The 72,089-nt window shown below is 28.4% G+C and overlaps 2 protein-coding genes and 1 pseudogene across 2 annotated transcripts; 1 reads left to right on the top strand and 2 right to left on the bottom strand.

Moving 5' to 3' along the window:
* Nucleotides 1-16,398: 16,398 nt before the first annotated feature.
* LOC100198766 (syntaxin-6) lies at nt 16,399-44,334 on the bottom strand. Its single transcript, XM_065791794.1, has 6 exons — nt 44,168-44,334; nt 32,796-33,114; nt 29,266-29,370; nt 20,241-20,347; nt 17,129-17,223; nt 16,399-17,025 (listed from the first exon to the last, which is right to left on the bottom strand). The coding sequence occupies exons 1-6, from the start codon at nt 44,194-44,196 to the stop codon at nt 16,949-16,951; spliced, it is 732 nt and encodes a 243-aa protein (XP_065647866.1). The 5' UTR covers nt 44,197-44,334; the 3' UTR covers nt 16,399-16,948.
* Nucleotides 24,493-25,266, bottom strand: LOC136077130 (uncharacterized). Its single transcript, XM_065791795.1, has 2 exons — nt 24,835-25,266; nt 24,493-24,693 (listed from the first exon to the last, which is right to left on the bottom strand). Exons 1-2 carry the CDS (start codon nt 25,126-25,128, stop codon nt 24,619-24,621), a joined length of 369 nt encoding a protein of 122 aa, XP_065647867.1. The 5' UTR covers nt 25,129-25,266; the 3' UTR covers nt 24,493-24,618.
* Nucleotides 44,335-61,728: 17,394 nt separating the features above from the next.
* Nucleotides 61,729-62,441, top strand: LOC136076257 (cilia- and flagella-associated protein 251-like; annotated as a pseudogene).
* Nucleotides 62,442-72,089: the final 9,648 nt, after the last annotated feature.

Below are 72,089 nucleotides of genomic sequence, written 5' to 3'. Positions count from 1 at the left end.
AATACAATAGTATTGTTGCAACTACTGATCTAGATAAAGCTCATCTATTCAATAGTTATTTTGCTAATACTTTTTCAAACAAAAAAATAATAGCAATAACACCATTTAACCTAACATATAAAAATGTAAACCCACTGACAAACAATATTGAGCTAAGTCCAGAAATTATCAAAACATACCTCAAAAGTCTAAACTTATCTAAATCGCCAGGTCCTGATGAATTACACCCAATAATATTTAAGAAAACTTGCTTTCAAATATCTAAACATTTATCTACTATTTTTAACAATGTCCTTGAGAGTGGATCAATACCCCAAATATGGAAAGACGCAACAATTACACCCATATTCAAAAAAGGAGACAGATCAAAAGCACTTAATTATAGACCTATCAGTATAACTTGTACTTCAATGAAAATCTTTGAAAAAATTATAAAAAATCATATTATGACACGCCTAATTAACAATAACTTATTAAGTCCACACCAATATGGATTTTGTCCAGATCATTCCTGCTTTACTAACCTTTTAACTGTAATTAATTATTGGACATCATCACTTGATAATAATATTCCCATCAACAACATTTATCTCGATTTTGAAAAAGTTTTTGACAAAGTTCCACATAAACTTCTTATTTCTAAACTAATAGCTTATGACATAAATGGATCAATACTATATTGGATTGAAAAGTTTTTGAAAAACCGTAGACAAAGAGTTATTGCTAATGGTAATCCAGAAAAAAATATAAAAGTAAACATTAAACCCACAAATTGTGAACGAGATTAAGGTGTTCACATAGATTCGAACTTATTGTTTTCTAAACACACAACTATTCACGTCAACTAAGCCACACAAGTTATAAGAATAATAAAAAGAACATTTTTCGCCATATCCAGATTTATTATCCTTTAAAAAACTATTTTCAGCTCTAGTCCGCCCTCACTTACAATACTGTGGATCAATCTGTAACCCTGGATTTCTCATAGACAAACGGCAAATAGAAAATGTGTTAAGAAGAGCTTCGAAACGAATTAATGGATTATATGATCTATCGTATGAACAAAGATTGTTGGCGTTAAATGTGACAACTATAAAATACAGGCTACTTCGTGCAGACCTAATCAACGTCTATAAATGGTACAAAAATAACAATAGTGATAGAAGTCTTTTTGAAATAGATATTAGAGTGATGTCATCTGCACGGCCGTTATATTGATTATTGTAATTACGGACTATTAAGTAGTTAATCTGAGTTGTAATAGCACGCGTGTCAATATGGCCGCTTCTTAATAAAAATATATAGATTATATATTTAGTTAGTATTTATTCCTCCATTATGACTAACCCCAACTAAACAGGTTATGGATTCAGCACGCTTCCTCTGCGTGGAGGGAAGTGCTGTGGAGGGAAGCGATGGATGAAGAAATAAAATCATTAAATGAAATCATTACGTACACCCTCACTACTTTGCCAAATGGTAAGAACCTAATAGGAGTTAGATGGATTTACATGAAAATCTAATCGTACACCAAATGGATACAAAAAGTGCACATTTACATGCTTTAATAGAATATAAAATTTATGTCTCTCAACCACCTGGCTATAAACAAGCCAATAGTGAATTAATTTGGAAGTTGAATATGGTTTTAAACAAAATGGGAGAAACTGGAACAAATTATTAAAAGATTGTCTTATTGAAATGAGTTTTACTCAATCTGAATCCAACCCATGTGTTTTTATATACAATAAAAATCATTCAAAAATTATTAGTGATTATTTGGGTTGATGATATTATTATAGTCACCAGTTCCACTAAAGCCATGAACTATTTTAAAGAAAAACTTAACCAAAAATTTAAAATGAAAGATTTAGGAAAAATAACAAATTTTCTTGGAATAACTTTTGTTCAAAGTTTTGACAAAATAATAATGAACCAAAAGGCAAAACCTCACTAATATATTACATCAATATGGAATGGGAGATTGTAAACTTAGAATAACACCATGTGAAACAAAACTAAAACCATATATGATGAAGAACCGCAAAACGAAATAAATTCAGACAAACTTTATTGTGAAATGGTAGGAAGTTTAGTTTATGTAATGAAATGTACTCGCCCTGACCTTAGTTTTGTTGTCACAACATTATCACAAAAATTGTCAAAACCAAATAACAGAGATTGGACAATGCTTAAACATGTTTTTCAATATATGAAAGGTACTCTGGACTATTCCTTAATTTTTAGAAAAACGCAACAAAGTATTGATTTGAATGCATTTTGTGATGCTGATTGGGGAGCATCCTGCAATGATTGAAGAAGTATTACTGGTTATTCTTTTAGTCTTTACCAGAGTGGACCAATCATAGCAAGGAAATCTAAGAAACAAGCCTCAGTTGCTTTGTCAACATGCGAAGCTGAGTATTTGTCAATATCTGCCACATGTCAAAAGGTACCATACCTTACCCAATTTCTGAAGGATATGTAAAAATCACTAAACCAGTGAATTTCGAAAGCGATTATCAAGGTTGAATTGCTTTATCGAAGAATCCAGTAAAGCATTTACGTTCAAAACACATCGATATATGATACCATTTTAGAGAAGAGGGTATCATGAAGAGAGTATCTTCATAATAGAAAGATAACCTTGGAATATGTACCATTAATTGAAAACTTAGCAGATATTTTTACACAACCATTTAAAAAGGACTCAATGAAAATATTCTGAGACATATTTGGAACTTGACTTTTTCGTAAATTTAGATTTTGACATCATGTGGGGGGAGTTAGAGTGATGTCATCTTCACGGCCGTTATATTGATTATTGTAATTACGGACCAAAGTAGTTAATCTGAGTTGTAATAACTTGTCAATATGGCCGCTTCTTAATATAAATATATAGATTATATATTTAGTTAGTATTTATTCCTCCATTATGACTAACCCCAACTAAACAATAGATAGCCACTTTATTACTAGTGGTCATGTGTATGAAATAAAAAAACAATCTTCACGATTAAATTTACGAATGAACTTTTTTTTCTCTAAAAATAATAAATAAATGAAACTCTCTTCCTAACGACATTGTATCAGCGTTATCTCTAAAAATGCTTATGCTGCTTCTTGATCATCATCTAAAAAATGAATGGCTTCTCTATGACTAATCCACATTTTATTTTCTATTAGTTATACAAACTCTGTAATTGTCAATTATTATACAACTAGTTTGACTGTTTATGCCTACACTATTGTAAAACCCTAATGTTAAAAAAAAAAATTAAAATTTTTTAAACGGTTTTTTTTGTTTGATTATGGCTCTCACTATATGAGCCGAAATATTACTTAAAAAGAAAAAAAAAATAGTATGACGCCGTATATGATGTTTTAATGCTTATTTTATATATATATATATATATATATATATATATATATATATATATATATATATATATATATATATATATATATATATATATATATATATATATATATATATATATATATAAAGACCCATTTTTGTCTAAAATAGCACATTTAGGAAAAGTATTATAACCAGCTATCGGCAATGTTACAGGCATCAGTTTTATGCCATAGTGTTTCTAAAAACTTAATATATATTTGCTTTTTTATTTATTTGTTATTTAAAAAGAGATTTGGTATTTTAAGGAGAAGGTTTCCTTTTGTATTTTATTATAAAATAATATAAATGCCATAGCCAATCAGTTGCTAAATTTAATTCAAAATTCACGTCTAAACAAAGTTGTGTAGAACTATTGTTGAAAAGAAATAGATTTATTTTATCTGTAAGCAAAATCGGGTCTAACTTTACTAATGTATTATTTAAGTGATTTATGTAAACTAAGAATAAGGGAGGACCAAGTACCGAACCTTGTTTTACTCCACACTGGACTTTAAATATTCTGTATTACTTATTTAAAACATAATGTTTTCTATCATTAAGGTAACTTTTAATCAAAACCTCTTATAAACTGACCCTTAATGCTTCAACTTTTCTATCAAAATAAAAGGATCAACGTTGTCAAACATTTTTGATAAATCGATAAATGTATTTCAAGTAATTTTCTTTTCATTAAAACCATTATTTATTTGATTCATTATACTTCTTTCTAAAGTTTTTGCAATCGTCAAAAGAATAGATATAGAGCAATATTTGCTTTTCTTAGTTTTAGGAGCCAAATTATTTATATTTGTCAATACAAATAGTTTGTCTCCTTAATTTGAAAAAACTTTTGTAATTTTTAATTATTCTGTGAAAAATAGAAATTCTAAAAATTAAAAAAAAGTTTGTAACGGTTCAAAATAATCTTTAATCACGTTTTCATTTTTATTTATTATGCTTCAATTACTATTTTTGATAAAATTCAAGGACGTTTCATACTCTTAAAACAATGATTTGAAAGACATCTGAAAAAATGCATCTCTAAATAAAGATTTGATGTTAATAATCTAATTAGACACGGTTGAACCTATGTCAGTGAAAAATATTCTTTAACTGTAGCTCTTGGTTCATATAAATTAATGTTATCAATTTTAATTGGTTGAGGCGAAAAACAATTTTTGTCATTTGTTGGATTATTTTCCACATTTGTGAAAACGTCTCTTCACTATGTACTTTCGGATGAGTTTCTGGATCATGTCCACATTTTTTATGCAACCATCATCTTTACATAAGCTAAAATTTGGTTATAATATGACTTAGTAGAATCGAGGAAATGATATTTGTATGTTCTCTCATAGGTAAACTTTTATTGCAAACATAAAGTTGCAAACATAAAATACTCATTAACTAACACCGGATTTCTAGCCTATATTTAATATTTAATAAATACTATTGTCACATTTTATTCTTGCACTCTGTTGCATTTAAAGATGGTATTTTATTTTTATCTGGAATGTTATTATCTAGGAGGTAACAAAATTAAGACTAAGAACCAACAATGTTTTAATATTAACCTAATTACTTTTTTTTTAGATTTTTTTGTTTAGCAAACATTAATATAAATGTAGAGCTGTAATATCAAGATAAGATGCTTTAATAGAAATGTTGTTATGCAAGTACAATGGTGCATAAAAAACACACAAACTCTACGATTTTTTGAACTTTGTTGAACAAATTGTTGTTCAGCTTTTGCAACCTGTGTCACAGCCTGTGAAAGTCATCTAAATCATCTTTGATTCAAAACTTATACCAATGTACTCCACTACAAACAATAAGCTATCCCGTTGGATGTAGTGACGGCGCTCAAAATCTAATAATCATGCTAGATACAAATACAAGTATTTATTTGGAAGTTCAACAATGCATTTCCTCAGCACTCATAAATGCATTGACTATTTGCTTGGAGCTAAAATCTCACTTCATAGCACTTCATGTCACATTGGTATGTGTCCTAGCTATTTTAGCTAAGAGTGAAAGTATGTGACATAAGGTGACTAATGTGTACATTTGATCAATGAGAACACCTTCTGTAGGTCTTACGTATAGCTCTGATGCATGAACCAATAGGCGTTTTTTTTATTTACTAATTTTCATTATCCGTTTTATTGGGATAATGGCTTATATCATTATTGAATAATTGAAACAAGCAGTTGCGTTATTAGACACAATTTCTGCGAGCAGTTGCATCTAATAATACAATTGCTGTATCAATATTAAATACCTTTTTAACACGACAATAGGCTCGAACATCTAAAAGTTGAAAAATGCGCATTGAATGAGTCGGTAAATTAACAAGTTTGACGTTGTTTTAAATACAAAGTAGAGCAATCTGTTATCTAACTTTATAAAGCCATTTTTACAACAATTTACAGAAAGATTTTTGGATTTAAAAATTATAAAAGAATGAAGCGCAACTCCAGCAGCGTTTGCACAGTTGTTTATTTCGTAGTTTATTTTATTTTTATTTTCAGAGTACTCGTTGATGTTTGCTTTAAAAAATTGAGTTTTGTATGTGCTGAAATATTTACTTATCATATTTTTAGTTAAAGAAACTAATCTCAGAGTTATAATGTAAACAACTTGTTGCCTAACGCCCAACATCCTGCAGTTTTCTTGCTTAATCTTGTTTCCAATGTTTGATAAAAGCATGGTACCATACTTATTCTGGTTAACCTTTTATAAATAAGTTTTTTTTTTTTACTATTTAGCAGCAAGTTTAACTTGTTGTTTGCGAGTTCCATTGAAACCCCAATCGGCTGATAAGCATTTCAAATAATTTAATTCAGTGGAAGTATTTAAAAGGATGGCTGTGCCAGTAGCAATAAAGCTTGCAGGATTTTTTATCCTAAAGGTAAAAAGTTTTTTTATAATGATTATTTCCCCTAAACCTTAAAAATGCTTTTGGGTATTTTTTTTCTTTTTTCTTTTTTCTTTTTTTGTTTTTTATTTCGTCATTAAAAAAAAGAATACAATGCCGTTTTATATAAATAAAATTTACATGACCGGGGCTAAAAGAAGACATAATTTGCCTTATCACTACGCCCCGACGTGCTTTCATCAGCAAGCGTGTACAATCATTAAAATGTAAACATAAAATTATTTTGTACGATATAAAAAATAAATACAAATTTTACAAGTATGTTAAGATCAGTAACTAATCTATAAACAAACAAAAAAAAATTGTAAAAAAAAATAAAAAATAAAATAATAATAATAATATTTACACCTAAAAATTAAAAATAATTTAATTGAAGAATTTAAGGAAGATTTAAATTAAAGACCAGTTAATAAGATAAGTGTTAAAAAAGCAAAAAAAAAAAAAAAAAAAGAATAGGCGACGAAGTAAAGAATCTTAAAAAGAATTTAATTCATTAACATCGCTAAGAAGTTTTTGTTTTTATTTTTGTTAGTATTGTGGTTTACCCTCCTACGGCTAGTTATTATATTGAGGTCACATACCCGGGCTCATGAAGACAAGTTCAGCTCACTAAAGAGCATCATCACCCGCTTCGCTAACCAAGAATAAGTGCACTTATTAAACTCACTAGTGAGTTTAAGAAGTACGAAGTAAGTTAGAGTGAAATTCAGAAGAAGTTGAGTTAAAAAGATAGCATAGAGAAAGCGTACAGATATTGCATTGGATGTTAGAATGTACAATTTATACTATCAATTAGATTAACTAATTAATGTATTTGTGTAAACGTAATAATCATTGCTGATGACGTTTGTTTATACTTGTTAGAGTTGCTTTTGGTATTGTAGTTGATCCTCCTCCGGCTAATTGCCATATAGAAGCCACATACCAAGGCCTGTAAAGACGAGTTTAGCTAACTAAAGAGCAACATAACCTACTTCACAGACCAAGAGCAAATGATTTTAAGAAGAACGAAGGATCATAGAGTGAGAGTTGGAAGAAGTCGAGTTAGAAAGAGAGTATAGAGAAAGCGGACAAATACTATACCAGGTAATAGAATGTGCAATTTACGTTCATTATCAAGTTACCTTCATAGGAACTTTGCTACGTATAAAGTTTTTCATAGTTTACTAACATAACTTGTCATATATTAAATATTATTTATATACTAAAGTTGCTTTTGGAATGCCGCAAATGATGCTTTACATAATGATAAGTTTTTAGATTTTATTTTTGCGATTGCAGAATTAAATTACTTGTCAGTGTAAATTCCTGTTTGTTCTGCTTTCCATTATTTGAATCTTTTAAAAATTTCTTTTAAACAGTTGACAAAAATTTTTTTGCATATTCTAGCTTGTTTTTGCATATTCTGGCTTATTAATGCTAAATATTGCCATAATTATTTATAAATGTTACAACTTCATTAAAAAAAAATTAGAAAACTATTATTGATATTAAAACCTCAAAGAATGTAAGAGCAGAAGCATATTTATTCATTTAAAATTTATATTTAATTGCAATTAAATATTTTTCTCAAAAACTCTATGCAGTTTTTGTGAAAAAAGAAACTGTTAGTAATAATTTGGCCGCCCACTGTATTTATAAGACTTTTTATTAATTTAAATAAAATTAGTTCATTCATTAATTCAAAACAGTTTTTAAGGTTTTAGGCTGAAATTATTTTTTTTTGAAACAAGAAAATCAGATGATTAATAAAATTCAAAATAATTAACTTGTAGTTACTGTTTTTAACTGACGCTTAAAACTTTTAATAGAAAATTAAATAGTTTTTACGGACAAATGTTTTTATTTTTTTATTTTTTATTGTTTTTTGTACTTTTTTTGTTCTCTTATTTTCGTTGTTGTCAAACTCTTTTTCTTTTCTTCTTTTTTATTTTATTTTTTTAATCTATTATTTATGTTTCAAGGTTTCAAATTTTATATAATTTTTTTATTTTTTTTATTTTTGTGTTTGAAAGTTTTGACCACGTAAAGTTTCCTTTCCTGGGTATTTATGTTCCCAGACTCCAATGATCTTTTTTTTCTTGCAAAACATTCTCATTGGACATAAGCATAAACATAACTAAAGTTTTCGCCATGCCTGAATGTGTGATATCTGAAACATCAAAAAAATGTGTCACATCTAAATGTGTCATATCTGAAACATAAAAAATTTTTAAACTACTCCGATACATGTTTTTTTTTACTTTCTGTTTTCTTTTTAATTTACTAAATAAGCCAAATGAATAATTTTTCATTAATATATCTAAAACGATGGTCTATTTATCAATATGTGTTTCTTGCGTGAAAGAAAACCGAAAAAAAAAACAAGCTTTAAAATGAAAATAAGTTTTTATATCAAAGCTCGAACAAAGATAAAAAGAGGCCTCATAATAATTTTTACTAAAAATTTTTATTGGTCAAATGAGTATTAAAATTATGTATTCAAAAGTTTATTTTTAAATTAAGTATACAAAATAGATTAATTATAATTATACAGAAAAGAGATTTAATGACTCAAAGCTGTTCATCTTTTGTATTTTTTTAATTTTTGTATTTCTAGAAATTAAGGTTGTTTTGCTAAGATACAAAGATGATATAACTATGGACCTTCGGTTCAACAATTTATGCAAGAAATAACTTTCAAAAATAAACCATGGTTCCCAAGCTCTTCGTGTTGGTCAACTTTTAACGATGGAAGTTCTATAAATAACAATCTATAAATAACAATCTTGCTTGCTTAGTATTCAGATAGTTGCTCGCATAATATTTATATTTTCTCCATAGTCCATAATAATTTTTTTGATCAATTTGGAATCATAGATATTTGAATATTTTCGAAATCTTTAGTTTTTTTTAAGTTTGTGCTCACGAAAATCATCTACGCGATGTTTCTGTAACTTTTTGGAGTAAACGTTGTGTGTGGGTATAGGTTAGCTTAGAATTGATAATGGATTGGGACTTTGAACTTGTAAAAGGATTTAAGATCTTAAAAATTGTCAACAGTTATTCAAAAATAATTTTCTGACAAGTTTATTTAATCGTGTTTCGACTGCTTCGATCTTGCTCTTTTTTTCATATTAAGCTAGTTGAATCGTACTCTTAACCCATTTTAAACACTTTCTTACACAGACTATATTGTTTAACTCTTCTATATACATACTTCATTATTTAAATCTTTTTTAGACAGACTCCATCTTTTATTTCTTCTTTTAACAGACTCCTATGTTTAAATCTACTTGGAACCCACTACAATTGTTTAGTTAAAAAAAACATAAAATGATTTTAACTAATTTTAAGAAATTTAAATTTTGAACCTTTTCTTTCCAGCATTTTTCTGATCTTTATAATTAGTTTTATATTCAGAGGCGCAAAGCGGTGAGAATGCGGGGTTTATATTCAGAGGCGCAAAGCGGTGAGAATGCGGGGTTTATATTCAGAGGCGCAAAGCGGTGAGAATGCGGGGTTTATATTCAGAGGCGCAAAGCGGTGAGAATGCGGGGTTGAGTAAACCGAGCAAACTTTTACTATTCTTTCTATTATTTGTGACAAGAATTTTTAAAAGTCACCTTGAGTCGTTTTAAAAGTCAAAAAATTAACAGAATTTTTTATTATTTAATATTATACGAGCAAGTATCTGAATACTAAGCGAGCAAGTATATGAGCATTAAGCGAGCAAGTATATAAGCATTAAGTGAGCAAGTATATGAGCATTAAGGGAGCAAGTATATGAGCATTAAGCGAGCAAGTATATGAGCATTAAGCGAGCAAGTATATGAGCATTAAGCGAGCAAGTATATGAGCATTAAGCGAGCAAGTATATGAGCATTAAGCGAGCAAGTATATGAGCATTAAGTGAGCAAGTATATGAGCATTAAGCGAGCAAGTATATGAGCATTAAGCGAGCAAGTATATGAGCATTAAGCGAGCAAGTATATGAGCATTAAGCGAGCAAGTATATGAGCATTAAGAAAGCAAGTATCTTAGCATTTGCTCAGGTAGTTGCTTATTATTTATCTTAAATTTTTCTTAAATAAATAATATTAACAGGAATAATCCTATTGATGAGTAAACTATATATGCGTTACTTTTTTACTTGTTCTAACTTAATAAATTTGTATTTTGATCGACTTGGAATAAAAGATAAAGGCCAACATCATGTATTTAATGAGCAGTTCTACTATCAGAAAAATTAAAAAAATGATATTAAAATAGTATACATCATACTATATATCAATAGCAAGTTCTAACTCTGAGTTTTCAGGAAATGTGTAGTTTTTCATAATCTGCAGTTACCATAAAAAATACATGAGCTTAAACAGAAGGTAAACAAATGCGTTTATCCTAAAAGTTTAAGTTTATTTATCCTTTAATTGATTAAAAAAAAAAGTTAAGCGAAAAATAAAAAAATAAAAACCGAGGTAGACAAAGTATCTATAATTATGTAACAAAGTTTTTGATACAATTTACACCTTGCACATTAACAGCTTTTCGCAAAGAGCGTTCAAGTGACGTACAATTCGATTAGTAAAAAACTGTTCCTTCACAATGCAATCGTTCACTCCAGGTACTGACTGTGACCCCAAAAGTTGTAAACTTATAAAGCTGAAGGTTGCGTCTGTGGCACGCAAAAATGGACTTTTTCAATGTTTTTGGCTATCTTGAGCTGTTGAATAAAAGCGCCTCGCTTTCTACTGTTTTCAAAAGTCGTTAAACCCAACAGTTTCAATATTTTAGCGTATGGTAAGTGCTTTATTGATGCAATCTTTTTAGTTGCACGCTGCTTCACTTTTTCCAGTGATTCAATTTTGTGCTTTAAAAACGCCGACCGGCTGACGGCTTGACATCCAAACTCGAAATGCAGGCGTATGCAAGCTGTATATTATAGACGCCGCAAAACAAAACTCAAAATATGGAATGCTTTTTTAGCCAACCAATGATCTGATTTGTTGTTAAAGCTATTGTTTACACTTTATTTTTTAAATTTAAATTGTCTGATACCATGACTCCAAGATCACTTTCAATTTTGATAACTGCAATTTGTTTTCAAGCTCTGTCATTGCTTTCACTATGAATACTTTTTGTTGACATGAGCATACGCCAAGTTCTGGACACTTTTACGGTTTTGTCTAAGTCATTTTTCAAGGTTTACCAGTTTTCTTTAGATTTGATGATGCTCATGTTTTTAGTATCTTTTGCGTATGATTTAAAATGATGCGATATGTTGTCTGGAAGATCGTTGACATTTAAAAAGAAAAATAATACTGGTCCTAAAACCAATCTTTGCGGAACTCTACTTAAGACAGGTACCCAATTTGATATGTGTTCATTCACAACTACCTTTATTGGCAGTCTGAACGCAATGGTTATATTCACTTCAATAATGCATCATAAACTTGCTGCATACACTTAAAGCATATTGCTTACACTTTGAGTTTATGAAACAAGCGTTGATGAGAAATTAATCAACACTTTCTTCATAAAAAAAGGAAATTAAGTCACCAGCATAATTTAGGTGAGTAGCATGTGTCAAGGCATCACATGCCTCAAGTAGATCGGCTGTTCAGCCTCGTTAGTGTATGAAGACATTCTGCATTTTTGAAAGCTGTTTCTTGACAACTCAATGACACATAACTTGATCATGAATAAAGACTTAATAAATTTTGTAAACGGTTGAGGTTAGAGATACCGGTCTGTAGTTCTTAGCGCCAACTTTGCTATGTTTTTTTTTTTTTTAATTGGCGTTATGTTATAACTAGATCTTTAAGCCTGTTTAAGCAAGATCTATTAAAGCCTATATTGAGCCGAGATAGCTCAGTCGGTTAAAACGCTGCTAAAAAGTTCGGAATAATTATTGGCTGTAGCAGCAGGATTGCAGGTTCAAATCCCGTCTCCGTCTAGTCAGCATACAAGTAGCACTTCGGTAATAAGTGAACTCGTCTCGATTAGCTCTGCTATTACGATGTTTCCTTCTCGACTAGTAAATAAATAATCTAGTCGAGTGAATGAAAATTATCGTTTAAGCCTTGTTACACTCTGGCATTTTATGACACCTGATAAGATATTGAACACATTGCTTGATTTGCACGTATGCATGGAGAAGATTTTGGTTAGTTTTTGATGGTCTCGCTATTGTCTTCTTGCAAGTCAATCTAAGTCAATGCTAACTTCACTACTTTGACAAAATTTTTGGATGCAGCCACATGTGTCTCGTAATACAGGCATTTTGCGAGAGACACAAGGCTGCATTAAAAATGTAGCTAAAATAATGAAGTTGGATATGATGAATCTGGGTATAAAGAGATCGTTTTTTAGCCACACACGAGCCAATATGAATTGGCTCGTGTGTTGCCAAAAAAAAACTGTCAAAAAGAAGTTTTGCAAAACAATTTTCTCTCATCAGTACGTTTTTGGTGTGACTATTGATGCTATGCCTTCAGCATGGAGTAAGTCATGAATCTAAAATACCCAGAGCGTATTTATTTCTTTGAAGTTGAACCCTGAAGCCATATTTAATTGTAATCGACAAAAATCTAGTGTAGTAGACAATTTCGTTTAAGAAAATTTACTCAATTGGGAGGTTTGGTAACATAAAATTTATAATAGATAATATATATAATAAATAATAATTTAATTCCATTTCTTTTATATTTTTAATAAAAATAATAGTAATGATAATAATAATAATATCTTATATACTGTATATTTGTTCTATTAATATTCGTGTTAAATAAATTTAAATAATCATAAAAACATCATAATCATAAAAACATAATGAGAAATTTCAAAATAACCATAAAAACATAATGAAAAATAATCATAAAAACATCATAAGAAATTTTTAAAATTTTTATGTAAATCTTGAAATTATATTTAATACCAATAACACAAATCGAACCTTTTGTGTGCTATACAAAGGACAATTTTTTTGAACTTTATTAAAAGTCAGTTTCCACTTATCTTTTTTTTTTACTGGAACCGGAAAGAAAAAGATAATAATAATTGCGTGAGCATGCGTAGTTTTGCTTTGGATAAATTAACATTCATACTACGCATGCTTGTATTTTTATTTTTTCCTTTCCTTTCCCATTTCCGTACCAAAAAAGATGAGTGAACTTTTCTTTTTAGGCCTGTTGTCATATTTGACCTGTGATTTTTTCACATAAACACAGCATTAAAATTATGATGCATTTCTTTTCTCAAAACAATAAGAATCTGTGTCTTACATACTTTAATAACAGTTTATATTCATTTACAAACTTCAAAAATAACCTTTAAAACTTGAATAAACATATTAATAACCACACTTAAACCGTACAAACATATTAATTACTACACCTAAACCGTACAAAAATATTAACAACAATTATCAATTAAAACCTCACTTGACACAATTAAAATCTCACAATTAAAACTCACATAAAAACACAATAAAAAACTCACATAAAAGAATACTCCAGCATTTTATCTAGTTTAATCACGCTCCTCCTTGAACCTTAAGAGTTGCACAAACAGGAATCAAGATATTTTTAGGCATACATCGCTCTCAAGGACTTCGTTGTAAAGGCGCGACTGTTTCTTGAAGAGTATTTTACCATAAAGACCAAATTGAATGTATTTTTAAAGCACTTCTTTTGCTTCGAATACACCTTCACTTTGGTCTTCATTGTTTTTCATAAGTTTTGCCCTTATTCTTTTTTTACGTCAGGAATATGAAATAATGACTGAGTTTCATATCATGGTCTGGTGTGTTTTTTGACGAGGAGCCCCATCCACTTCTACAAGCTGTTGTGAAACAGCTTTGGTTACTAACGCTGGCTTACACTTGGGATGGCTTTTTGCACTAGGTGGTTTCAACCAAACTTTATCGCAAGTTTTAAATTCTTTTGTTGTTGCTATTTTCTACCAGAAGATTTTAGCTCATGGATAGGGCTGCAATGCTCTATTTATGCTTGGGTCAAGTTCTCTTTATTTTAAAGCATGATCAAAGTGCCCAAAATTCTTAAACATAAAAAAAACATCACCACCACCTAACTCTTTCAATATATCTTAAAAAAATAAATATTCGTGGTTTTTGAAGTAACATTCCCATCAGTTGGATCTTACCTTCTGCAAAACTCACTTTCTTGCTCTTTTTAAGATATTGGCTTTTTTTGTGAGATGTTTATTAGAGTGCATTGAAATATTGGGCAAAAAAAAAACGTCAAAATTGGTATATAAAATAGTAATAAAACCTATTAGTTTAAAATCATCGAGTTTGCAAAAAAAAAGTAAAAAAAAGTAATGCTTTTTTAGTGCCTTAAAGGTAAAAGGCGAAAATGTTTGTTTTTTAATCAGAATGTTTGAATTTTTAATAATTTTTTTTAGCTATTAGCAATGCTAAAAGTAAATTGTGAAAAAAAATTTCTAAGGCCTTTTAGCCCCTTTTTACCCTCTTGGGATACTTGATAATAATTTTCTTAGGGAATCAGTGGCCCTCTCGGCCTTGGAGGGTGAGTAGCATAAAAAATAATAACAATAAACAAGTACTCCCAAAACTAAAAAAAAAACTATATTTAATCAAATTTTTTCATATTTACATCTAAATGTTACAACGTTTTACAATATTACCAGTAGTGCATTAGTCAAGTCAAAGCAATGCTTGTAATGTTGAAATGCTGATATTATCATTAAATTATGCAACCAAAAATAACGCCTTACTATTAAACGCTGGCATTACACATCAAATCTCTAATCTCGATCGGATAAATCCGTCTCTCGATTTATAGCCGCACACTGCTACCGTTGCTTCAGAAACAACTATAAGCGACTTTCAACAGCTTGAATGTGACATTGAATCCTGCGATAATCGACAACAGTTGATTTACCGACAATTGCCATCTCTTTAATAACTGCGTCAAAAAGGTCAAGCGTCAAAGGTTTTGTGATTTTAGTGTTTTGCCAATAACAATTTTAATAGTATACCAAGGAGCACACTCTTTTTTATTTTCGTTATCAAGGTGCCCCAAGCGGACTTATCGGTCTTATCACAGAGCACCAGTCTACATTAAAGACAATACACTTTCTTAACATGTTACAAAATATAACTTCAATCTTTCGAATTCATTTTTATAATGGCGGACGAGATAGCACTATATACTAACACCCCACAACAGCCGTTTTTTTTAATATTTCGTATGTTTATTTAAAAAAAAAAAATTGTTTACTGAAAAAAAACAATCATATAAAACTCGCTAATGCTGATGTTATCGATTGTATAAAACTCGCTGACGCTGTTGTTATCGATTGTATAAAACTCTTTAATGCTGATGTTATCGATTGTATAAAACTCGCTGATGCTGTTGTTATCGATTGTATAAAAGTATGTACAAGTAGTACAAAACATGTACAAAAGTAATACATGGTTTTTCATTACTCTAATATTGGGCGAGAAATTGCTTAGTCTATTTTAGACATTTAATAATTTTTAAGTATTTTGGAATATTCGTCCATTTAAGAGAAAAGTCGAGTGTTTTAAGGAAATTCATACGATTGTTACCGTTTTCAATAATTGCAATTTTCGCCGCATTCTTCCAATTAAAAAAATCATATTAAATAAAAAAAACTATTATGAAAAAGTTATTTATCTAAAAAACAGAAATTACATATATATTAAGAATTCTACATCATGCTTAAACTCTCTGCACAACAGAAAGGTGCATTTTAAAATAAAATCAAGCATATTCAAATGTCTAAATTGCTATAAATTAACTGTGTGTGTGTGTGTGTGTGCGTGTGTGTGTGTGTGTCTATATATATATATATATATATATATATATATATATATATATATATATATATATATATATATATATATATATATATATATATATATATATATATATATATATATAACTGAGCTACATACTTTGTGTATGTACTTACACAAACTTAATAGGCTTGAAGCGTCAACTCGGAATATTATAAGTACTTTTGCCTCTTTTAAGACAATATACAGACAGTATACAGATGCAAAAATAACTCCTTTAGGAAAATAAACTGTATTAACATAAAAAAAGGTAATAAAATAATGATAACAAATCGATTTGTTATTACTAAAAATTGTCTTAATTATTTTACTACTACTATTTTATTTTTAAAAATAACAAATATATGCAACAAGAATATTTTGTTATATAGCGACAATAGCTATATTATATTATCTTACAAATGTGCAAAGTACACAAAGTTGTTATACGTTAATTTAAAAAAATTTAAAAAACAAAATAGACTAACACGTGATAAAATATTTAAAAAAATAATCTTTTTAAACCGTTGATAACGTATTATTCATAAATATAATTTATATACAAAAAACATTTACAATTGTGTTTAAAAAAATGGTATTGCGAAAAATGAAAATCACTCTTCATAAATGTTGGCATCCTTAACACTGAAGAGCTAATTTTATTTTCTACTTTTCATTTCTATTGTCTTCTTATCTTATTAGATAACGCGTTCGTCAAATAAAGGTGATTCTGTTGAATTTATCTAATGAACCACGACGTTTAAGTTCGGTTAAAATACTTTTGTTATCAAATTGCAACAAAAAGTATGACAACAACGAGGCACATCAAAATTAAAGCAATCAAAACGTAAGTCTGCTTTTTGTCTGAAAAAAAACCCAGCAATAATAAGATTAAACCAGTTATGAAAAACATAAAATTCAAGTTGAAACTATTCAAATTTAATTCAAAATAAAATATTTTACATACCATCTGCTAACTTTAGCATTTTTTCAACTCGTACAAGGACTGTTTGTAGTCTTGAGTCAGTTTGATCTACTTCATGGTTCAATTCATCAATAATACTAAAAAAATATTTTGTAAATGAGACTAGTAGTATTTTTTTAATAATAGTATTTTTTTGCTGTTACAAATTTATTTAAGAGTAGGCCAAGGACGAGGCTAATATTCAAGTATTTAAAGAATAATGGAAACAGTATGTTTTATTATGGGACAATATGTTTATTATCATACTTTATTATAGCATTATAACATAAAAATAAGTGAGACTGAGATTGAAAAAATGTTTTATTGGAGTTTATCAAAAATGTTGCAGAAAATAAAGACATTGTACATTGATAGTGCAACATTGTAAATATTTTTGTAAAAATATTTTGTATGCACTTTGGAATAAATATTTAGTTGAAAAAAAGTCACTAAAAATAGATGTCTTCAAATTCACTAAAAAAGTAATTAAATTTTTTTTCTCCATATTCACAAAAAAGTCACACACAAAAAAGGTAATAAAGCTAATTTTTAAAATATTTTTAATAAAATTTTTAAACTTAAATTATTTTTAAAACATCAAAAAAAAAAAAAAAACCTTTTTAAATTTATTAAATAAAATGGATTTCATAAAATATTAGTTTTTAAATAGTGGTTTATTTTCATTCTTAAAAACATAATTTAGTCTGAATAAAAGTGAATCAATAATTCATGAGAAAACATGATTTAAAAAAAGAAAATAAATTTAAAAAAAATACGTGTCAAATAATCTGGTAACGTCTTCCCAGTTTTGATAATTTCCTGCACATACATATCTTATTAGTTCATCATGGTTCCTTTTTTTCGCAGTATTGCAAGAAATAAATTAGTTCATTTTTTATGCAGTATTGCATGAAAAAAGTAAATACAAAGATAAATCAAAAAAGTATCCTTGAAAAAAAAAAGGTTACAAGAGATGTAAAAAAGGTTAAAGATCTTTATTTAGCTTTGTATAAGTTGAACTTAACTATTATAAGTCTAAAACTTTTAATGTTTAAATTAGAAAACTCATGCAAAGAACTTTTTCTTTCAAGGATACTTTCTTAATTTATCTGTGCTTTTACATTTTTTATGTAATTATGATCATAAAGAGACTTCTCCAGTGGGCGATAAGTTTACGTAACAAATATGTGTGCCACGGTAACGTTTCAAATCTCAAATAATAAATAATTTTCAGACTACAATAATAACGTAAATAATTGTCAGACTGCAAAAAAAAAAATGAAAACATAAAAAAAAGCATTTTTGGATCAAGATTTATAGTGAGAGGAAGTTAAAAAAAGAATATTTTTTCAATAATTTGAGATTTTTAAAGTTTTAAATCCCTTTATTTGGCTCTCATTTTAAATCCTTCTGATACAAAAACGCTTTAGATTAATTTATGATTGTGAGGCCTTTTTCAAATATTTTTGAAAGTCTCCTTTGACTTTGAAGAACCTTCAAAAATTGTGGCTTCTGATATATCAAAAACTGTAACAAAAATGTGTGAAATTATTTGTTCACAAGAAAGACTTGCAATAACAATAAGATTTCACTGAGAACGATATAACTATGAGAGTTCATAAAAGCATCAAATATAACTGATATAAAAACTGATATAAGCAGAAAGATATTTCACATCGATTTGAATCCAGATGGCATTTTTCACATTGATGCCATTACATAGAAAGCATGTTTAAATGTTGGTTCTGGCTTGATCTGAATCAAGCTATTTTAACTATAAAAGTACACATGGTGTAGTGTTAATGGCTAATTGTCATATATTTGGTTAAAAAAAACCCGGTTAAACGCTGCTTATTGGTAGATATTGGTGATAGTGGCATGCAAAATAATGGTTTTGTTTACAACAATAGTCAATTAGGATTTGCCATAGATAATTACATATTAAAAATTCCGAAAGTTTCAAAAAAAGTTTATAATTGTAATAAAGTTTTATTTTTGTTGCAGATGACGCATTTGGTTTGAAAAGTCACATAATGAAGCATTTAAAAATCTTTTATCTGACAAACTTGTGCTTAACTATAGACTTAGTAGGGCTGGAAGAGTTGTTAAAATGCATTTGGTTAAGCTTCAATGCATTTGGTAATGCTTTGTCTTGCCTTTTTTTATTTTTAATCATTGCAAAACAGTTACTAAGCTATTGCAACAGGAAGACATTTTACTGACTGTATTGTTTTTTCCTCCCCAAGGAGTCTACAATCAGAACTTTCAGCAACAGATTTTCACTTTTCATTAACATATTTACCATTTATCTTTACATTCTTACACTTGAATCATCAGCAGAGGTGGAAGGAAGAGAAATTGTAGACAAGGGTAAATTTTAATTGCCTGTTAATTCAGCAGTCAAGCTAAAATTACTTTCAGTTTGTTTGTTAGAACTATTTTCATAAAGAATTTTCTCAAAATATTTACATTTTGGTAAAGACTCCTAGCTCCAAATCTTGTAAAATCTTCTTTGTCTTTGATCTAATCATCTTTTTAGGTTATCATTCAAAGTCTTCAAAACTTTTGCAGAACAGTTACTAAATACAGAAAGTATGAGTTTACTAATTATATAAATGTTAATCATATACAGAATTAAGTTATATAACTAATATAAATATATGAAACTTGTGAACGTCCTCAATAAAACTTTGTTTGCTTAATTCAACTCCAACTTGATCTTCATTTTTGCTATTTTCATCTTCTTCTATCAATTCAATATCAAAAGTGTTCATTTTTATTAATTTTTCTGTTTTTATTTTAAACAAATGCGATTGGTTTATTTTGAAGCAATAAATAGTCAAAAAGCAAAAAGCTCAAAAAACTTTGAACTCTTTGCACAGCAAGATTTTTCTTCAGTGATTATCCCAGTAATGCTGATTCATCTGTGCACTTGGGCAACAAATATTGCCTGCAGTGACATTTTCTACCTAGTAGAGAACTACTTCAAGGAACCGAGGCATATTAGTAAGACATGTGCATATGTTAAGACAAAATTATCAAAACTATGAAGAGGTATATTGTTAAATCACATTTACAAACTAAATACATTGTGCAATCTATTGAAAAAAATTACATGGCTTGCTCGTCTAGTTCACTTCCTATATGCTTCCCCATACTTTTTAATACTCCAACACTTTGACCTACATGTTCAAGTTGTGTTTTTTGATTTGTCAACAGCAACTAAAATAAAGAACTAAAATTTTTGAAACTGAAAACAATTTGTAATATAAATACAGACACAAATAAATGCTTAGTAACCATAGTAACTACGATTATCTTTAACCATGCAGTTAAAAAACAAAATTAAACTATATTGTGGACCATGCATTTTATCTTTACTTATTATGCTACATTGCACTAAGACAAAATATAATCAGTTCATGTTATAATAATTATTAGGTGATTAAATTAACTAAAACAACTAGTCAATCATTGAAAACAATAAAAATATATGATAATTAAATATTATTAAATTATATAAATAAATATTATTAACCTATATAAATAAGTATTTTTAACTTGAATAATTAATTTAATAATAACATATATGAATAAATATTATTAAATAAAATTAACTTTTTATTGCTCTGCAAGATAAAGCCATGTTTATTGCTACAAATAAACTTCTTTACAATAAATAAGGAGCATAGTTTAACATCTTCAGGAGATTCTCATTAACAGACATATTTTTTAAGATTTTGGTTTGGCTTTGCTGCTTTTGAAAACTAAATTTTCAAAAAAAATTTTACTTTTTAGAAATCAATATTAATTTTTTTTTTTTTCAAGTCCAATGTTCATTCAATACAAGCATTGGTTGTATCTTTTCAATATATTTGCTGGTTGTTATTATTTACTTATGTTACTATGTAGTTTTTAGTTGTATTAAAAACATATTTTCTAAAACATTTAAAACATTTTTAATACTACTATTTCTATTACCATTTAAGAGCTATTTTCTGAAAACAGGTAAAAGTACTGTAGTATTGAAAATGTTTTAAATGTTTTACAAAATATGATTTTAATACAACTAAAAACTACCATACATACCGACCATACATACATACCATACATACCGACTATAGCTCTGGAACTATAAATATTTAGAAAAAAAATTTACAGGCTGCTTCTTTTCAGCATTACTATATATATATATATATATATATATATATATATATATATATATATATATATATATATATATATATATATATAGTAATGATGATAGGGAAAAGAAGCTTCTTTTCCCTATCAGCATTACTATATATATATATTATAAAACAAAATAATTATTTTCTTATCCAAGCAGAGGATTTGAACCTTTGATGACTATTACCTTACTATTCAGAAAACATGGCACTTATTCATCGAGCTAAAAATGCTTATGCTTAGGTATTAAAACTAACTCTATAAAAAAATTTATAATTACAGCTATCAATTTGCAATAGCTCTCCTCCCCTCTCCATAATATAATAATCTGCCAAAACTGCAATGTAAAACAGCCTAATTATAAGTTTTTTACACTTTATTACAGAAATAAAATTAGTGTTTTTTAATCTTTTATAATTTAGAAAATAATATTAATCAAAACATTGTAAGCAGTTCTTTAACAAAAAAAGAGGAAGTAGAAATGAAAGAACTAAATTTACTAAATTTAACTAAATTTAAGAAAAAATTCAACTAAATTACTAAATTTAAGAAAAAAAATTTTCTTAACAAAAATTTATATGGCTGCTAATCTACTTGACCCCAAATATCAAGGAAGATATTTAAATGGGGAACAAAAGGTTAAATTATTTCTAACTTTTGTTTATTTTTTTTTAATTCACCTAATACCAAAATAGATATTTTGATGGCTGATTTAGCAAATTACCAATGTAAAAGAGTTTTTTCAAAAAATTTTATATGGACAGCTATTGACCTAACAGTTGGTCCAAACTGGTGGAAGGAATTATGTTCATCTACTGAGTTATCAAAAGTAGCAGCAAAAATTCTTCAATTCAACATTCAATATTCATATATTCAACATTAGCTTCTTTAGAACCAACATATTCATTTATTACCTTCATGCTATTTGAAATGACTTCAATGATTTTTTTTTGCTCTTTAATTTTGCTTATGGCAAAATAGTCTTATGGCAAAATGATCGTTTAACTTTTTCCATTTTGCTAATTTGGTTCAGAGGTTTAAATAAATGGGTGACTAAGGTTTTATTTCTGTCCCCTGTATTGAGAGCCTAATCATAATTGATCACCAACAAGTAGATCATCTTTTGGTTGATCTATTTTCAGATTCTACTGCAGAAAAACTACTTTTTTATAAAAACTACTTATATTGTAAAAAAAATTCCCACTCCCCTTTTATTAATAGTGTCTTTTCTTATATTAATATTTATTATTAATAATATATTACCATCAATTAGTTAACTAATAAAAAAATATTCAAAAAAAAACAGACTCCAATAGGAATTGCACCTTGAGCGCAGGCACTAATTCAAAAATGAACAATTTATTTCAAAAAAAAAAAAGTCTGAATTTAACATCTAATTTAAGAAAAAAAAATTTTCTTTACTGAGTTAGATGCACAGATTCCATACTGCCACCCTTCCACATGTTTTTTGAAATTTAAGACTATAGTTAAATTTCAACCCTCTCGCCAGGACCATCATTATTTGTTTAAAACAAAAGAAGACCTGAAAAGTTCACATGGTGCTAGTTATGTTAACTCTTTTCTTGTAGCATCAAACAAGATCTAATGATCTAACAATTATGAGTTAATAAAATAACAAACAATTTTTAAAAAAAAATTACATTTTTTATAATATATTAAAAAAACACAACTGAATTGAAGGAATAATACTACATATTGCAAAATGACATCAATTATAAAATCAATTTAAAAAAACCTCTCCTAATCAAATTGTACTTTTGAAATTGCTCAGAATTTAGATGGGCTTTTTGTTTAGTGGAAACAGTTTCCTGTTTTAGCTATGAAATGAAACATTTTATGAGTACTAGAGTATTATTTAATAATATGTTTATTGATTGTAGTTTGTATAAGTTTTTGAGGTGTCTATTTTTGTAGCTCACATATAAAACTATTTTTATATGAACAAAACCATTTTTGACTGATTTAATGACAGGAAACCATGTTGATCATCCTGTCAATCAAATTTTTTTACCTAAGGAGTTATAGCTCCTCTCTACCTTTCTTTACAGTCAAAATAGCTCCTCCCACAAATATTGGCCCTTTCTGTTTTAGAGTCTATGGGCAAATTTTGCATCGTGTTAGAAATTTTAAGTCAGAAGGTTTTCTACACAACCACATTATCCACGCAACCCCAAATGAGTTAATAAAATATTTTTTTACTGTCTTACACTATATTTAAATTCACAAGTTTTTAATTTCATGTAATAATCATTTAGTATTCAAAATTTTCCACCCCAAAACGAGGTAAATTTGACGTGGTCATAACTTTTGAACACTAAATATATAAAACTAAATATAGGCATAAACATTTTAACACCCACTGTCCCACTTGTCCACCCAAATGTGGAAGGAAAAAAAAGCCTTCTTGACTAGTAAAAAAATAATCTAGTTGAGTAAATGAAAATTATCGTTATTATTATTATTATCATTAAGAGTGACTTTCTGTAAGAACCAGCCAAAAACACTAAATTTTTAGAGTGACCTCTTTCAAAATCGCTAATTTTTTTAATATGTTGTTGCTTTTCATACTGGAAGCTTAATTCCAAAATTTAAAAAAAAAATAATAATTGGTTCTCTAGATATTAGATGTCAAAGTTTGACTAAACTTTCAGAAATATTGTCCAAATGGTGCCAAAGGCATTTATGAACTTGAAAAAAAGGCAAAGTAAATACTTTACAATGAGTATTCTACTTTATTATTGTTTATTGGCTAGTTCAGACCAAAAATGAATAAAATTGGTAAAGGAAATTTTTTTCTTTGTCTGAATATCATGCTTTAAAATATGCAAAAAATGATTTATTTTTACCAATTTTGATCTTTTTTTTTATTCAAAGCCACGATTACCCCATAATTTTTTTTTTGTTATTATAAATCTTTATCTAGTTAAGTACCTACAAGTATAAAAACACCTATGGGAAAGTAAAGGCTTAGCTGCAAAATCAAACTCAAAAACAAAATTCTAATCTTTTTCGCATTGATTGCGACATGATAATGGTTAAAGCCCTGGGTTTACAAAAATTGCATAAAGACAAACATAAACATAACAAAGTAAATGTAAACATATTTCTTATCATTTATAATTTATTAATTATCAGATAGAAGAATAATAGAGTTGTTCATTAGTTTATTAGCTTCTTCAAAATCATTTGTTGCTAAGAAGTAATCACCGTGGCGAATAATTAGAGTTGGAGGACTTATTTTACATAAGATGTCATCATCTGAATATACCATGCTATCTTTCTGATTAGGCCATTGATAACATTTTTTTCGAAAAAGAAACACTTTTCATGCAGTAAATTAAAGCACCAACTTCAGTTATCTGAAAATATTTAAACACAAAATTCATGGATAAATGAAACTTATCATTTCTAAAATAAATTTTATATTGTTGTTGATGTAATGTTAGCTTTTTACTTAGTTTTATAAGTTTTTGGTTTAAAAATATATACAAAATTTTTACCTCTGCAACAGCTCCTGGATACCATTGGTTTTTGTGAACAACTGCCACCCAATCATCTTTCAACCATATAACAGAAAGTTTGGTTGCAAGTTTATGTAATTTTTCTTGATATTTCTTGGCTTCTTCATTTTCAAGTTCATTGTTATTATCTTCTTCATTAGTCAGAGCAGTCAACTTTCCAATTCTTAATAGCTTACTCCATCTAGAGAACAAAGATCTTATTAGTTGGCTTGAAACAAACTCATCAGCTGTAAGATATTTTCTTATCACTATGTTTACGACTTCTGGTGACATCTTATTTCCTGTATTTTCTCCATTTATGAAATATTCATAAAGAAGTTTTTTTAGCCTAATGGAAAAACAAAAAGTCTTTCTTGATGGCAATGCCTAACCTAATTGATGGAACTTTTGAGAATATATATTGTTTATTGAAACAGACGGGATCTTAACTGATGCGGTTATAGAATTAGAACGAACTTGCAAAGTTGCTTTCAACTTTTCAGTATAAACTTTGTTAACTTTATCTAAAGAAGAAGATTGTTCAGATCTTTTGTACTGTTTTGTCAGCATATGCTCTTCTAACTCAATAATAGTTTTAAAAGATTCAATACCAGTCTCCTGGCAAAAATGTAGTGTATTTAAACCACAATTTTTTTTTCTTCTTTTTTCCAATCAGGGTTTATCACTGAAAGTTTCCTTCAGTGCTTGTGAATGGAACAAGCAATTCAATTGATGGTTCAACTGAAAGGTTGTTGTAAGGCGCTATAACTTTATCTCCAATTTCATAGTACCGCCACAAAGTCATGTAGTTTTTTTGGAACTCATAGGAGTAGTAGTTGCTTATATTTGGATTTTTAGGACCAGTTAGAGTAACATTCTCAATTTTTGCTACACTAACCATACCATTTTTGATGCCATAACCATATTTCACTGCTTTTGCAACTTCTTCTGCTGCTACTATGTCAGAATACATAGATTCAACTGAATAGTTAGCATGATAACATGATATCCAATTTTGCAAAAATATTCACTATTTCTGGCTTATCTAGGCGAAACTGATTCAGAACTGATTCAGCATAGAGATTACAGAGGAAACGCCTTGATCGTAGCAATATAAAATTGTTAGGCAAACATGCTTTTTGAGAATGTCATTATTTTTGGTAAAAAAAACATCTATATGCATACTTATGCCTTTCTTCCCAAAGTAGTGCTTCTGACCCTCTCTAAACTTCATGGGTAATATCTTTTGTGAATAGTCTTTTAACCAAAATGCTTTTTTGTCATCTAATTGTTTATATGCATCATTCTTTGCCTTTTTCTGTTGTGCATCTCTTAAGGGATGTTTCATATACTCTGTGATGCTGCTTATTGATACTTTAATGTCATATAATACATCATCACCAACATCATTTTCATTTCCTATTTGGTTGACTTCATCTAAAAATTCAAACAGCTCATTGCATTCATAGCATACAGAATCATTTAAAATGCTTGTAGATTACATTTTAATGTTTTCAGGATCAAAAAACAAAAGGGTAAATCAAGTTTTTTTTTCTGTTTCAGCATTTTCATCACCTTCAAGCACTTTTAAAAACTCTTCCGATTGACCAGACGCAATAGATTCTGCAAATTTTTTTCTGAAGGTTTCTTCCATATATTTATATTTCTTTCGCATTTGTTTTGTGGATTCATTAATAAGCTCAAGTTTTCTTTTAAACTGGAATTTAATTGGTCCCTAGACACGCTGTGATATTTTTATTGATTTCATTTGAAGTATTAATCCCCCTAATAATGCTTTCTTCCCTGTTTGTACTTTGTGATTAGGGTGCATACATTTTTTCCTCGTTTCCATCCTATATTCCTAATGTGTGGCAATGATATGCACATATTTTCTCTGTATTGTTAAAATTTCTCTTTAAACGATTTTTAATTAGAGATTTTTCATTCCAATCACATGCTAGCTCATAGCTCATTAAGACCTTGAAATAATTTCATTATTTTACAACCTTCTTTATTTTGATTTAAAAACTAATTAATAAAAACTAATTAATGGGATTCACAAGTTACAGTTACAAATCTATTTAATCACGAATTTGTACAATAATAGTACAATATTAGTTTACTTTTAGGTTGATAAGATGTGGTTGTATATTTTTAGTGAGTTGGCTTGTTTCAAACATTTTATCTACATTTGAAGTAGGTCGCATGTAAGCTCCAAAATTATTTTATTTGTTCAAAGCAACAACATGTGTCATAAGAAATTTTTTTTGAAGACATTTAATCAAAATGTCTTTGAAAAAGTAAAAAATCCTAATTAACTATAAATATTCAAAAGAGATTTATTATAATATAAAATAATCATACTCAAAATCATACTCAGAAAACATATTTGGAGTAAAAATTATACTCAAATAATATGAAAGAGTAACAAGGAAACATACAGAATTCAAGAACTTATAAATAAATATAAAAGCATCAAGAAAATATCTACACACTAAAAACTAAAGGTAGAAATTTTTAGTTAAGGTAGGATATGTGATATACCCTTAGTAAGGTATAATTTTCTACCTTATAAGGTAGAAAATTATACCTTAAAGTTAAAAAATTGTATGACAAATAATTGTTTTTAATATAATTTTCTACCTTAAAAGGTAGAAAATTATACCTTACTAAGGGTATATCACATATCCTACCCTAAGGTAGAAATTTTTACCTTTTTTTTTAGTGTGTATACTATTTACGTTATTTTTTCTGAACTATTGCAATACTCCATAAGTATTTTTTATAAATAAGATAGATTAAAGGTCAATAAAGTTTTTTCAAAATGAATTTTACAGTGGACCCAGGGCTTTAACTATTATCTTGTCACAATTAATGCATAAAAAGATTAGAATTTAATTTTTGAGTATAATCAAGTGGAATACTCATTGTAAAGTATTTACTTTGCCTTTTTTTTTCAAGTTCAAAAATGCCTTTGACACCATTTAGTCAATATTCCTAAAAGTCAGTCAAACTTTGACATCTAATATTTAGAGAACCAATTAATTTATTTATTTTTAATTTTGGAATTAAGCTTCTAGTATGAAAAGCAACAACATATTAAAAATTAGCGATTTTGAAGAGGGTCACTATTAAGCTCTGTCTGATTCTTACAGAAAGTTGCTTTTAAACTAGATTGAAATTCATCAAATTAATTTATTTAAAAATATTTTTGTCATCTTAAAATGGTGACCACGGAAATTTTAAAACCTTCACTATTAGAGAAAGTTAGCAACTTTACAAGGTCATAACTTTTGAACATTAAAATATTTTTTCACTAAGAATTTTATAAATGGTAGAGTTTTTTTTTCAAAATGCTAATACTGTCCCTGCTTCTTGCAAATATTTGGATCTTGGGACCCTAATTTTAAGTTAAATGTTAAATAATACATTAATTATGGTAAATACTGTTTGCATTACAGACAACATACCTCAGCTTAGTTGCTTACTTGTTGTATACCAGAAGAAAATTTATTAATATATAGTATGAACTTTTTTATTAACTGCAGCCACTAAAAAAATATTTCACAAAATGTTTAGTATTGCTTGGATTATTCTAAAATGTCAAACAATAAAATCTCACAAAGATAATAGAGACTTAGTCTGTTTAATTTGTTTTTCAAAAGGATCAGGAAAGACAGAAGTTAAAGAAGGAATTGTGACATTGAATAGAATACTTGAGTTCTTCTTAAAACCATTTGATTTAAGCAATGAACCTTTTTCTAATGGCATCTGTACTAAACAAAAAAACATTATTTTGAGTAACCATATGATTTCTCAAAAGTCAACATTAGTTTTCATAGTTTATTAAGCAACAATAGCTTGTCAGTTAGGCCAAAACTTAAAAAATGTGTTTGTTCCAGTTTTGATATTATTTCTCAGTTTCTTTTTTATAATAATAATATTAAATAGTATAAAAAATCAACTATACGATAAGTAACTTTTGCAATCTAAATAGGAACTATTTATTGCTTAACTTTTATATGAGTATTATTTATAACAATTATATGTTTATAACTTAAAACTCTATAAGCTTATAACTTTTATATAATGAGTATCACTTATTAACATTTATATAATGAGTGATTTATAGATATATTCAATATCTGGTTTATTATCTCAACATTTAACTGTAAAAATATTTTTTTTAAAAGCTGATTAAAGTTTTTGAACTATAATAAACCAGTCAAATAAAGTTCAGATTTAATTTGTTGTGCGGTTATATCAAACATGTCACAGTGTAGGAGTTAAAATGCCACTAAAAGTTTGCAAACAAAATATACTGATACATTTTTTTGAAGCAATAGTCATGAGATGTAATCATATTTTTTTTCTTTTTGAAATAGAAGAAAACAAACAAAACTATTAGTAAGAATAAAGAAATATTTAAACCTGTTGCTGCTGAAACTGGTCATCAATAAATCTTTGATTTGATTGTTCAATTTCATTGTCCAAACGAGCATATTTATTATTGTAATTGTTTTTTGTGAGCAATGCCTAAATAAAAACCAAAAACATCCTAATGTTAATTGAGTTCTTTAAGTTAACTTAGCTGATAAAATTTCTTGATGTATGTTGAAAACTATTTTTTTTTTTAATTTTTTTTTTTTTTTAATCAAATAAAATTTAGAATGCATAAAATTTTTAAAGGAAAACTAATTAAATAACCTAATAGACAAAACTCTAAAAAAACATACACACATTAGAGTTGTTTATAATAAACCATAAAACACTGCTAGTAATTTGTTAGTAAAATAGATTAACATTCATAGTTTCAGCAGGAAATAAAATGGCTGCATTATTTGCAACTAAATCACAATTCAACAATCAACAGTCAAAAAATCTAAAACATTTTAATGCTAAATATTTTGATTTTTTATTGCTTTGAATTTTGTAAAAGCGTATTTATAACAGTTAAGTAAAATGAATTTTATAAATGCATTTTATCATTGAATACTCTAACTAACAAATCAAGAAGCAATAGTAAGTGATTTAGATTGTCTGGGTTATAACTTAAATACAAATAGGTAATATTAATAGTTTGTAATAGCCAGTGCTTATAGCCAATTTACTTGAGAATAACAGCACTACTGCAGGTCTGGAACTTAGTATGGAACCTTATCTTAGCAGGCAAAAAAAGATATCCTTTACTATCATCAGGGTTGGTCAGGAAGTGGGTGCGATTGCACTCTATTACTGACCATGCATTTATTATTTAGTTGCGACAACTTGGTTTTTTGGATGTTTTGAGAACATTAAAATTTATGCATGTTTCCATGTATGTCCAAAAAATTTGGTTTCAACAAGTTAAAAGTATTAACTATGTAACATTAATTTTTTGTAATCAAATGTTTTTATACTAGCAAAATGCTTATAAACAAAACAATTATATTAATTGTTTATTAAATAAAATATGTATTTTTTAAATAATATAAAATTGAGTAAGTTTTATCAAAATTTATATCAAGTTTAGTAAATTATATACATATATATTAATTCTTTACTTAAAAAGTATGTATCTTTAGCGATATATTTAAATCTAATAAAACAATTAGTGCGATTGATTTTATAAAAACAATACTTTAATAATAACTGCATTTTTAATAAAATTTTATTAATAATCATTGGAGTTAATAATACTAATAATCAAATAAACATATAGGAAATTACAGGCGACTGAATACAAACATACATATATTCATAATAAATTACAAGTGGATGAAGGCCGCGTAAGAGGTTTTAACAAAACACAAATATACATTTATATAAAGTGACTTATGAGTGAACCAGCACTGCCCTAGAGATCCATAAAGACCACAAACATAAAAATATATAAATTGACATGATCAGCGGTATTGTGAAGCAGTTCCGCTTCCTCTACATAAATAAGTTTTATTTTTTTAGCTTAACCATAAAAGTTTGCTCTCAGCGTAGTTAAGGTAATTTACAAATTATTTGAATTCTTTTATTTGGAATTAGCATAGCTTTATCAACGTATTATATTTAAACAAGAGCTTTAGATGGTATAATATTTTTTGCTATGTTTTTTTTTAATATTTAAAGAAACTTTTCTTTTTTTATATATAATTTTCAAAACCTTTTTACTACCCCTAATAGTGAATCTAAAAAACACCATTTTGGAGACTTTTGCTCATTGGTGTTAACATGAATTTAGTTAAAACCTTTTGAAAAAGTGCCTTAATTTACTATATATCCTAGTTCTAATTTGTTCTGACATATATTAACTATATATAGTTGTCAAAGAACAATATTTCTATCAATTTTCACAACAAATACTTGAATTCTCACTAATTAAGAAAAATTGCCAATAAACAATCAGAACAGATCATATAATTAAATTATCATGTTCATTTTACCTAAAAAATGTATTTATTTAAAATCTTATTCAAATTTGGACAAGTGATTGTGATTGTAAGATTTTTTTTTTAAAAAAAAGAACCTTTGGTCTGGATTTTTTCACTATAAACATTTATATTATATGATACCGCAAAATTTATCACTTTAATTGTTTTCATTTTTCATAATTCACAGACCTGATCATTTAATGGAAATATGTTGTAGCCAACAAAATATCATACAGATGCTATAATATTTTAAAATTGCCTTAACTACACCGAGCTTTCAAATAATTTGATATAATAAAAACTTGCTTTTAGTTTGAAAAATATACAATAAAATTATAATTCACTTATGTAATATGCCCTTAATATAACTTAATATAACTTATAATATATATTATAGTAGGAAAAACCAAGAAGCTTAAGTAAAATGTAAAGTTATTAAATGAATACTTTATCTGCAGTTTGGATACTGATCATTAAAGATTCAGAGGTCTGACACATTGCAAAACTTTTTTAAACATTTTAAAGACATTGCCAATAGAAAAGATCATTATAATACTTCTATAGTAACTTAACAATTTAATAGCTTCTTTTGTTCATTTGAAGAATTGTTTCAAATACTAAAAACTTTGCAAACTATGCAAAGCACAGTTTGCAAACTATACAGAGCACAGATTTTTTTTTTGTTAAGAATACTTTTCTTATTTTAGTTTTGTTTTTTGTGTAATTAACACCTGTCAATCAAATAAAGCTTTTTTGTGCATTTTTGAAAAATCTCTCCTAATGAGTTTTGCAAATAAATGTTGATGATCATAAAAGTGAGTGAGAGCATAGAAAAGTTGCTGAAAATATATAATAAATATATAATAAAAGCAAAATTGTCAAATAGTATATAATATTAAAAGATATTCACATGCCAAACCATAACTCAGGGAAATTGGAGCTCCTAATATTTATGAACTAAATCTCCACAAAAACTTAGTATTTATGTTTCAATTGCAAAATGACATGCAACCAAAATACTTTGAAAATCAATTTCTCATCATTCATCACAAATATCAAAGTACACTTTTTACAACTTTACACTTACACAGAAGATTTTAGTCAAACTTTACAAGGAAGATTTTACTCAAAAATCACAATCATAACATAAAAATCATTATAAATCACAATCATAACACTGAGATACAAAACACAAAACAGTTGAAACTGTATTTGTTTCAAAAAGAGCAAGTAGGTCTGGCAAATTTTGCAAAAGATAAGATTCTGTGAATTAAAATTTTAAAGCAAAAAAATATATGTAAAAGATTTCAAATAATTTTAAAATATTACAAATTTGAAAACTTTCATGTTAAATTTTTTTAGTAGTATAACTATATAATTGATTTTAAATATTAAAAATACTTTTTTTAATATTTAAATTTTAACTGAAAATAAAAATTTGTAATAACTTGTGCAATAATCTATATCGATTACTGCAGACTAGAAAATGCACTCATTGAAATAGGTGGATGCTTTAATAACTTTAAAAGTTGTACATTATTAGGATAAAATACTTACATTCCTAGATTCTTTTTCAGATTTTCCTTTACTTTGTAGAGAAATAGTATCTTTCATTGTATTGATACTGTTTTTTGTTATACTTATAAAATGTTGTCTCTGCTCAATATCTGTTGCGGAAAGGTTAAATTTAGATGGATTTGATTCAACAACTGAAATAGTTTCCGTCAAATCTTCAAGATCCCATTCTATACTACGAATATTGTTATTTATTTCTGTAGCTGTCCATGTTAACTCTTCTTTACTTAATGTATTATCTTGTAATTCTTTCCATCGAACATATAATTGATTCACTGTCGCCAATGCCTTTTCGACTTCTCTATAAAAAATAAAAAAAACATTTTTTAACAATTTCCAAAAAATATTTTCTAATGTTAAGGGCTAGAAAAAATTAATAAAATCTTTGATTTAAATTGTATAATAATAACATATTGAAGTACATTTATTACAATGAAAAAAGACTTTTTTACTGATGTTAGTTTTATTTTACAGATCAGTCAGGATTAAAAATAACATTTTAAACATTGAATTGCAAAAGATATCGTAGACAAAGTACGCAAAGATAGTTGTGCGTGTGTTTTTATATATATATATATATATATATATATATATATATATATATATATATATATATATATATATATATATATGTGTGTATATATGTATATATATATGTGTATATATGTGTGTGTATATATATATATATATATATATATATATATATATATATATATATATATATATATATATATATATATATATATATGTATATATATATATATATGTGTGTGTGTGTGTGTATATATATATATATATATATATATATATATATATATATATATATATATATATATATATATATATATATATATATATATATATATATATATATATATATATATATATATATATATATATATATATATATACTGGTCAAATCATTTCAACAAATTTAAAGAAAACTTTATGAGTCACCATCTCTGATATTCCTGATTTTTACATATTGTTATGTGCATTATGTCGATAGGTTAAATTTAAAATTTCAGATTTCCAAGTACAACGGTTCAGAAATTATAGCTTTAGAAACATAACACAGTGGTCCCACCTCGATTTACAAATGGTCAAAACAGACTACTTTAGAACTTTTTTCTCACTTTCAACAAGTGTCTCATTTTTGCTAGAACTATTTTCTGGATAGTTCTCTCTTTTAAAAAGTGGTTTTTACTAACTTGTGTTAATTTAGAAAAAAATTATGACCTCCTCAACTCCACATCTCAACTTCCAGACCACATAAAGACCACTGCTTACTTATAATAAAATAGAATTTAAAGAAAGAATGGTTTCATTTTGAAATTAATTTAGATATTTAGATATTAGATATCTAAATATCTAAATTAATTTAGAGACCTTCATTTGAACTGCAATGAAGGTGTCTAAAAAGTTATTGCCCCCTTTGGGGCAATATTTTTTAGCAGACCTTCATTATGGTTAACAGCATATTAGACCACAAATGGTCTTTTATGCTGTTAATCTTAGATCAAAAAAAGTGTTAGAAAAATTTACAAGCATCTCAAATAGGACTTTTTAGGCGAGTGGGCATATTGCTTTTAGATATTTTTGAGTTCTAAACTGCAACAAGCTGCCTATATTTTGCTCATTTATAGCAGACAGTAGCAACTAACCAGAAAACTTATCTGTAAAGTCTTGTGGATGAATAGAACAATGCTACAGTTAGTTTCATTTTGGTATATTTTAGCAATTTTAGGATTTTTTCCAAAGTTGAGGAGTATATATATATATATATATATATATATATATATATATATATATATATATATATATATATATATATATATATATATATACATACATATATATATATCTTCTTCTTTTTTTTCTTTTGGCATTTCCTGTTTAGGAGTCGCCACAGTGGATCAAACTCCACCATCTAGCTCTGTCGTGAGTGTCCTCCACTGACACACCAGCCACTCTCATATCCTCCACCACTGTATCTATAAACCTCCTCTTAGCTCTACCTCTCCTCCTCTTACCTGGAAGTTCCATCCCCAAAACCTTCCTGCCAATATAGTTCTCCTGTCTCCTCTGTACATGTCCAAACCATCTCAATCTCGATTCTCTAACTTTATCTCCAAAACATGCTACATGTGCTGATCCTCTAATAAACTCATTTCTGATCCTATCCTTCTTTGTCACTCCAAATGAGAATCTTAACATCTTCATCTCAGAAACCTCCATCTCCCTCACTTGTCTCTTTGTCAGTGCCACTGTCTCCAGTCCATACAACATAGCAGGTCTCACTACTGTCCTATAGATCTTACCCTTCATTCTAGCCAACACCCTTCTATCACAGATCACACCCGACACTTTGTGCCGTCCACACCACCCTGCTTGCACTCTCTTCTTTACCTCTCTTTCACTTCCTCCATTACTCTGTACCCTCAACCCTAAGTAGGTAAACTCGTCGACCTTCAACAAATCAACTCCTTGTAACTGGACCTGTCCACCGCCTGCCCTCTCATTCACACACGTACTCTGTTTTACTTCTGCTCACTTTCATTTCCCTGCGTTCCAAAGCATACCTCCGTCTTTCCAAGTTTACCTCCACTTGCTTCCTACTCTCACTACAGATCATAATGTCATCAGCAAACATCATAGTCCAATGGGACTCTTGTCTAACTTTGTCCGTCAGTCTGTCCATGACAATTGCAAACAGGATGGGACTCAGGGCTTATCTCTGATGTAGTCCTACCTCCACTTCAAACCACTACCTCACTGCTGTCACACTGTTCTCATACATATCCTGCACCACCCTCACACACCTTTCCGCTACTCCTGACGTCCTCATACAACACCACAGCTCCTGTCTCGGAACTCTATCATAAGCTTTCTCTAAGTCCAAAAACACAAAATGTAACTCCTTCTGTCCTACCCTATACTTCTCCATTAATACTCTCAGAGCAAACATAGCATCTGTGGTGCACTTAGCTGGCATGAAACCATATTGCTGCTCACAGATCTCTACTTTTCCTCTAAGCCGAGCTTCCACTACTCTTTCCCAGATTTTCAGGCTGTGACTGATCAACTTTATTCCCCTGTAATTACTACAACTCTGAATGTCGCCCTTATTCTTGAAAATTGGCACCATTATGCTATGTCTCCACTCCTCAGGCATCTTCTGACCTTCCAAGATTTCAGAACACTGAAAAAAATTTTTTTAATTGACTGGCCAATAAAGGCTGTTGACAGTCAATTCTATGTTAGCTGGTCATATTGACTGCCTAACACTCATTTTTTTATTTATGCGCAAATATATATATATATATACATATATTTTTTTAAATGTCACGTTAAAAATTACTAATTCTTACTAATCATTATTAAATTACTAATCATTTTCTTGATAACTCAATTGAAAAAATGCACAAATGATAATTATAGGTAAATTAAATTGCTAAACAGGTTAATAACATTCATTTATTACAATAACTTCACAAATGATGGAAAAGTTTTTAGAGATTTTTAAAAAGATTTAGAGAGATCCCAAACCTCCGAGACGTTGTTTTCATATTAAAGAGAATGATAAAAAAAATGTTCGGACTAAATGTTTTTGATTAAAACAAAAGAATTAATGCATACCAAGAAAAAGCTAACTTTTTTATTTTAGTCAAAGCTGGCCTTCTCCGTTTTTTTGTAGGCCAAAAACTCAGCATATTATAAGCTGCAATCTACAGATTTGATCATTTATTCAAGTGCATTTTATTCCAAAGAGTTTTTTAGTACATGACATCATCAATTTTACTGTTTGTTTACATAATCAATCTTTTACACAAACAAAATAATCAATGATGTCATGTACTTAAAACTCTCAGGAATAAAACGCACTTGAATAAATTATTTAAATTTACAGTTTTGTAACTCTCAGAATTAGGATCGGCATTCGGCAAGGCCGACCTCTAACAGTTCAAGATCAGCTATAAATTTTCAACCTCATTTTTCCTAATTCTGAGGTCTGTTGATGTCATATAAAATATGCATCAACAAGTGAACTAGCTTATCATAAACATTAAAAATATTTATAATATTTTTTAAAACAATTTCAGCCTAAAATAATGTGGATGTTATAAATATTTAGTAATAACTAAAATACAGTTAAATTACAGTTACCTAGTTGTTTGTTAAAACTTATTTTTTTTAAATCAGACTTATTATACTAGCAAGAGTTCATTTTAGGGGTCTTTCACCATTGACACCCATTATTTTATGTGCTGTATATATATATATATATATATATATATATATATATATATATATATATATATATATATATATATATATATATATATATATAAATACATATATATAAAGGGGTAAACAGATTTTATCTGCTGACCAGTCTCGCACCCTTTCTTCATCTATTAGGCTGGCATAGATGTATTTATAATACAATTTATTAAATACATTATTTATAATACATTTGGAGCCCTTTATTACAGCTTAGGGTTGATGATTAGTAATGAGGCAATTGCTTGGACTATCAAATAGTGTACTGAGTATTATCTGTGCTTTAAGTCAAAATCTTTAATAAATTTAAAAATAACCAAAACTATAAAACACAAAAAAGTACCAGAAACTATAAAACACAAAAAACCATCATCATCATGAAGTTCTCTAAATCTATCATTAACTAATATTCATGGTTTTTAAAGCAATTTTTCTTCTGTTAAGTCTTATCCTTAGCAAAGTCCACCAGGTCTACTTCCTCTTTGCGAGACTAATTTAAGTTCAGCTATCTCATCCTGAGATCATAGCGTTGATGGTTATCATCCTTTAATTTGTAAAGACTCCAATAGCAACATGCTAGGCCTAGACATTTACATTCATAAGTATTTAACCATTTGCAGGAAAACTAGGTTTGAATCCACAGACTATTCTTTTATGTGCTTTCATTTGCAGGGCTTCACTCTATCACCTTTCCCTCCATTCTATATCACTCTTCTTCATCTCAAGACTGCACTCTTTTCGATGCTATTTCTGATCAAATTGACCATACTCTCTCTCTTTATCCTTCAGCCAATATAGTTTTCGCTGGTGACTTTAATGCTCAGGCGTTAAGACCTACAACTTTTGCCTTACTCAATCTCTAACACAAATAGTCAACTTTCCAACCTGCTTTCCAAAAAATCAAATTGTTTACCTTCTCTACTTGTCTTATGTCTTGTTTCTGATCCTAGTCAGTGCTCAGTTACTTCACATACACCCTTAGGTGCTTCTGATCACGGCTTGATCTCTCTAAAACTATTATCTTATTCTTCTTCATCAGCAGAATCCCCCTATCATCGTACCTCTTGCAACAACCTTAAAGCTGACTGGGACTCTTCTGTGATTTTCTTAGTGATGGCCCTTGGGTAAAAATCTTTTGCCTTCCAGCTAACAAATGTGCTTCTTACATAACTTCTTGGATACAGGCTGGCATAAAATCTTTTATTCCCAATCAACAATTCCAAGTCAACCCTCACTCTGTCCATGGTTTTTCTAACATTGTGCTGCTGCAATTGCCCATCGTACCTCCATAAAACAGGCACCTGTTTAAAACTGCTAGAAACTATTGTAAAAAGGTTTTGTCTTAGGCCAAAGGCCCTTATTCTCAGGTCATGAAATCTCGTATTTCATCTCAAAAATTAGGATCTCATGACTTCTGGAGAATCTTTAACAGTACCTATAATAAATGCAACTCTGTTATTCCACCCCTCATGTATGGTTCATACCACTCAAGTATCTGTCTCTAAAGTGATTTCCAGCTTAGACTCTTCTACAGCTTGTGGTCCGGATAACATACCTGCTATAGACTTGCAAAAGTGTTCTCCAGAACTGTTGTCTCTCTTGACATTTCTAAAACCTTTGAAAAGCTTGGTATGCTGCTCTTCTTCATAAGCTTTCTTCTTATGTTGTATCAGGTAACATCTTAAAGATTATTGAACCCTTCCTTACCAATCTTAGTATAAAAATTGTCCTTAATGGACAGCACTCTTCTTCATATCCTGTAACTGCAGGGGTTCCTCAAGGTTTTATTCTTGGTCCCATACTTTTTTTAATTCTTCCTTTGATCTTTTTTATAAACCATATATCAAATCTATTGCAAAATCAGCATCTGCAAAGCTTGCATCTCTTTATCATGCTCGCCACTTTCTTACTCAGGATTCTATTCTTTATAAATCTCAAATCAGTCCTTGTATGGAATACTGCTACCATATCTGGGTGGATCTTCAAATGATGCCCTTTATCTTTTAGAGAAGGTGCAAAAATGTATTGTAAACATAGTTGGACCTGCTCTTTTAGCCGACATCCAACCATTATCATACCATTGTAATGTTGCTATAAATACTATAATGGACACTGCTCTAAAGAGCTAGCGTCTCTTGTGCTATCTACTAAAATTTATTCTTGTGTTACTTGTCATTCAATTATGTCTTATCCTTTTACTGTGATTGTTCCTAAGTGTTTAAAAAATTCTTATTCGTTTAGTTTACTTGAACTTTATTTATAAGTGTTACTTTATTTATAAGTGGCTTAATCATATAAAAACATAAGTAAAGATCAAAGTTATTTAATTCAAACAGCTTTCAAAAAAGTTTGTTTTTCTTCTCAACAAAATCTTTCCTCATCTTTTTCTTTCTTTTTCTTCTCATCAAAATCTTTCTACTTTTTGAGTGAATTAAATTTGATGGTTCTTATATAAAGTTTATTAAAGAGACCATCGCTGTTTAAAGTTATCGCTTATAAATAAATAAATAAAATTTTTATAAATTTTACTTATAAAAAAATCTTATATAATTAAATATTTTAAACAAAAATTTATACCATATTCAATGATACTTTCACTAAAATCATAAGCGAATTTATTTAAAAGCGTTTTGCTAATATAAAAACGTTAGTAAAGATTAATGTATCAAAGTTATTCTTTTTCAGCGTAATTAAAAACCAATTTTTTCAGCGCATTTGATAAAAACCGTGGTTAAATCGTCAAAACAAAATATTATTTGCGTGGTCATATAAAGACTTGAAATTGCACCCCTTCCTGGCCAAGCCTGCAAAATCATTTTTTTTTTAACAATAAAATCACAGTTTAAAGTGTACTGGAAATAGCAAGCATTGTGATAAAGTAATTGCCACTTAAAAATCATATTTTTCAATAAAATAATATTTAAAACTAATGTATCCAACAGATCAAATTTCATAGAAGAACGTAATTTTGTACAGAAGTTACTGGCAATTGAAAAAACTCTCTCAATTTGTGTTGGTGTAGGTTGAATTGATGCCAGAGCATTTAATAAGCTTTGGACAGTTAATGATTTTGTTTTTAGTGACACTTAACATTTTTAGTTTGTTTAAAAAGGATGACACAAAATCGCTAAATAAACTTTCAGCTAACATCATTGTCAATGTAGCGCAATAAAAATCTAAGGCTGCTACATTAATAAATTCTCTATTTTCCCATTCTGAAATTCTTGTTTTTAAAGAGTTAGTTCCCAAACTTGTACAGTTTTGTCTCATTTGAGTTAACAAAAATGTCAGTATTCCTTCTGCAATGAGTAAAGTTGACATGGTTTTGCTAAGTTCTTTTACTGCAAATTCTGCTGGTTTTATTATTTAAATTTAATTTAGCAAGATAGAAAAGTCCTCTTCATTGTATAAATCTTACCGATCTAATTCTCCTATATCCTGCGTTTTTTTGCAAACTTTATATGATTTACAAACCCATCCATCATAGGTATAAGAGAGTTCCATCTTGTTTTATAGTCTAGTAAAAGTGAAAATTCCAATAGGCTGCAATAGGCTGTTTTTTACTTAAGATTTTCTAAAAAATCTGATAATCTTTCTTGAGTTTTGAAATACTTCATTTGAAATACTTTATGTTTGCACTCTCTAAATTCGTATTCAATTTCATTATTGCAGACAACATCTATATTTAAATTATGATCTCCAGGATATTTATATACATCAAGCCTTCCAAGGAAGCGCATGTGGTCGCACACCTTGTTTGTCCACATTTAAAGTAATTTTTTTAGACAACTTAATCACGTTTTAATATAGCAAGCATTTTAAGAATTTGCAGTAAAATTAATCTACAAGTGACAACAGTGATTAAAACAGCAATACTTGAAGCAAGGAAGCAAATACTATATGAAATAGAAAATCTAAATAAAATAAATGGAAAAAAAAAGATAATAAGAAAAAGAAAAATTTTGTCAAAAAAAAAATAATATACCTAAATATTTAACTGTGTTTGTTTCCTATTTTTTAGGGCATTTGTTATTTTCCACACTGAAAATGATAAAAGATTATACTAAATATACTATACCAACAAATAATATACTATATCTGTCCCTGCATGCTCTAAAAACTTTTATTGGTCTAGTTTTTTTTCTCCGCACTTTGTCCCTTAGGGATTCTCTCTTATCTTCATGTTTTCCTGGCTCACACAACCTTCAACTCTTTAAGTCTTTTGTCAACCGTTTCCTTGCTTTATAACTCTATTCTTTTTTTCTAGTAATTCCCAACTTAATAGTGATTGCTTGCAGCGTTGTTGGGAGTGAATCAGAATAAAAAAAACAAATTGAGGAAAAAAGCAAATAAGAATATAACAAAAATAAAGAAATTTTTTGATACACAATTTATTTGCAACTTTTGTCAGTCAGTATATTAAGGAAACACTTTATTATTTGCTCTAGAAATATGGACATTTTTTAAATTCATTTTTTAAACGTTTTTGTTAAACTTTACAGTTTTTATCAGTACTGACTAATAGGCCTTAGGCCCCAAAAAACTGTTATAAGGGCCCCAAAATTCTTAAAAATTTTTCAATTAGATACTACTGAAAAAAAAATTTAAGAAAAAAACTCTTTACATTTGCAAAAGGGCCCCTAAATCTGCAAATGGTCCCCCTAAATTCACTGGGCCCCCAGTTGGGGGGTGTGAGGGAGCATAGCCACAGCTCTGGTTTTTATCAATGCACAGAAAAGCAAGAAAACTAAATTATTTATTTTTTAATATTTTCATAAAAAGTCATTTATACTAATGGTCGTAAAACATTTAGTTGTTTTCACTACCCTGATTGAAATAGTCTGCACTTAAACATTTGTGCATTTAAACCCCGTAGTTGATTACCTGATGATCTATTGTTATTGACAATGCTCTAAAAGGTTGTGGGCTAGCAAATTGTTAATTTACTGAACTTTTTCAATGAACTTTTTAGAAGCCTATTTAAAACTTTTTTTACAGTTTTTAAATACATTTTTTCAAACAGAGTAATTGTTATTTTCATTATCTCTAGTAATTTGTATTTATGTTAGGAATTAGGAAACAATTTTATACAAGCATCAAATGTGGTAACTATATTTATAAAAGCAACCATGCTATTTTTTATTTAATCTCTTCTGTCATTACAAAATTTATTATTCAAATAAAATATTTTACAAATAAATAGCAAACTATTTTCTTATTTTCCTATTATATAAGTATTAAGAAAAAACGTCAAATATAGCAAAAACATTTTTAAAAGCAAAAAGTTGTAGAAATACGAATAAACCAAAGAAAAAAATTACCAAAATTTCTCATAGTTCTAGGGTACATAGCAAATTAGTTCCTTCATTATATGGGCTGATATAAATCGTGAATAAAATGCATATCAAAACATTCAATTGTTGTTAAATTGTTATAAAATATGTTTTTTTTCTTCAACTTGTATCAAATTTAATAGCTAAAAATAACTAAAAAAAATAAACAAAAGTTGTATAAAATTTTTATAAAAAAACTTTCTTTTAAATTTCTTTTTTTTAAAAATTAAATTTTTATAGTTTATCTATTAATTAGAATTTGATATTTAGTTACAATTTTGTTTCCTTTTCTTAGTATTGTTTTTTTTTCTCAGTAGATAAGTTTGGCTTTTTGCCGCGAAAAACTGAAACACTTTAAAAGAAGTTACATACAAAGTTCATTCATTAGTTGAACTAAATATATTTATGAATATATATATATATATATATATATATATATATATATATATATATATATATATATATATATATATATATATATATATATATATATATATATATATGGAGATTTCCAATTCTGTGCGTGATTTTTTATTTTTCTTTGTGTTAGCAATTAAAAGCTTGGATTTAAAGCAATATGCATACTATTATAATATTTTTTAAAAACATTCATAGCAAAAATATTTTTATTATATTTTAGGCTATCTGAATAAATTAAATATATATACTTTGATCATTTTTTTTTTTTGCGTAATAATATCTCTACTGTTTGAAAATAAATAACAATTTTCAAAACGCTATACTTAAGCTAGAAATAATTGATAACTACCATTTCTCATTGAAAGTATACTAAATATGAGTCCTAGAAGTATAATATTTCACTTAAAATACTCACAAGCAATTTATTTTCTTAAAAATATTTACATGAAATTAACAAATTCGCAAATTCCGTGCATGACTTCCATGCGTGATCATTCATGAACTGCGTTTAAACGATTGCTGTGACTCTATGATACATAGTGCAATTCTATAACTTTCTTGAAAGATTTACTAATGGTTTAAACATCATTTAAAAATATATATATAACGCTGAAACTTATATTTTTTGAGGAATTAAAGTTTATTTATCTAGTAACTAAAATTTCAGTTTTTCTGTTCTGTGCATGATTTCATTTCAAACTTTATTTATTCTTTGTTGATATTACCAATGTATACCACTTTTTTTTAACAAAATATTTATATAGGTTAAAATTAAATGAGAGCAAATTGAAGATCACCAGTTTTATTATTATGAAAATAATAGACAAAACATATACAAGTTTCCGTGCATGATTTTTTGCCCCATATATATGCCCATATATATGTTCATACATATACTTCATATACATATATATATATATATGTACATATATATATATATATATATATATATATATATATATATATATATATATATATATATATATATATATATATATATATATATATATATATATATATATATATATATATATATATATATATATATATATATATATATATATATATATATATATATATATATATATATATATATATATATATATATATATATATATATATTTAAGTTAAGTTTATTTTAGGCATTTGAAAAGATTTGTTAGACTATTTTAGTACTCGCATTTTTACATAAATATTTTTTTTTGTCGTTACAGTTTCTCAAATATTTAAATTACATAGTACTCCATTCCTTATATAAAATGATACAGAAAAAATAAAAAATAACTTTAACTTTAGTTATTTTTCAATAAAACTTACTCTTTTACGACAAAAAATGGGTCTTCCATCTTTGATATTTATTCAAATAAAAACCTAAAATTATTTTACTATTTTATTTAACAGTAAATATACTTTTTAAATCATTCAAGTGAACTCATAGAATGTCGAGATATTTAAAAAAACATTTTCGATATTTCAAAATTTGTCTGACACAAAAATATTTAAATTAACCGGATATAGCATAAACAATACCATGGTTTATTATTTAATAATAAACCGTAGACAGGAAAAAAAATTTAATGTAAATTCGTTCCCAGTATCCAAAGTTTGTATTTCAAGAGCTTTCCTATTAATATCATGGATGTGTTATCCAAAACACAAGAAAGCTAGAGCGATTTTATGACCAAAATTAAATTTTTTGTATTCATAAAAACTATAAATCTTTTGTAGAACTTGTTGTGTCAATTTTAATTTATCTCTGGTTGAGATAAATAAATTTGAAAGATAACATTTGAAAAAATATATGAAGAAACTTAGAGTGTAATAATTGTCAAAATGAAAAATTACGTTTTTTTTTTCATCATTTATTTATAATCACATCGCGTTTTACAGACGACATAATAATCAGCAGCAGAAGGTTCAATTATCCTAACTCAAATGTTTCTCATCAGTAAAAATATTCCGAATTTCTGACAGTAACCATACTGTTTGCTGCAATCATACAGTTGTTAAAAGTTATTGTTTACATTTGTTTTAAAAGACGCATAATACGTACTTTAGGTTTAGAAATTTAAAAAATAAAAATAAAAAATTAGTTTAAAATACAATAAAGCTGTAAAAGAGATCAACTTAATATTTGGAACTTCATAAAACTTTGCACACGTTGTTATAAAATAAATATTTTTTTAGTTATTAAAATGCTTTGAGAAGATGTAACAATCTTATCACAGAGCACCGCAGATAAGCATTTTTACAAGAAAATACATACCTCCTTCCATACGAATGTCGTTTATTGAGCTAGAGTCGGCATCGAACCTCGAACCTCTTGGTTTTGAGCCATAACTACAACCACTGCGCTATGGGATAAAATAATGAAGACTGATCGCAAAAATCAAATACACAATTTCTAAATTGTGTTTTTGATTTTTTATTAACTAGGGATTATAGAAATTTGTAGCTAAACGAACTTTGAAAATATCTCTGTGGTATCTCTACGGTATTGATATTGTAGGTTATCGAAATTGATATTAATTTTTAAAAAAAATGAAAATTTCTGATATTTCTTGCAAAAAATTTGCGCAAACAAGTAGAAGCTTTTCCCACAACACATATTTAATAGTTACAAATATGATTCTTAGCAATTGATTGCAACTGAACAGATCTATGTTTCTCCACGTATAAAACATTTTAAGAAATATTTAGAGATACGGAATTTGGGGTTATTACCAGGCTTGTGGAGCCGAGCCGGAGCCAGAGCCGTGGAGCCACTGTTTTTTGATGGAGCCGGAGCCGGAAAAATCTAGCGGCTCACGACTCTCTTGTATTTTTAATGGAATATGTTTTTTTTTAATAGTAGACAAATATTATTCACTCATTGTTGAACGAACTTGTTGAATAAATCGTTTTAAATTATTATAATACCGATTGCTAACATTGCTTTATTGACACTTATATTATTATTTTCTGTTTTTAGAATAGGTTTTTATAAGCTTTATTTAGCCTCCCAGTTGGTTCAATTTTAAATCATAATGCATGTAACATGTAATATTGGTAACATAGTCAAGAGAATTTTTTTTTGTTTATAACTTTGAGAAATAATAATTATATTCATTTTTGGCGGCAGTTGGGCAATATTAAAAATGGAATGGGGGAATTTTGTCCACCCCAAACCCCCTCCGCAATTTTAGGAGCAGCCGAAGTGCAGTAGATCTCTTACTTCAGAAGTTAAAAATAAAGTTAATCATTGTTTCTTTTAATATAAGACGTTTCAGGTAACGAGAAACTTTATCTTAATGTCGGGTGTCATTTTACGATTATTATTGTTATTATTATTACTGTTAAAAAAAATTCCTACGAGCAAGTTTTTTAATTGTTATTTATAATTGGTATACTCTTTCTTATGTACGCACGTTTTATAAGTAATTTAAAAAAACAACCAATTTAAAAAAATTGAAAGTCGTAAAAAAAAAAAAAACGGGTGCGAAGCCTTTACACTGCTATTATTAAAGTACTTGTAAACATAAACTTATATATTGCAATTTAAGGGAAGAATTAATAAATTAAAAGTTTTAATCAGAATATGTTCCGCGATATTTTGTTTAAATAATCCTCATTTCTGGTGAGTTAAGGTAACTTATTTTAAAACCTAATAAAGCAACATTAATTAAAAACTTTTTATTTAGAAGGTTCAATTAGTTTAATTACAGATTTATCTTGTTGTTGGTCTGAATAAATCCTAATTAGGATTATATTTTTCAAGTTTAATTTTTCCATTTTAACATTTTGTTTAAAAAGTTGTTGATGTACATTTAACATGACTGACGTGACTAAAAACATCGCGGCTGTAAACGAAGATATGTTCGAGGATGAATTGAAATGCTTTTCCTTCATTGAAAAGGAAAAAGCATATATTTGCCAGATTCTTGTTGAGGAGAATCCAACTAAAAAAATTTGTGGCGCGCAAGTTAAAATGCTAATGGATGGAAAACGAGTAAAAAAACCAACCTCAAATATGAAACGTCACATTAAGAAGAGTTACGGAATACTTCATCATAAAATTGTTCAGGAGCAAGAAAAGAAAAAAGCCGCACAAAAAAGGAATATAAATGTATCCGAAGTTACTTTGTCAAGAAATGGAGAGTCTCTATCTTTTGGTGGACAAAAAAAACAAAAGATACTTGACAATTTTTTTAACAAAGTTACTATAACAATATCGAAAGAAGATTTCAAAAAAGCTTTAAATATGTTAGTACTTCAAAATGGAGCTTCGTTTAACATTTTTAGCGGAGATGGAATAGAAATTTTGACCCGAGATTTGGCAAAAAAATTTGGCATAAAGATCAGTCGTGAAAATATGCGTCAGGAAATTCAGACTTTAGCTGAAAAAAGCGTTCTGATTTGAGAAGCGATTTGAATGGAAAACTAATTTTCCTAAAAGTTGATGAAGCATCAAGACATCGGCGAAGCTTTCTTGGAGTCAATACTCAATTTTTCTCTAGCGGCAAAATATTAATCAAAACATTAGCAGTCATCGACATACATGCCAGACACAAAGTTGAAGATATTCAAAATGCACTTGAAAACGTACTTGATAAGTTTGGCATCCGAAAAGAACAAATCCTTGGAATTTGTACTGACAGTGGGTCTAACATGATTAAAATGGTGCATGATTTTGGCAAGACGATTGAGATTAAAGATTAAAGAAACACTACCTAGTGAAGATCATGATGAAGGCGGATATGATATTACAGAAGAACAGATTATTGAAGATGCAAGTAGTGAAACTGAGGGTTCTGAATTCTGTGAACAGCAGCATGATGGTTACTTTGACGAAATCTCTATCAATGTCTTCTAAACGAAGAACAACAGGTATTTTTTCTCATCATTTATTTTGTGAGAACGTTTTTTAAACTTTGATTAAAAGATTTTACTTTTGATTACTTTGATTAGAAATTGAAAATATATTTATTATTTTAGAGTTTTTTAAAGCAAATTTATTTTGTTATCTTTTAAAAAATTTTAGGTAGTTGCTGAGGACGCTCTCTGGTTGATTCAAAAAAAGATTGATAAGCAAAAGTTTGGTTTTCATAGATTGGAGGAAGATTGTTAAACTTTTTCTACCAAGATTTCGGATGAGAAAACAAAAAACTTGTCTCCAAAAAATAAAATTTTTAAGAGAATGGAGCAGGCAAGAAAAAAAAAGAGTCAGCAATCTGATCAAGGATCTATTCAGAACAAGGGGATTGAGGAGCGAGAATTTAAAGGCGCACTTCGAAGTCTACCTAAACTAGCGCACGACCTTTTGAAACAAAAAGAAGCCTTGACGTGCAAAAAACCTCTGGAAGGAATAGAGTTTTTCCCTTCGATTATACAATCATCGTGCAAAATTGTCACAGCGTTTCCAATGACGCAAGTTAGTGTTGAGCGGGTGTTTTCAGCACTCAAATTTCTGACACCAGACCAAAGAAGCCATATGACATCGGATCTTTGGTATTTCTTAAGGCAAATAATGAATACATTTGACTTGTTTGAAATTTAATTTTGGGTTTGAAATACAAAAATAATAAAGCAAAAAATTAATATTGATAGAATATTTTATTTTCCTTTTTGCCCCCAAATCATTTTTTACAATATAAATATGTGGTAGTAATGGATTCACATTATAAAAATGAGGGTTGGATAAAAACTAATAGGTGTAGTTTTTATCCAACTTGGGAAACAAGCCTAAATATTTTTAATTTTCATTCAAAATTTAAATTTAACTTATTAGGTCCGGGAGCCGGAGCCGAGCCGGGAAATAAACATTTCTTTGGAGCCGGTGCCGAGCCGTGAAATAAACTTGCGGCTCCATAAACCCTGGTTGTTACCATATTTTTGGCTTTACAAGACCCGCATTTTTGTAGTATCAAAAAGTATCAATTATTTTGGTACCAAATGAAAGGTGAATACTCCGGGTTTCAAAAAAGTTAAGGTTATATACCCCTCAAAATCCCCGTTTGAGAGTTATAGAATTTCAAACAGAATGATGGAACTTCACAAAAACATCTAATACATACATGTGATCATCTTTATAATTTGCATTAAGTATTATTTCCGAAAGCTTACATACACAAAATATTTATTTAAGTATAACTCGTTTTTAAGTAAAATTAAGTTATTATGCGTTTAGGGTAGAATTCTTGGTAACGTTTGCGTATGTAGTCACGATCATAGTAAAGGTCAATTAGTATAAGTAAGCAGTAAATTATCTTGTGACATTTATTATCACTTAAATTCATCTAAACCGATTTTATTAAAGGATCATATAATTAATTTTTATTGCGCATTTCATAAAAGTCATTAATGATGACCGAAAATAGTGAAAATACAGCAGTAATCAGTTTGTTAAAATTTGAGTTTGAAAAATTGCTATTTAAAGAAAATTTTTGAAATCAGTCTTTTAAAATGCATTACAAAGATTGAATCATTTTACAATAAAAAAATAACTGAAAGTAGAATTACTGCATTAAAAGAAGATTTGAATAATCTTAAAAATAATTTCTCACGACATTGGAGATTTAGGAATTATGATTCTACAAATCTAATGCGCAATCATCCCACTTACTTTGAACAACTTGTGATCTCTCCTGAGTATTTTGTTCAACATCACCATTAAGAAAAAGAGGACGACTATCAAAATCATTAGAAAAATTGTGCGAAAGGAGGAAAAATCAGGCGGCAACTCAAATAGACGAAGATTCTGAAGACTGCATTTATGTATTACTAAAAGCTGTTCAAACAGCATCACATAGAAAAGGATGTAAATTCCTGAAACAATTGATTAAGATAGTCATCGATAATATTGATAATGCTAAAGAGTTTTTTAATAAAATCAGTACACAGAAACCAATTAAGATGACGCCAGATGAGGCATTAAATCTTCTTATTGATAATTCATTACCAAAAAATACATACCAAAATTTACGAGTTGAAATGAAAAGTTGAAATGCCAACATCCTTCCAACATATTTTGAAGTCTCTCAAGCAAAGAAGAAATGTCGTCCAGATGAAATCCAATCATCTGATGTGAAAGCTTCAATAAAATCACTATTTTGTCAAACAATTTCGAGGATTGTACTAGTAGAAGAAGATCAAATTGTGAATTATATGAAGAAGGTAAATAAAAGTGTTATTGATGCTGAAACGATCTTCGCATACGGTGCTGATGGAACAACTGGTCAAATTGAATATCACCAGGCGTCATCATCTGGTTCAGGAATAGATGACCACTCATTATTTACAGTAACTATGACACCATTACAGCTAAAAAGTAAGTCAGATGGAGAAATTTGATGGAAAAACCCTTCTCCTCAATCTTTTCGAATTGTGCGCCCCCTGTCTCTGGAATTTACTAAAGAAACAATGGAACATGTTAAGGTAACCTTTCAACAAATTGAAGAGGATATCAAAAACTTGGCTCCGTATCAAACAAATACTGGAAAAGAGTTGCAAGTTAATATATCATCGTTGTTCTTTCCGACTTTAGTTGATGGGAAAATTTTAAATATTTTACTTGAAAATAATTCTTCCCAAAGCTGCCCTATTTATAAATCAACACCAAAACATTTTAACAACAATATGCTAAACTTTGATAATGATCAATTTAAGCCAAAAGGTGATTCGTCCCTTATTTAGCCTTTGCATGCTACCATCAACACTCTCAATTGCTTGCTTAATTTATTATACAGAAAAAAGTTAGATTTATGGCAAGTTAAAGCTGAGGAAAATAAAAAACCTTTAGCTGAAGAGAAGTACAGAGTTCGACATAAAGTAGAGGACTTCTTTAAGATCAAAATTGATAGACCATGTCAAGGCGGATCAAATTTGAACTTGTATCAAATTTAAGCACCATTCTTGCTGCCCTTAATTGTCACGAACATTTGGACTTTGGGTCCTTCTGCCATGATGCATATTCCTTATTTATTAGTAAGTATAAATGGTTCAACATGCCTGCCTCTCTTCATAAAATTCTTTGTCATTCAAAAAACATTATTATAACACTACCATTATCACCTGGATTTTTTGGTAAAGAGGGAGCTGAATCTTGTAACAAGTACTATAGGCAGAATCGAAGATATCATTCTCGAAAGTGTTTTCATAAAAGTAATTTGCTCTATGGATTTAATCGAGCATTAGATTCATCGGACCCTATAGTGTCTTCAGCAAAACTGGATGTGAGAATGAAAAGGATTAAACATCAGGTATCAGAACCTGTCAAAAATATTCTATTATTTAGAAATTATGAACAAAAAGCTGATTGGGACACTACAACTGAGGAATCAAATTTCATGGATTTAAATGAAGGTTCTCTTATTTAATATTTTGAAGACATGGACTTAGATATTTAGCAGTAAATTTTGCATATTTATTAATTATTAAATAACTGCAATATCTACCTACTTATAATATCTTATAATATAATTCTTAATGCTATAATAAAAATCCCAAACTATTTTTCATTTACTTTTTATTGAGAACATATCAAAAAATTCAAAATTGGATTGAGTTATGCAGAAAGGAACCAACCCACAAAATCCTTTGTCAGGACTAAGTCCAATCTTCAAATCTCCAGTTTTGCAAATGTTCTGATGAAAACCAATATGGGGTTTATGTAACAACCTTTACAGGCATAAACAAACAAAATAATTATCACAAATATTTTTGTGCAAAATTTGTATACTTTTGTCCCATAGTGCACTGCTGAATAAATATTTCGTTTTACCAGCTTCTTAAAAAAATTATTATTTATAGCTTCTTTTTTAAATTAATGTTTATTTGTTTCTTTTTCATTAAAAGGTTTTCGAAAGTTCTCAATAACGGGTGACAACTAAAAAGCGAGACTGGATTTAAAGACACATATCTCTTTAAAGGAATAAGATTTTAAAAATTGGAAAACTGTTTTAGAAGGTATTTTTATTCTAGTTTTTAAATATTTTATGTGTTTTTATTTTTTATAAAAAAATGAATAAAAAAATAAATTCAAAACAAGAAGAGATTAGAAAACGTGTGTATGAATTTTATTTAAATTACAAAAATGCAGGTAAAAAGTTTACTTATGACCACTTTAAAGTTGAGAATATACCTAAAAGTACTATCTACAAAATAATTAAACGTGCTGAAAGTGAGTCTGGGTACCAAAGAGTTTAAGGAAGTGGAGTAAAAGCTAAAAAAATGACCAGGATAAACATTGAAAGACTCAAACTCATGTTTGACTATAAAGACAGTTTCTCAACGATAGGCAGCTAAAAAGTTCAACTGTACTCATGAGTCTTATTTCACGTTAAATCACTCCAGTATCAATGAAAGTGATATATTTTATACTAGTGATGTAAAACCTACTCTATCTACAGTTAAATACCAAACAAAACAAAAGTTTCATAAGAAATTACTTCTATGGATTACTTTTTTTGAAAATGGAATTTCTCAACCTTATTTTGTACCAAGTGGACTGGCTGTAAATCAAAAAATCTATTTAAACAAATGTATTAAGAAGAGACTTATCACATTCATCAATAAGTATCATTCAGATGGTGCATATGTATTCTGGCCTGATTTAGCATCATCTTACTATGCAAAAACAGTAATCATGTACCTAAACAAGGAAAACGTGCATTATTTTGAGAAAGTGGATAACCCTGCAAACTTGTCAGAATGTCGTCCCATCAAAAATTTTTGGAGTATTTTGAAAGGCCTTGTCTACAAGAAAAATTGGCATGCAGAAAATCTTAAAAAATTACGTTCTAGAATCAAGTATTGTCTTAATAAAATTAATATTGAGCTCATACGGAGCCTAGCTCAGTCTATACCAGGCCTAGTTGATAAAGTCAAAAGAAATGGTTTAATTGAGAACAACTGATTATATATGAGGCGTTGCGAACTTTTTTGAGTAAATCGGGTTTGAAATTTCTAGACTGAAATTTGCAAAAGGGCACATTAACCAAAATCAAGTAAATTGAGTAACCGCGTGAAATTACACTCTTTGCTACCACGTGGTAGAAGAGTTTACACCCCCTCCCCTCTGTGGTAGTTGGTCGTTTTTTTCAGACCCATCCCCCCCCCCCCCCCCTAAGCTACCACATGGATTTTGAACGCTCCCTAAATCGCGTTTAAAGTTTCTAGACTGAAATTTGATTGATTTTCAGTCAGAAAGAGGCCTACGTTGAGCCTCTTTCCGACTGAAGAAGACACGTTGATTTTGTGTTATATTGTAGATGACAGACTAAAGTAAAAAATAAAACTATTGTCAAACAAATATTGCATTTCGTAATAAAATAATTACTGAACAATACAAGAATAGCAAACAGTACAAGTAAACTTCCGTTTAATATAGATTACGGGCAAGCCATCTTGCCCCGGTCATCTTGCCCCAGGCTAATACAATCTTTAAAATGAATCAGAATCAGTACATAATCAAATTATCATAGCCTAATACTTCTTGTATGGCTTCCAGTTTCATCAAAATAAATAAAAATTTCTCGCTTACCTTTAGCTGGTGATGAAATAAATCAAGTAAAACGAGGATAAAAAGTTTTTTTCTCAATGTCGGAAAAACTTTTTAATACTTAACTTTCGTCACAAAAATAATATTTAAAAAGAAACCATTGATAAATCTAGTAAAACTAATCTACTTCCCTTTCAGCTAAAGTCAACTGTTATATTTAGTTTTGCTTAAGAGATAACTGTAGGTTGTCATCTTGCCCCATTCGTCATCTTACCCCATATTCCACTATATATATATACAGTATCGGACAAAACGAGTGCAACCAAATAATGCTAATTTAGTTTCTTTATATAAAAGTGCTTCATTTTTTCAATTTAGAGAAATAACTATGTAACTGTTTAGAGACAAAGTTCTTCAAGTTTTATTCATCACAAAGTTCACGAAATTTAATTTCACGTTTATTTGTTCACGAAAATTAATAAATAAAATAAAAAAACGAAAATAAAAAACACAGCGTCTTGGTTGGATGTGGACTTTATTGATGTAATGAAACACTTGTTGTATTTCACTTCTTCTATTGATGTTCTTCGATAAAACACTTTGATAAAACTCACTTCGATAAACTGTTTTGATAATAATGACTGATTGACTTCCATATACTGACTGAATTACATGTCGATTTACATGTCTCTTTTATAGTAAAATGAACCTGTGTGAACCTGTTCTGGAAGATTCTAGATGCTTCTTTTTGATGCTTCTGGAAGCTTCTGGATGCGTCTGGATGATTCTGAATGTTTCTGGATACTTCTAGATGCTACTGGATGCTTCCAGATGCATCTTCTGGAAACTTCTGGAAGCTTCTGCATGCTTCTGGAAACTTCTGGATACTTCCTTTAATTATTAAAAAACTTCCGTGACGTTGACACGGACCAGACTTAAGAAAATGAAACAAACCAAAAAAGTTGCACTTGTTTTGTCCACTGCAAAATGGCACTTGTCAACGAAATTCTGCCTGTGTGCTGTCACCTGTCAGCTGATTGCTCATGTCATGGCATGCTATGACTCCAGACTCCTGAACTGTTTGCTGTGGTAGTATAGTTTGTTTCGTTTTTATGACATGTAAAGTTAGGAACACTATTTAGCATTGTTCAATGTTGGTTGCAAATGTTTTGTCCAATACTGTGTATGTATATATATATATATATATATATATATATATATATATATATATATATATATATATATATATATATATATATATATATATATATATATATATATATATATATATATATATTCGAGCTTTAATCGAGCCTATATGAACGAGCCTATGATGTTCAAGCTCGGCTCTTTTAATAAACGAGCCTAATTTTTTGTTCAAGCCCAGCTCGTTTACCATTCGAGCCGAACATGAACGAGCTCTTGTCGAGCCGATCACCGAGCCGTTCACGAACACGAGCCAGGAATTACAGCACTAGTTGTTACGACCAGAGCCGTCCCGAACAGGAGGTGAAGGGGGTATTTCCCCTCCCCTCCCCTCAAGCTGTTATGTATGCATTTTAGTTAGCACATTTGTACGCTTAGCATTTCAGTTGGCAAGTTTTGAAGTATAGATGGCAAATGTCAAATATCCAGGACCCTTTTTTTGTTTGTGTGTGTGTCTCTAGTTGGCAAAAAACACATACAACCCCCTCCCCTTCCCCAATGAGACACCTCTTTGGGATGGCTCTGACAACAACCACGCTGAATAAGAGAAGCGAAAAAGCGCAGCATCGCTACAAATATGTCCGGCTCCTTTACGGTAAATTTTTATCAGGGTTATTAACCTATTTCCTTCCGACAAAAAATTAATACTAAAACAAATAAATCAAAAAAATGCCTTTTCAAAGCTACTTTGCAAAAAAATTTTCTTTCTAAAAAGTTATAAACACCAACTTTAAAGGAAAACAAAATATTAGAGGAAAAAAAAAGGGAACAACCCCCATTGCTCAGGAAACAAATTTAACACGCATGTTTATTGGGACTACACAAATGCTGTCAAAATAAAGTAAAATCAAAGTAAAGTCTGAAAGATCAAGTAAAATCAAAGTGAAGTCTGAAAGATCAAGTAAAATCAACAAAAAAAAAAGAGATTCAAAAAAGTGGAGTTCTCCAGTTGGCTCTGAAAACAACTTTAAGATTTATTTTTATAAAGTTTACACAAATGCTGGAAACTTCAGAGCTCTTGCTAGTCTGGAAAGTAGTCTGGAACGTTTGAAAAAAAATACGAGTTTATTCTAAAGCACTATTTTAACTGAATAAGATTTTATTTTTCTAATCATTCTTGTGCGGGTTGGACACCAACGCAACAAACAGGAGGTTAATAGGGTGCCCACAACCTATAGTAGAAGATTGAACAGCTTTCCTTTCCATCTTTTTTCAAATAGATAATAAATGATAAAACGCAACAAAAGATTATATCTGATAAACACATCTTTAACCATATATATTATATCAGATAGTTTAAATGACTTATAATTTTTTGAAAACTGTTTTAGCAGTCGATGTCCTAGCGGATACCAAAGTTTTGTATTGCGTCATATTACCATAACAAAATACTTGATTGAAAAGGCAAATACAAAGAAAAAAACTGGATAAAAAGTGCGCTCTAACGAACAGTGACTTAGTCAAGGTTTACACATGCATGAATTACCCATATCTTAGAAATAATGCCCCTTTCACCCCCTCCCCTCTGCCAAAGTTTCATTACGGTCACTAACCTATTTCTACTCAACAAAAAATAGAAATAAAAAATCAATGATTATTTAGCAGCCTATTAGCACTCATGCTGCAGGAAGGCCGTCTCTACAATACTGGTGTACCTGCATGTTGACTATACTTGCCTCTAATTATATTAGAACTACCCTTTTTAAGATATACGTGAAAATTTTTCCCGATGCCTCGCCACAAACATTGCCCACATACATCAGACTTTTATTTGTAAATGTAAATAACAATTTTTTTCATATTTACTTTTAGGTAAGTTGTTTTTGCTAATTCGTTACTTTTACACGTAAAAGTAATTTTTTGTTACGATGTAGTTTTATTTTAGTTTGTAAAGTATTTTTTTAGTTTGTAAAGTTGTAAGTATTATTTGTAAAGTTGTATTTGTTGTATTTGTTGTTTTTGTAAAGTTGTATTTTTTGTTTTGTAAAGTTGTATTGTTTTTGTAAAGTTTGTTTTGTTTTTGTAAAGTTTGTTTTTGTAAAGTTGTATTGTTTTTGTAAAGTTTTTGTAAAGTTTTGTTTTGTAAAGTTGTATTGTTTTTGTAAAGTTGTATTTTTTGTTTTGTAAAGTTGTATTGTTTGTAAAGTTGTATTTGTTGTTTTTGTAAAGTTGTAGTTTTTGTAAAGTTGTATTTGTAAAGTTGTAAGTATTATTTGTAAAGTTGTATTTGTAAAGTATTATTTGTAAAGTTGTATTTGTAAAGTATTATTTGTAAAGTTGTAAGTATTATTGTAAAGTATTATTTTAGTTTGTAAAGTTTTTTGCGTAAAGCTTTCGTCAAGATAAGACGCTCTTTTTCTTTAAAAAAAATGGCAAAAAGTTTAACAATCACGCAAGTGAAAGAGCTATTAGAAGCCTATGAAAATACTTTATTAAAAATCTTTGGAGAGAAAATTGACAAACTGGAAGGAAAAATAGATCAATTAAAAAATGAAAATATATCACTAAAAAATGAAATTGCTTTAATAAACAACGGGATGAATTTTCAAAACGAACTATACGAAAAAACCATAAAGGAAACGAACGAACTTAATGAAAAACTAAAAAATCATATCAAAGAAAATGAAAAAAAAATTTCAAGCGAACTTTTTATCGACAAAATTGCTGAATTAGAAGATCGTAGCAGGAGAAACAACTTGAGGTTCGAAGGTTTTGAAGAAAAAGACAACGAATCATGGGAAGAAAGCGAGTCGAAAGTAAAATGTTTTATTAAAGAAAAGTTAAATATAAAACATGACATACAAATAGAAAGAGCCCACAGAACTGGAAAACAAAAAGAATCGGGACAAAAAAAGCGACGAACAATAGTTGTAAAGTTCCTTAACTATAAAGATAAAGAAAAAATATTAGATCATTACAAGCGACTAAAGCTTTGGAATGAACGAATATATCTCAACGACGACTACAGCGAAAGAACGATTGAAAAAAGAAAAATACTCTTTGCAAAAGCCAAAGAATTAAGATCCTCAGGTAAGTATGCAAAAGTAGTCTATAACAAACTGATAACACGCGATTAATGATATCAATAACGAAAAGAAATTCTTTAAACCTGTGCACATGAAAAAATAATTATAAAAATGAATGACTTTCAATCGCTAACCTATAATTTTTACGAAAAATACATTATATCAGATGAAAACGCAGACCCAGATGTAAATTTTTATAGTGATATGTACACTGACAGTTTATATCATTACCCCAGCACCATTAAAGAATTTCTTTTTAAAAATATAAATGATATAAACAGTGAAAAAATCAGAATCCTCCACATTAATATAAGGAGTTTAAGCAAAAATAATGAAAACTTTCGGCATTTTCTAGAAGAAACTGAAAACATTTTTAATATTATATGTGTTACGGAAACTTGGTGCTCTACTTACGAACTTGAAAATAATTCTAATTTTCATCTTAAGAATTTTGAATTAGTCTCATTAGAAAGACAAACAAATAAACGCGGTGGAGGAGTTTTGATATACGTTAAAGAAAACTTTGCGTATAAAGTTAGAAGCGATTTGAGCGTTTCTGACGAAGATAAAGAGATCGCAACAATTGAATTAATTATTAACAAAGGAAAAAACATACTTATAAGCAGCTGCTATAGGCCACCTGACGGCGCGTGCGAAAATTTTAGCTCTTATTTGCAACATAATATAGTTCACGCTGGTAACAACGAAAGAAAAAAAAACTTTATAATTGGGGATTTTAATATGGACTGTTTTATTTATAACGACGACAAAAAAGTGAGAAGTTTCTATGATGAAATTTTTTTAGCAGGCGCAGTTCCCCTAATCAATCATCCAACTAGAGTAACTAAGAATTCTGCTACCCTCATTGACAATATTTTTACTACAGACATCTTTAATAACTCCATTCAAAAAGGTATCATAAAAACTGATTTATCGGACCACTTCCCTATTTTCCTAACCTTTAACACAACATTATCTAATAAAATTAAACAAAATAGAACTGTAAAAAAACGTATTTACAACGACAAAAAAATAAATGATTTTAAACATCAACTATCATTACTTCACTGGGGGCATATCAACTTTAATGAAGATGCAAGTAGTATGTATAATAAATTCTTCGAAACATTCTACTTAGTATATGACGCAAACTTTCCAGTATGTGAAAAATTAATAAGTCATAAAACCTTTAACAGTCCTTGGATTACAAAAGGCTTAAAAAAATCTTCAAAAATAAAGCAAAAGTTGTATATAAAATATTTAAAGACTATATCTTCCGCAAATGAAAAAATATATAAAAATTATAAAAATTTATTTGAAAAAATTCGTAAAAATCTAAAAAAAAATTATTATTCTAATCTGATCAATAAATTTAAAAATAACTCAACGCGCACCTGGAAAATAATAAAAGAAATAACAGGAAAATCAAAAAATCACTTAAGTTCTTTACCACAAACTATAAAATTTGAAGACGTAAATATAAGTGAACCGAACAAAATTGCATACATTTTTAACAAATTTTTTACTGAAATTGGAACCAATCTCTCTAAAAAAATTCCTACGACCGAGAGTTCGTTTGAAGACTACTTGTGTCCTATAAATAAATCTTATTATAACAATGAGTGTACTTCTGAATTATCCCAGGACGAGCTTGCTAGAGCCTTTAAATCTCTAAAAAGAAATAAAAGTATTGGTGCTGATGAAGTAAGTGGTAACATAGTCATAGATTGTTATGAAAGTCTGAAAGATATTCTTTATAAAGTATTTAATGCATCTATAAAACAAGGAGTTTTCCCGGACCAATTGAAAATTGCGAAAGTTATACCAATTTACAAACAAGGCGACAAAACAAATATTAACAGCTATCGCCCAATTTCGGTTCTATCAACTTTTTCAAAATTATTAGAAAGAATAATATATAATAGAATATTTAAATATTTTGACCAAAATAATATACTATATACCAAACAGTTTGGCTTTAAAAAAAATATTTCAACTGAGCACGCAGTTATTCAATTTGTTAGGGAAATCTCAGAATCTTTCGAAAAAAAACAATATACCCTAGGAGTCTTTATTGATCTTTCGAAGGCTTTCGATACCGTTGACCATAAAATATTGCTTAAAAAGCTCGAATATTATGGAATTAATAACAATATGCTAAAATGGTTTCATAGTTACTTATCAAATAGAAAGCAGTTTGTTACCTATAATGATGGCCTTCAAAGTGACTATATTAAAATAACCTGTGGTGTTCCACAAGGTTCTATTCTAGGTCCTCTTATGTTTTTAATTTATGTCAATGATTTAAGTAAAGCAGCTAATCTTCGAAGTATTATGTTTGCAGATGATACGAATTTGTTCTTATCAAATAGTAATATTAATGAGCTGTTTTCTGATATGAATAAAGAACTTAAATGTGTATCTGAGTGGTTTAAATGTAACAAATTAACCTTAAACCTTGATAAAACAAAATACATTCTGTTTCACCCTATATATAAAAAACGTTTTTTACCAACAACCATGCCAAAAATTCTTATTGATGAACTTGAAATAAAAAGGGAAACTTTTACTAGTTTTCTTGGCATTTATCTTGATGAGAATGTTACATGGAAACCGCATATTGACTACATTGCACCTAGATATAGTGATATTATAAACCTTTATAGTAAAAATATGATTAAAAAATTTGTAAATTTAGAAGAAATTGCTTTTTTAAAACGATTTTCAGTAAATAAAAGATAAGGCTTAAATTTTATATTTCATTTAGAAACAAAATGAAGAAAATAAAGAGTTCACATAATGTTTCATAACAAAGTTTCTAAAAATATAGGAGTCCTCTATAAGTCAAGAAGTTATTTAAACAAAACTATTTTAATTCAACTCTATTACTCATTTATACATAGTTATATTAACTATGCAAATATTGCTTGGGGAAGTACAAGCAAAAGTAAGTTGCGTACTCTCTGTCATCGTCAGAAACATGCAATACGCTTAGTTTGTTTTGAAAATCGACTTACGCATTCAAGGCTTTTATTTAAAAATATAAAAGTACTTAATATTTATGAAGTGAATGTATATAAAATATTATGTTTTATGTTTCAATGTAAAATCAATCCGTCATTACACATTTTTAAAGATTTTATTACTTTAAAGACAAAAAATAAGTATACACTACGAAATGATAGCTCACTCTATAAACCCTTTTGTCGAACAAAATTCAATCAGTTCTGTATAGCTTATCGTGCATCAAATCTCTGGAACAAAATCATTTTACCTAATTTTGATTTATCGATTACCTTCCCAGTCTTTAAAAAGAAATTAAAAGAATTCATTCTTTTTAATGACAATATTTTGAAATACTTTTAAAAATAAGTAATTTATATAAATACGCTCTTTGTTTTTGTATTTTGTCATTTTTATTTGTTTATATTTATTAATAGTTTAAGTTATATTTTATTATAACGATTTATGGTTCTGGCGACAAGATCATTAGATCTTCTATCAGATACCAAGTTTTTATTTAAACTTTTTTTATTTTGTTATTTTATTTTTTAATCTTATTGATGTGGTGATTATATTCTCTATTATAATTTATTAAAAGTATAAAAATTCCAATATTTGTAAACGTAAAACTTTATTTTAAAAAAGAGGAGAATATATATATAAAAAATGTATGTATGTATGTATGTATGTATGTATGTATGTATGTATGTATGTATGTATGTATGTATGTATGTGTGTATATAAATGTATGTGTGTAAGTGTGTGTATTTATGTATGTGTTTACATACAAACAATAAAAAAAAATAATAATAATAAAAAATAAAAAATTTATCACACCTGAACACATTGGTCAAAACAGCAATTTCTTAGTATCTACGCTTTATTGATTGTCAAGAACTTGAAACGATTTAAAAGAAGAAGAAGAAGAAGAAGAAGAAGAAGAAGAAGAAGAAGAAGAAGAAGAAGAAGAAGAAGAAGAAGAAGAAGAAGAAGAAGAAGAAGAAGAAGAAGAAGAAGAAGAAGAAGAAGAAGAAGAAGAAGAAGAAGAAGAAGAAGAAGAAGAAGAAGAAGAAGAAGAAGAAGAAGAAGAAGAAGAAGAAGAAGAAGAAGAAGAAGAAGAAGAAGAAGAAGAAGAAGAAGAAGAAGAAGAAGAAGAAGAAGAAGAAGAAGAAGAAGAAGAAGAAGAAGAAGAAGAAGAAGAAGAAGAAGAAGAAGAAGAAGAAGAAGAAGAAGAAGAAGAAGAAGAAGAAGAAGAAGAAGAAGAAGAAGAAGAAGAAGAAGAAGAAGAAGAAGAAGAAGAAGAAGAAGAAGAAGAAGAAGAAGAAGAAGAAGAAGAAGAAGAAGAAGAAGAAGAAGAAGAAGAAGAAGAAGAAGAAGAAGAAGAAGAAGAAGAAGAAGAAGAAGAAGAAGAAGAAGAAGAAGAAGAAGAAGAAGAAGAAGAAGAAGAAGAAGAAGAAGAAGAAGAAGAAGAAGAAGAAGAAGAAGAAGAAGAAGAAGAAGAAGAAGAAGAAGAAGAAGAAGAAGAAGAAGAAGAGAGAAGAAGAAGAAGAAGAGAGAGAGAGAAGAAGAAGAAGAAGAAGAAGAAGAAGAAGAAGAAGAAGAAGAAGAAGAAGAAGAAGAAGAAGAAGAAGAAGAAGAAGAAGAAGAAGAAGAAGAAGAAGAAGAAGAAGAAGAAGAAGAAGAAGAAGAAGAAGAAGAAGAAGAAGAAGAAGAAGAAGAAGAAGAAGAAGAAGAAGAAGAAGAAGAAGAAGAAGAAGAAGAAGAAGAAGAAGAAGAAGAAGAAGAAGAAGAAGAAGAAAAAGAAAAAAATAAAGAAAAAAATAAAAAAAATAAAATGAAGTGCTATTTTATTAAAAATGAAAAACGAACATTACGATGAAAGAAAAAAAGATTAATAAATTTCTTAAAAAACTGAAGATATGGATGTGTAACAACTAAAAATAATTGTGACTTTGTACAAAATTATAATCGGATATAAAAACTCGAAAAACAAATTTCTAGCTAAAGACACACAAGTTCTGAAAGTAAACATTTTCACCACAAACAAGTTATAAAGATAAAAATGTAAGCTATGTAAACTTTATTATGGAAATATAATAAATAAAAACTAAAAAAGAAAAAAAAAGAAAAAAAGTAAGCGTTATGTCTTTTAAATATTTTATTTACGTAAGTTTACTTCATAAATAATTTTTTTTACATTTAAAAAGCAAATTACATTTCGATGTAAATTTTTTACATAGTTATAACCAAAATTACTTTTCAAATTTTTTACATAGTTATAACCAAAATTACTTTTCAAAGTACTTTACACGATTTACCATTAAAAGTAAGTTACATTTACAAGTAAAAGTAAAAATGCAAATAATTTTAACTTGTAAAAGTAAATTACTTTTCCAAGTAACAATTACTGATTAAAAAAACTTAACTTAAGTAATTAAGTTTAACACGTTATATAATTTATGTAAAAAAAAAAGAACTACTTTTAAATGTAAGTAAATTATATTTTTTTATACGAGTTATGTAAAGTAATTTACGCGTAAAAGTAATTCGCGCTTTTACATCAAAATAAGTAAATGTGCCATCCCTATTGAAGACCATGAAAATAAGCAGTACGATCTGTGGGTGGTAACTTTTCTGGCTTAATGATTTCTTAAATTCAATTTGTCTATATTTTGAATACCAAAGAAACAATACTATATAATTTTCTCAATCAAAATGTTGAATTATGTAGATCAATAAAGTTAAAATTAAACATTGAAATATCAACCTAATTTTTTTAATAAAGATTCTGCATTTTTCAGTAATTTTAAAAAACTAGGTTTTCCTTTATCCACTAATGCAGATGTTGAGTCAAATCCTGACCATGCATGAGCAAATAAAAGATGTTCTTTAAAATCTATAACTCGAGTTTGAGCATCTTTTATACTCCAGACTGTTTTTTAGTTGATAAGATCTTTACCAATAACTGGCCCAACACCAGAAGGTATATATATTGGTGATAAGACAGAAGGTATATATATTGGTGATAAGGCGTGTTTTGTAATTGCGGAAAAAATTAAAAATGGCGAAATATACTGTAGTGCAAATTAAAGATTTATTAGAGATACATGAAAACACATTATTAAAAATTTTTAACGAAAAGTTTGAAAAATTAGAAAGCAAATTAGTGAATTTGCAGGAAGAAAATACATATTTAAAAAAAGAAGTATACGAGTTAAAGAAATCTGTTGAATTTGTAAGTGAGAAATATGAAGCAGTAAACATCAAACTCACCGAGCAAAAAAATGCAAAAACAAGCACAGTCGCAAATATTAACTCAACCACAAGTTTTGAAAATGAAAACAATAATGAGATTAAAGACAAAATTGCGGAATTAGAAGATCGAAGTAGGCGGAGTAATCTAAGATTTTCAGGAATTGTAGAAGATGAAAATGAGACATGGGAAGTAAGTGAAAAAAAAATTCAGAACTTTTTAAAATCAAAACTTGGATTTGAAAAAAATGTTGAAATTGAAAGAGCACATCGAACGGGAAGAAAAGTTTCTGATGGAAAAAAGATTAACAGAACAATCGTAGCAAAGTTTTTAAATTTTAAAGATAAATCGGCAGTGTTGGACAACTTTATTAAACGAAAGCTATGGAACGAGCAGTTATATGTAAACGAAGATTACAGTGAACGAACGATTGAAGTAAGAAAAAGATTATTTAAAGAAGCAAACGAGTTGAAAGCAAAAGGTAAATTTGCCAAAGTAATCTATAATAAACTTATTACTCGTGATTTTTAAATTTTAAAATGAAATTCTTTTATTCAATTGCTATAAAAATATAAATGGATTCAAATTACCACAAAAAATTTGACTCAATGTCATGTAATTTATTTCAAACAAATGAATTAGTCATTGATATTGAGTCAGATCCAGATTTAAATTATTTTCATGAATCAGCTGCACTGCAAACTAAATGCTTGTATTTTTACAACAAAGAAATAAAAGAATTTCTAGAGCGGGATCATTTTAATGTTGTTCATATTAATATTAGGAGTTTGAAAAAAAACTTTGAAAATTTATTTATTTTTATAGAAGAAAATTTAAATATTTTTAACTTAATTTGTTTAACTGAAACGTGGTGCGATTCTGATGATGTTTAACTCAACTCTAATCTCTGTCTTACAGGTTTTAACATGATCCCGGTAGCGCGAAAAGCAAATAAACGCGGCGGTGGTGTACTTATTTATATAAAAGAAAACATGTGTTTCATTATTAGGCCTGATATGAGTATCTCTGACGACAATATTGAGGTTTTAACAATAGAAATTAAAACCGGTAATTCTAAGAATATACTTTTAAGTTGCTGTTATCGCCCGCCGTCTGGTAAAACCGAAAGCTTCGCATCATTTTTGTGTAATGACATTTTAAAAAAAGGTTTTAAGGAAAAAAAGTTTCACTATTTAATAGGTGACGTAAATTTAAACTGTTTTGAATATCACACTAATAACAACATAAAAAAATTTCATGATAATTTATTTCAAAACAGTGCGGTTCCATTAATTAGCAGACCAACAAGAGTGACAGCTACGTCAGCTTCTATAATTGATAACATTATAACTACTGATATTTTCAATAAATTTCTTAAAATTGGTACTATAAAAAAAATGATATTTCTGACCATTTCCCGATTTTCTTCTCAATAAATATTGTCCCTAAATTACTACCACAATAAAAACAAATTTTTACCAAACGTTTTTTTTAATGAAACAAGTTTGAAATCATTTAATGAACAGTTATCCTTAATTAGATGGACAAATATCGACTTTAAAAGTGACGCAAACATAGTCTATGACACATTCTACAAAACCTTTTTTGATATCTACGACGCAAATTTTCCAAAAAAAGAAATATGTAAATCTAATAAAAGTTTAAAGTCACCGTGGATAAATAAGGACATAAGGAAGTCTTCTAAAATAAAACAAAAACTGTATGTAAAATACTTAAAAACAAAAACAGATAAAGCAAAATTTTATACAAAAAATACGCTAAACAATTCGAAAGTCAAAAAAAAGCTGCAAAAAAAAATTATTATTTAAATATGTTAGAAAAGCATACGTTTAATTCAAAACGCACGTGGCAAATTTTAGCAGAAATTACAGGTAATCGCAAATTAAAATCGTGTTCTTTGCCTAAAAGTTTAAAAATTAATGGTAATAATGTTGATGACCAAAAAGAAATAGCTAGTGAGTTAAATAAATTTTTTGTATCTGTTGGCCCAAATTTATCTAAAAACATTCCAGACATGCTAAATCCTATAATTAATTGTGTTTTTCCACTTAAAACAAATTTAAATGCTTTTGAAGTATCATTTTCAGAATTTGAAAGTGCCTTTAAAATGCTAAAATCTAATAAAGCAGTAGGTCCAGACGACATTAGTGGAAACATAGTCATTAGTTCATATAACAACATAAAAGATATTTTATTTAAGGTTTTTAAATGTTCAATAAATCAGGGAATTTTTCCTGAACAACTGAAAGTAGCTAAAGTTACTCCTATATTCAAAGGAGGTGAACTAAAAAATGTAAATAATTATCGTCCAATATCAGTTCTTTCTGTTTTTTCTAAAATATTTGAAAGAATTTTATTTAACAAAATATTTAATCATCTCTCTGTTAATAATATACTTTATAACAATCAGTATGGTTTTAAAAAGAATAACTCAACTGAACACGCAGTAATTCAACTCACTCGTTGCATTACAAAGTCCTTTGAAAAATCACAGTTTACTTTAGGCGTTTTTATAGACTTATCTAAAGCCTTTGATACCATCAATCACATCATTCTCATAAAAAAACTGAAACAATATGGTATCACCGGTGAAGTCTTGACATTATTAAAAAACTACTTAAAAAATCGTAAACAATTTGTTTACATTGATGAATCTACCCTTTCAAATGTTTTAGAAATAGCCTGTGGAGTTCCACAGGGTTCCATACTTGGACCACTATTATTTCTTATTTATATAAATGATCTATATAGAGCCTCTAACTTAATGACAATAATGTTTGCGGATGATACCAATCTTTTCCTATCCAACAAAAACATCAATCATTTGTTTCATGATATGAATATTGAACTGAAAAAAATTTCAGACTGGTTCAAATCAAATAAACTTTCGCTAAACATTGAAAAAACCAAATATATTCTCTTTCATCCAGTTTCAAAAAAGCATATTCTACTATGCAAAATGCCTGTGCTTATTCTTGATAACATTCCTATAAAAAGAATCACGTACACAAATTTTTTAGGTATCATTATAGATGAAAATCTTTCGTGGAAGTACCATATCGATAACTTATGCCATAAAATATCCAAAAGTATTGGAATTCTTTATAAATCAACAAGTATTTTAATGAGACATACTTTAATTAAGTTATATTACTTTTTGATACACTGTCATATTAGTTATGGCAATGTCGCGTGGGGGAGTACGCACAAAAGTAAGTTAAAACCTCTCCATTGTCAACAGAAGCATGTAGCACGTCTTATAAATTTAAAAGATCGTTTTACTCATGCAAAGCCTCTTTTATTTAACATGAACATTCTTAATATTTATAAGGTTAATATTTTCAACGTTCTTTGTTTTATGTTTAAATGTAAAATTAATGTATGTCCAGTTTCTTTTAGTGATTTATATTCATGTAAAGCAAAAAACAAATATATACTCCAAAATAATAATTTTATACGACAACCAAAATGTAAAACAAGTATCGGCAAATCCTGCATTCCATTCCGTGGAGCATTTTTATGGAACAAAATAGTCTTAAAAAATTTTGATTTTACTCATGAATGGAGTTATCCAGTATTTAAAAAAAAACTAAAAGAAATAATTTTTAAAATTGATGACATATTTCTTTATTTTTGAATGCTTGGTTTTGATGGCTTCATAAGATAGCTTTATATTTTAGTTTTGAATATATTTGACCACTAACGATATTTATATTTTTGTCAAGTCAAGAGTTTTTATCTTGTAACTTTATTTTATTGTATTTAACGTTCTAGTGGTACTCGATGACAAGACCTAGTAGTCTTCTGCGAGTCTCCGCGTTCTTTATATTAAAAAATATATATATATTTTAGTATTTATATAATATATTTTAACGATTTATTTTAACACGTAACACGAGTTTTATTCAGATTGTAATAAAAAGAACAAAAAAAAAAAAAAAAAAAAAGGTAATGAATGTAGATTTTTATCATCCGTATTGACTTTTTTACTGCAAACTAGTCATAAAACAGTTCAGAATCAGACACTTTTTTTTTTCAATACCTATCTCTAAATTGTTTTCAATAACTCCAACGTCAAGTTCTGTTAATTTATGAATTGCTTCATGAACACCTGTAGAATGACAAATGCTCATTTCCACGGGTTGCGTACATTTTCATTGAATCCTCAACCTCTGGTTAAAACATCATTGCATTTTAAAGACCATATCAGGTTTCTGCTCAACTATAAGATCAGAGGATAGACCACCCAACACCTTGTAGATTGATGCACTGCGGGACAACCATCTAAAAATTTTTGGTGCAAGCACGGATTTGTTTCCTAAAGTTTTTTGCATTTCTAGCATATATATTTTGGAACACTTGGCATATCTTAAATGTGCCATTGCAGCAAAAAAGCGTTTTTGTAATTATTTGAAGATGTAAACAGCAGCCATGATGCAGTGGTTAGATTTCGGGTCTCAAACCTTTTGGTTCTGGGAACCAAGAGATTCACGGTAAAAAAGGAGGCGTGAACTTCCTAGTTACATGCTTTTCCGCGGTGCTCTGTGGTAAGACCGTAAGGACTTCTGGGAGCACCTTAATAACTACACACACACACACACACACACACACACACACACACACACACACACACACACACACACACACACACAACACACACTCACACACAAAAGTACTAGTTACAGGTTCTCTCTACAACTATATCATTTAAAATACCATACTAAATCCTTTATAAAACAAAATCCTTTATAAAACTAAATCCTTTATAATACCATAATCCAAACTAAACCCTTTATAATACCATAGTATATGTTAAAGATCCAAAGTTTTGTGGTGCTTTATTCATCAGAGTAAACGTGCTTTTAACTTCTTCTAAACCTGTTCCTGCACTCTTAATTAAAAGGTGTAAAATTACACCGTTTTGGTGTTTATATAACCTCAAACGGTGTTTTTTGAAACTTATTTAAGAAAAAAGTGTAAATTTACACCGTTTTGGTGTAACTATACACTATGAATGTTAATTTTTAATAAAACGGTGTAAAATAACACCTTTTTTAAATCACTACACCGTTTTAAAAAAGTGTAAAAATCGAATATTATGATGGTTTTTTTTTACACCTTTTAATAAAATGGTGTAAAGGTGTAAAGCTGTTTTACACCGTTTTAAACCGTTTTACACCGTTTAATTAAATGGTTTAAAAAAAGAAAAACTTTACAATACTCGATTTTTACACCTTCTTAAAACGGTGTAGTAAATATAAAAAGTGGTATTTTGCACTGTTTTATTAAAATTTTTTAAAAAAGTGGTATTTTGCACTGTTTTATATAAAATCTGTTTTAATAAAAGTGTAAAATTACACCGTTTTGGTGTTTAAATAATTTCAAACCGTGCTTTTTAAAAGCTATTTAAGCAAAAGTTAAACGTTTAATACCAAAATGCGTCTAACAACGTTTATTAATAAGTTTTTAGTGTAAAACTGTTGGCCTTTTTTTAAAAAAAAATTTGAAAAAAAAAACACTTTTGAAAAAAAACCACTTGACCACTTTTGAAAAATTTTTTTGAAAAAAAAACAACTTTATGTCATCTAATGTTGGTACACTTTCATATAAAGCTGTTCAATAAAAAGGTTTGAAACAGCTTTTGCACTGTTGTGTGAAACACCGTTTTGTAAGCAGCTTTGCAGTATAAACAGGGTGGAAACTAAATTCCAGTGAGCAAATCCAGGTTTAGCGTATTTTATAAAATCCTGACCCGAATTATTTAAACTGATTTAAACCATTTATACTCATTTTCTTATGATAATTTTCATATATAGGTAGGTATATAAATAAATAGATAAATAATTTAATATGTTTATTATACTGAATAATTATTTTTAATATATTATAGCAAAATTTGTTATAACTTATCACTATTAAAAACGAATTCGATATTCAAACACTTATTATACTCGGGTCAGGATTTTATAAAAAACGCGAAACCTGGATTTGGTTACTGGAATTTAGTTTCAACCTATGAGGCTGTCCATTAATTACGTCAACAAATTTCTGGCAATTTTTACCTCTCCCTTCCCCTTGTCAACAACTTGTCGAACTTCCAGAGACCTAAAAAATTACGTCAACATTCAATTACCCCTCCTCCCCCCCCCCCACCTTCCCTCAAAAAAAAAAATCAATATTTGGAATAAACTAATTTACAACTAAAATAAAAAAGAGATTAAAAGTATTTATTGAACTATTCAAAATTACAACACTTGTTCTGACCAAAAAGTAAAAGGAATAGAAAAAAAGTTATTCAACTTTTAACTTTCCAGTTTATAACTACAAAAACGGCGTCCTATGATTCAATCGAATCCTAAATTTCAATTTAGAACCGAATATGAGAAATTTATTACACAACCGAAAATATTTACGAAAAAAATTAGAACCGAAATAATTTCAATCAAATTTTCGATCGAAAGTTATAATTGTATTTAGAACCAAAAAAATTTCGATCGAATTATCAATCGAAAGTCGTGAAATAAAGTTTTTAACTTAAATTAAAATAAAAAATAAAAGAATTTTGTAATTCGATCCGAATTCTTTCGGTTGTAAAATTCGGTTCTAAAACTTACGACGCAAGAAAGGATTTTGTAATTCGATCCTGCAATGAAAGTATACTTTTCGGTTCTAAATTTTTTAGTTGTGAAATATTTCGGTGATATTTTCGAAGATAAATATTTTCGGCTCTACCATGTGACACGACAAAAACTTACTTCGAACTAATAAATAAAGGTTATAGGGTTCGCAAAAATGTATACATCTTACACGTTTAAATTAGGAACATATTTCAAATTAATGCAACACTTCATTGTGTAAATTCTCCTCACTTTAACTTTAGACATAATTCAATTTCACAGTAAAAGCCAATTATAAATCTCGGCAAAACATACACAGTAAAGCATTTTCTTGCTGAAAATATTCCAATAACTATCATTTATGACATAATAAAACGCGCTGAAAACAAATTTGGACATGAAAGAAAGCCTGGAAGTAGTCGTATAGCCAAAAAAAATGCCAAAAAGTAAGGTTTCTAAGCTTAAAACCATGTTTGACTATCAAGATGGTATTTCACAGAGGCAAATAGCTCGCAAATTCAGTATTTCGCAACCGTATGTCAATAGAATACTCAGAAATCAGTCTGCTATCAAATGTTATAAAAAGCAAAAGATTCCGAAGCGAGATGAGCAAATGATGCTATGAATTCGAACATGCTGCAGTCGGCTTTACCAAAATTAGCGAGACTTTGAATGGATCATTGACGATGAATTGTATTTTACTTTAAATCAAAGTTCGATAAATGGAAATGCTAGTTACTACTCCAGTGATACTTTATTGACTCCATCGAATGTAAAATACAGCCAAAAAGAGAAGTTTCCAGAAAAAATAATGGTCTGGATCGCTATTTCGGCCAAAGAGACCTCAAAACCATATTTTCGAGAATCTAGCAACGCTATCAGCCAGCTTATTTACTTAGAGCATTGTGTTCAAAAGAGACTTATCCCGTTTATAGAAGAGCATCTCCTCATTATGACAAAAACGTATTGGAATACTTAAAGGCTAAAAATATTGAAATTATACCAAAAAAAGATAATCCGCCTAATTTACCCGAATGCAGGGCCATTGAAAAATTTTGGTCAATATTGAAAGGTCTTGTGTGTAAGAATAATTGGCAAGCAAGAAAACTTTTACAACTTAAAGAAAGGATTAAGTATTGTTTGACCAAAGTTGATCATAATGTTATCCAAGAAACAGTTAGTCGCACCAAGAGTTTGATTGACCGTGCCAGACAAAATGGAGGGATTGAATCAAATTGAGTATTATATTGAATAAATTAAATAATTCTCTATAAAATACTTTCTTTACTTTTATAAAGCATTAAAAAACAAGGAAGTTATGATCCTTTAAACTTTGTCCGGATTTTTAGTTATCACCCGCTAAACGGCTTTTCGCGTGACTTTTTTTTCACGTGACTTACTTTAACATGTAAAAGTAAATTACTTTTTGATGTAATCTTCCTTTACATAACTTATTTTTGAAAGTAAAAAAACTTACATTATAAAGTAAAAGTCGTTTCAAAAAAATTAATTACTTATACGGAAATGTAAATTTACATAAAACGTTTAAAATTACTAATGTAATTTACTTTTTGATAAAAATTAACTCGTGTAAGTAAAAAAAAAGTAAGTAAAAGAGCCATCCCTAGTCTTCAAA

This window comes from Hydra vulgaris, chromosome 02, assembly GCF_038396675.1.
Source record: "Hydra vulgaris chromosome 02, alternate assembly HydraT2T_AEP".
NCBI classification, from domain to species: Eukaryota; Metazoa; Cnidaria; class Hydrozoa; order Anthoathecata; family Hydridae; genus Hydra; species Hydra vulgaris.
Note: the sequence above shows the minus strand (reverse complement) of the source record. Positions and strands in the feature narration are given on the sequence as shown.

Coding starts and splice junctions, on each gene's coding strand:
- LOC136077130 (XM_065791795.1), bottom strand. CDS start 25,128: ATGTCACCAGAAGTCGTAAACATAGTGATAAGAAAATATCTTACAGCT. Junction 24,694..24,834: donor ATCCAGGAGCTGTTGCAGAG/GTAAAAATTTTG, acceptor AAATATTTTCAG/ATAACTGAAGTTGGTGCTTT.
- LOC100198766 (XM_065791794.1), bottom strand. CDS start 44,196: ATGGAAGACCCATTTTTTGTCGTAAAAGA. Junction 29,371..32,795: donor CTGAAAAAGAATCTAGGAAT/GTAAGTATTTTA, acceptor GTTTTTATTTAG/GCATTGCTCACAAAAAACAA. Junction 17,224..20,240: donor GAACTAGACGAGCAAGCCAT/GTAATTTTTTTC, acceptor ATATTTTTTTAG/TATTATTGATGAATTGAACC.